Below are 72,089 nucleotides of genomic sequence, written 5' to 3'. Positions count from 1 at the left end.
TCTGATGGGACACAACTGAACGTAGTGTTTGGACATACGGATGAATCTGAATTTAGTATTTAGCTACACGGAAGCAACTCATAATAAATGAATCCTTTTAAGTAACACCAAATACACGGTAGAACCTTCCTGGCCTTTAGTCCTGGATTGACCACGATCTTTTTCGCACAATACTGTCGTATGTAACGTACGTCGTATGTGTTAATTGCTGTGGCTCGCAAACATCGAGCTTCTTTCTACATCCAGCTTTCAGCAAATGATTAAAAAATGTTTGTTGGTTTTCCTTTAGCTCCTGGGCGATGCTCTGATTACTAAAACGCCGATCAACTTCGAATATTTCCGTTATTATCCCGTCATTTTCAATGACGAACCTGAACGGAAACGGCGAAACTATCTTTGCACGTAATTAACTTGACTGGCTTGCACTTACGCCTTTAGTAAACAAAAAGTGTAAAATGTTTTCCGAACTTTCTATTTCCTTTGAACATTTTTTAACGAGCATAAATAAATACGACCCGGACCGTTCTTCCAAGATAAAAAACAAGCATAAACTTAAAATTGTTTCATCAATACTTCGCAAGATATCGATCCCATAAAGCCATCTACCGAGAATATATTTTTGGTAGAGGTCCATTTTTGGTAGAAATGGTCTATGAGTTGATCGTATGTTGATCGATTTCGGTGGAAACTTTCACTCTAGCTAGCTCACTTGACGCTCACTTTGGAATCCGCTTATTTCATAACGAATTTCAATCGAATTCCTGTCGGGTGTCAAAGCCGACGCTTCGCTATCGCAACATAGTGGCTGTGCTGTGCAGCTGTGGAGCGTTACTTACGGTGAGGATTGTAAAGGCACCCAGTGGTGTTACTCGATTGCCAACCGAACGTTTACTTTAAGAAAATTCAGGAAAGTTGCGTTTCGTTCGTTCTAATTCCGTGCGAAGCCGAACCTTTTATCACACCCAAACCACGCCGCTGTTCGGACTTCCGGGCTATCATGCTGACTTCCTTCACATTGGAATCGCTTCATCAGCAGCTACTTTAGTAATTAATCAATGGTAATGGAAGGCTTGTTTAACGACGGGGCACGTGTAAGCATAAACCCACCAGTCCATCGTGCGGTTCAGTCCATCAGCCGGCCGATTATGCTCTCCGTTCCCGGCGGACGAGTTGCGAAAAAGTTGTGTCCCATTTGCCGGGGCAGACGGGCCGAGCCGAAGAAGTTACGGTCATTATGGGTGAGCTGCGCTGGGCAAGAGTCCGCCGGGCACTCATCGATTAGCCTCGGGGCCATCGAAGCCCGAGCAGGGTATTATTTTTGCACTTCTTTTCCAGATTTTCGCGTACCATTTCGCGCATCGGGCTTCTGGTCCCGCGTCGTGCCAGTACCTCATTAGTGCTGCACCCTTGAGCGGACCGAGCCTTATCGGATGGGCAGAAGGAGTGCCGAGCCGAGCCGAGCGTATGGAGTCGCGCGGCACGAACCGGTTATTTGTTTTAGTTTTACATCAGCCACGGAGCAGTTTTAAGTGCACCACCAACACCACCAAAGGCGGACGAGCACAATGGGGCGAGCTGAGCCAAAGTTAAATGCAGGCTCCGGCTATCGGCGCGTAAAAAGGGGTTTCGCCGCTGAACTTGAAGGACGCAGAAAAAAGGGCACCAAGTTTTTAATTATCTCTGCATTAAAGATGATTTTTTCGCTCGGGACCGAGACCGAGAGCGTCCTGCGAGAGAAGCTTCTGTAACGAAACGCTTGTTTGATTCCTTTTCGCCGGCCATGCTTCCTTGGCCCCGGTGCCGGTGCCCGAGCAATAATCCCCGCCGTGGAAAGGCTGGAACCGGAATCACGGACGGAACAATGGCGCCGTCTGCGAGGTCCTTGGCGAGAGCGTTCGGCCATTTGTTGCACGTTCCGTGGAGTGCAGCGCTCGAAGGATTCCGGCGCCATGGCATCGGTTGGCCATGGGTGGGGCTTTTAAGGCACTCGTTCGCCGCACGCGAAATATCGGCACTCGACTCGCCGACAAGGATGCTCCCGTCATCTGGCCGCAAGATAAGCCTGGGGTCCGAAGGCCGAAGGCCCTTCGGTTTTGCATGTCTACCAGCCGCGGGCCCGGATGTGTGTGACCCGCTGATTGCGGACACCCAAAACCAACCAATAGAGCGAGAGAGAGAGCGAGAGGCACGACATTCAAAAGCAAAGAACGGCATGGCCAAGCGAAATGAAAGGCGCAGGCCATTAAATGCGGATGATAAACGAAAGTTAAACAAAGGACTTAAAACTTTGCCCATCGGCCGGTACCCGCTAGCCTAGCGTCCCGGAGCTAGGCGGGAGCTTTTAAGCTTCGGAGTCTCGTGGTCTCGGGTTGGGCGATGGGTGGCATTCTTTCAATTCTACCCAGCCGAGCCCATCAGCAGAACCGTCCATTCAGCGACGTCCAATTTGTCTCTCCTTTATGATCCGCTTGGCAAACACAGGGCGTTTCGCTCGGTGAGTCTCGGTAAGCTTCGCCTTCTACTTCGCAGCCAAAGAGGTCCTTCTTGGCCGAGCCGGCATGTGGACGGCGGGGTTTTGCACTTCGATTCTCGGGTTTCGTCGTCGCAACGCCACGATGACGTGCGGTAGAAAGTGGGCAACCGAAATTGAATCAAGTAATATTCCATTCGATTTATGGTGGCCGGCGGCAGGCGAAAAGTTTACTCACTTTAATTGTGGTTTGTTGGTCTCCGGTTCCCCGGTCGGTGGCCACCCCCCGGGTTGGTGACGGAGTTCCACCGTCGCCTTTAAACATTTTACTATTATTGGCAAAGTTAAAGTTGGGGGGCTTCTAGTCCGAAAGTTCTACGTCCGATTGGTCGGTACCGCCAGGGACCAGGGAGTGTTCTTGACTGTGCTTTAGACATGTTCTTTGCATTAGCATTAATCTTTGTTTAAAATGTTAACACCGAATGGAGGTCCCACGTGCCTTACACTACTACTGTATGTGTGTGTGTGGTGTGGTAAACAGAGACTCTAGAAGAGTCTCGTGAGTAGAATCACAAGACGCCGAGTGCCACCCGAACCGAAAAGGAGTTTCTGATGAATGGCCGCCCGTTTGCCAAAACTATACGTGCCCAAATTGTCAAAAAGGCAGTGCCCGGAAGGTGCCGGCAGTGGCAGTGTTCGGGAATAAGAAATTTTACACACCACCGGGCAGGCAGGTGCTCGACCGGGGACCTACTCGTACCGGTAATTGCCGGCCCAGCTGGGCAAACAGGGTCGTGTGTTTACCCAGCAGAAAGTGTCGTCCGTGTCTCCCGGGGCCAGCCGATTGCCCCTTTCTGGATTCCTTCCGGGAAGTGGCAGCCTTCGGAGTGACAACGCTAGCAGACACACGCAGACCGAGAACCGTTGTCATAGTCGTCTGCGTGTGGCTCCTTTGCCAAGACGGGAAGCAGATTTCCCACGGCGCTCATCAATAGTGTCCGGGCCCGGGCGTGCTAAACCACCGGACGGCTGCATTATTAGTGCCAAGCGTTTTGCTCCCGACCCACCTGCTCACCACCATTGGTTGGGTCACTGCACCTTGGTTTGCATTCGGGCTTCCGGCGTCGACTTCTTCGGTCGGGTTTTTTTTGTCTTGCTTCGAAGCTCCTTACGGCACCTCCTTGTTGACTTACCGGGGGTGGGGCGTGGGACATGTGCGATTTGCGCTTGTCTGTTTCGTTTATGGACCCGGACCTGGTGGGTTGCATGATAGCTACAAGTCACAGCAAAGTTTTCCGGCGAACACATGGAGCCACCCGCCAGTTGGGGGTCGGGACGAGCAATCTGATCAAACTTTCAAGTGCAGTGTGCGGGTGTTGTGTGTGTGTGTGTGTGCAGAGAAATTTGTAGTATGTGCAAATAGCTTTACCGCTCTTGTTAGGGCGGCCGGTTTCACCGATCGCCGGACCGGCCACCTTTCGCCCCAACCGCAAACGTAGAATGGCACGTTCGAGTCGAAGGAGCTCATTAGACGGTGCTGCCGACGCGCGGCGTACGGCCAAAAGTTGCTCCTTCGGCATGGAGGTGAACGGGGATTTGTACGGAGCTCGTGTGTGTGTGCTTCTAACCTCGTTTGACGGGAAGTTTTTGTTTAGTGAATCAGTTTCACCAACCAGAAAGTGTTGGTGCCTCTGCCGGGCGCTTGTTGCCGTATGTTTGACGTTTGGAGAAGGCACAAGTCGAACAGGCTCGGGCTTGGGCGCGCCACACACTGTAAACCGTCGGTGGTGGTGGTGAAACTGAAACTTTGCTGACTTTTTATCACGGACCGTGGTTTTCGGGGCCGTGGGACAGACACACGCCGGTGAGTGCTCTGAGTAAAGTTCGTCCCTGGCCGGGGAAGGGGTCTGTAACATGTGGCGACAACTTGTCACGGACCTCTGCGAATGCGATGCGATTGTTGTAATGATATGCAACCATGAGCCAGGTTTTGGAGACAGGTAGAAGGTGTAGTGGAACTCCTGACTTTGGAACCGGCACCGGGTTATTTGATACTGCAACACGCAAATTGTGCAATTGTGTGAAGTGATACTTTAATGGGATTTAATAGAATTAGAATGTTTTTCAACTTCTACAAAATAAAAGCACGTCAAATCGTGCATCGATCGAAACGTACAACTTATGTTTAAGATGGCGCCGAGTTCGAACAAAGGGACATGCTGTAGAGTTCGCCTGTTCTATAGCGTAGAAATATGTTAACCATGTTAGGTTAAGAAGAAGTAAAAAACATTAGCTAAGAGTAGAAATGTTCGATGACATTCTCGGAACCAAACCTCGTTCGTTTGCTCTTCGTTCCTAAAGCTGTTCTTTGGCCGGAAAAGTATCGACCTATTCCCATGGTCGATGGACAGAAGAATTCTGTATGTTTAACTTGAAAAATACGTTTGTTTTCCATCACACTGGACATTGGCGAAGTTTTGTTGGGCAGTCGGGCTGTCTTTCTCTGAAGGCGATCGCCTCTGCTGGGAAACGATCGCATTCGTACCAGCAACCGGACCGGCACACGGGCGAATGCTGTTACGTCGTAAAAGGACGAATGTTGTTCGACAAAACCTCTGCTGTGTTGTTTGTTTTTTACCTGAACATGAACTGAATGTTACGAAAGTGGAGCTACTCACAGTCGGATGTAGGCGGAAAGTGAGCAGCTTTCGTAAACAAACTGACGATGCAACCGTGCAGTTACGTAATGCGGAAGTTTATAGTATCCCCGGGCGATTCGGGGAAGTGCTTTGGTACTGTGGCGTGGCAACCAGTTATGTCTTTGATGTGAAATGGTGCCAATATGAGAATTGTTGGGAGACAACTGTTCATTATTATTGCTACCTGTAAGTCTATGTGGGTTAATGAGCATGGGAGTAAATGCATTCGTGCCTGAAACTGATGCAACTAATGTTGATTGCTTAATGCAATCAACCGCTTCACATTATTGGAAGTTGCAACAGATCATTGCGAGTCACGATAAACAGCAAGCACCTGACGCTATTGGGAACAGAAAACTCTTGACCCGAAGGCGATATCGGAATAAATGGAATCCAGCCGATCGCTTGCGTCAACACATGATGGAGACGCCAAGTGTTAGTTCTTCGCATCGTCACAGTGCTTGTTACAGATGGCAGTATTAATTGTTTAATTGACATGCAACGTTGGCTCACGTCATCGGTTCGATAGCTTTAATTGTCAGACCGAAGACCGACGGCCGGGGCCCCGATTCTGCATATTTCTCAAGATATCGGGATGAATATGCAAAACTGTCGCCGTATCTCGGGGTCCGGTGTGCTTCATTTGATCAGTTCATTTGTTGTCCAGTAACTGGATTCCCTCTGCGACTTGCGACCTATCGTTCCGCTTTCTACCGCCCTCTCCCCCAAGGCACCCGTTTCCTCCGCGGGAGAGAGCTCCGGGAAGGAGGACCGATGGCGAGCTACACAAATCTGTCTATCGTCACTGGTAATGTCGGTTTCTGCTGTCAGGCCAGTTCCGGCTCCGGCAAATGTCGTCCTGGCGGTCGCTTACGTCGGTCGGTTCGCTGCGGCACCGAGCCCGAAACCAGCTGTCTGCCTGCCTGCCGGCTTGTCTTGTGGCGAGCGTGACACTAAAACCGTAATTTGCTTAAGCTTAACCGGATTAATTCATAAACAACTGCGACGATGTTCCGTTCGCCTGGATGCTCCCGTGACCCGGTTGGCCCCACACCGGATGGAATCGGATGGTGATCACCAATGATGATGACACGGCGACGGCGGCGACGACGACGATGATGATGACTCGTTACGATGAGCCTCGGCCGTCCCGGGACTCGTTCCGGGCGGTTTAATTCGATTGTCAGCAATCGGCGAACTTCACCGGTCGGACGCAGGACACCGGCAGGACAAGATGCTGCATTAAACAGGGTGCCCCCGGGAGCTAGCCGGGCGTCGGGCAAATTTGCAAACCGTTTTCGGGAGCCAGCCACCGGAAGGATGCGGTCGCTCTTTGCTGGAGCTCTGCCGATGTTGCTGAGTGAAAAATTGTGATTCAGTTAGAAAGTCCATAAATTCACACCCCTAACCGGTGCGCCATTTAGGGGACCGATCCCCGTCGTCGGTGGCCGGCCAGATTCAGATTCTTTCAAAGCGACGGTTTCCCGACGGTCGATTTACGTAAAGTCCACGCGCAGGTCCACGATAAGGAGCTGGAAATGAATTATTCGCAATTAACTCGGCATGAACGATGGCTCGACCGTTGGCCGGGGCCGGAAATAGATAAATTACTGTAAATAATGGCACCTTACCTGGTCGCCGATGGTCAGCCGTGTCCGTATCGCTGACACGCTTCGGTGCGGGTTGAAGACGCCTTCGCCTTCTTCGGCGTTCCTCACCGGGTTCCGGGCCCCGTCAGGAGGTAGGGCTCGTTTTAATTGCGAGATTAAAACTTTGCCCAAAGCCGCACAGGGCTGCTTCGAGCCAGCCATCAGGTCATCACTCAGGGCCAGCAGAACGGTCCGGCAGCTTCTTCCGTCCTAATGAGGAAACTCCTTGACGCTTATCGTGTTTGAATGTTAAATTGATGCACATTACGCCCGGGCAATGAGTGATGGAATGTTACAACATGCGCCACTTGGCCCCGTCGGCTGTAATCCGTCTGTGTGTGTGATCCGTGTGAAACTCGTCGGAATGACGACCGAAACAACCTCGATCGGTGCAGGGAATTAGTGTCCGGCTAAGCCACTGCGTCGGACAGTGATTGCTTATGCTCCACACGCTCCGGCGCCGGACGTCGACGTGACGGCGTACCGGACCCAAGTGCACGTGCACCCGAGGCAATGGTCACCCCGGGGGTGTCGGTAAGGCGATAATGAATCTGTGATTTGACCGACTTTAGTAATTGTTCCATTTTACAGCCGTCAACCGGCGGTGGTGGCCACCGGAAGCCAGGTCTGGAGGTCTGGACCGTGCAAGGTTCACCACAACGTGATGCTGATTCCGAGAGCGCGGCGCGATGTTGACAAGTCAAACCTCGGACCCGGATATGGTTGGGTTTCCGGGTCTGCGTGGCGTGTCGTGTGTCGGACACGCCGCAGACCGTGCGCATATGGCCAGCGACCAGACCAGCGGGCCAGGGCCACGGATGCACAATGCCACCGCGCAGGGAGAAGGAAACATTATTATGATGCCCTTATGATACGGCCCCGAGTGCAAACTAAGCCGCTTATGGGCCCCGATCTGGCCAACGGCCACGACGCCCGGGTGGACACTTTGCCGTCCGCAAGCCGTTTAATGGTGATGAGCGGCCCAGTGAAACAATCGCATCGCCCGACGGGGCCAGCGGGCTTCCGGCCGGGCTTCCGATGCAACGAGATGCAGCGTCGGGCGTCGGCACCGAGCATATTTTTTCATGCGCCGCGTTATGCTGCGGCGCACTTTGCGTCCTTCAGGCTCACGGGCGCTTGCAGCGGGCGGAACGATGCGATGCACAATATCTGGAGACTCTCCGGTCTGGTACGGTCCGGTCCGGTCGTTCTCATAAAAGCGGGGGATGGCTTGATGAATGATTCGGATAGGGCTGCTACGCTCGGTGGCATCGAGCCATCGGCGTTGGCGCCGGCAAGCCTTCGTCGCCAGAAGGATGCAGTTTCTTTGTTGCGGCACCGGAAGCCTTGCGACTGCTTCTGTGCGCCAAAAAGTAACGGAGAATGTTAATTTGTCTCAATTTTCTGTCGATTTTTTGCCCCACTTTTCGGGAAGAAAATGCAGCCAACTCTGGCCAGAGGCCTGACTGGGATCCTTCGAAGCCATTGTGCCGCCAGGCCGTCAGGGTGTCTCGCGGGAAAAAACTAATCAATCATAGAGCGTAAACGATGGCCGATGCGGTTCCGCGGTAGCCAGGCTTATCCTTTCAACTGCCAGCGGTTTGGCACCCCATCGTATCGGGGTGGTTAAAATTTTGCCAAACCCTGCCCGGAGCCCTGCCCAGAGCCATGTTCATTAAATTATGATCGTTTTCGTCGCGTTTGCTACCTTCCGGTGTCCTTGTTTTTTGCCTCGTCTACCCTTGCGGTGTGATTTGTTATCGGCCGCCCCGAAGGTCGTTCGGGTGATCGCCGATCGCCGTAAAAGACTCTCAATCACGGCCGGAAATTTACCGGCCGGCTTACTAGGCCGGCAAAACGGATTGACGGACGCCCTGCGGGAATGCGGGTTGCGTTTAATTTGCGATTAACTTTCATCTTTCATCTTCTCCACCATGCGTGTGTTGGGGTAAGGGTGTCATAAAAAAGGCGGGTGGCCACCACGTGTTGAGCCACGGCAGAGCGCAGTTTATGCGTTTATCATGGGCCATTGAAAGATTGTTATAAGACTGGAGCCGCCGCAACGGACGGGTTGATGACTACCGGCGTAACGCATCGGGCGCTCGGGCTGTCGATTGGCCGGGTAATTCGCCCGTTTTACTACGCCACCCAAAGCCCAAGCACAATTTATCGGCAACCGGTTGGCTGCCGGATGATTAACGATCGGCGAACAAGATTTAAAACTCGTTCCGGCCGGCGCCCCGAAGCCGTATCAGGATCGGTGATCGGTGTCCCGGGTGTCGGCTATTGGAGCGGCGATTTGGAGTTCATTAGAGAGTTGACTTCGATCGAGGAAATTCATCACAATTTGAACTAATTTTTACGATTTTACTTTATGTTGCATCTTTTTGGAACAATAACTGTCAAACGGTTTCACGGTGCGAGTCCTTCCGATTGATTCGCTCATTTACGGGATTGACTGCTAAGGTCGCTATCAGCCTGAAAGTCGTTCGACAGAGAACCCGGCGCATAAATATCGTAGGCTAAAGCGTGGCATCGTTAACGAACTGGAAAACTATGCCGCATCGCCTTTGCGCGGCCTGCGGATGGCTCATTGAGGACGCTCACCTGGGAGCTCACCTGGCACCTGCGTGTTCTTCCTTGCTCCTCCTTCTGATCGAGATGTTTGGTATGCCTTTGGAGCCACCGTCGCAGCGTGTGCGATGGTCGATGGGGTTGATTCGCTTTCCGGTTTGCTGGATAATGCAGGCCAACAGAGTCCAAGCTAGCAAAAAAAAAAAAAGAAGCGAAATGGGAATTGCCGGAAAAAATATCCTGACACTTGCCGCTCCGGTTCTGTCGCCGGGCATCGGCAGTAACTGTGCGTGGTCGGTGCAGTGCCAATCCCGGACCCCCGGACACGTGCAAATCCCTCGATAGCGGGAAAAATCCTCCCTAGCGTTTAGCAATTTTCCCGTTCACTGAGCTCCCGGTCCGGATCGAAGTGTCGGAAGCGGTACCGGCACCACCATACGTACGGTCGCGCTGGCTGGCTGACGGAAGAAAGCAATCAAGACGATGATTTTCCAGTGCGACAATCCATGAAAAACGACTACTCCAACGGGCGGTGATGAGCGGTTTGGGCCCTCCCCGGGCTGCGGGTGTGCCGGGAGTAGATGAGCAGCGTGCGCCATACATACCCAGACACGGGGACCCAGGAACAAAAACGCAGCCCGTGAGAGCAACCCCGGAAATGGTGTCACTTCTTCAACGATTCATGCAATTTGCGATGCACCGCGCGGTAGACGGTGCGCTTTGCCGTTCCGAATCGATTTGCAATGAAAAATTTAGCCACACACACACACACACACACACACACACGCCGGTGGTGTGGGTCCAGAGGATCGTCGAGCGGCGTCGAAGTTGCATCTTGCCGTGCGCGCGTCTTCCTGGTGCCAATCGTCGTCAGTTCCAATTTTCAGACCGGCCGTCTCGGGTCCTGATTGAGGGTCCTGCAGCTAGGCCGTCAAGGGACAAAAAGTTTCGCTGCTCGGGTTCGGGTTTTGTAGCGTCGTGTGATGCAGGTTGTTGGTGGTCAGATCGGGAAAAACGGGCTTCCGCGCCCCGTCTTTCGTCCGTTGCACGCACACAAGCGTGTCTCCTTGTGCTTCTCTTTTTTTTTACTTTGCTCTTCCCGACACAACTCGGAATCGCAACGGAACAGCCCGCTGGCTGCTGGGCTGGCACTGATATCGGCGAGGTCCTTCGGCATCCTCGGCTTTCTCGGACGCTTCTGTGTTATGCTTCGTCCATGTTTGTATTGCCAAGTTGGGCGTACAGACTCTGCTTTGACAAGCTGTGCCGTTCCGCTTTGGGGACTTCAATAACCGTACAGTGGGGTGCATAACTTTCATCCTAGTTACAGTGAGCGCAACAGGAAAAAAAATTCCAAGCTGCCCAACAAATGAGAGCCGCCTAGCCCTTGTGGTTTGAAGAGCATTGAGCGATTGTTTTTTTGTTTACAACTTGTGGCTAACCGGTGTGCGTGTAGCCCTCAACACGTCCCTCTCTCACTCTGGATCGATTCGATTAAACCTTTGCCTGATTGACTCGCATTTGGCCACTTTCGATGTCTGTCGAACTTCTTCTCTTCTACCTTCGGCGGCCGAGTAGCGGTCTTTTTGTGTTCCTTCCTAAACCGGGATGGCATTCATGGATTTTTCTTCGCACTCCACCGACCAAAGCCATCCTGCAGGCTCGGCTGGTTGGGTGCCCCAAACGAACGCCGGCACTGGGAAAGGAAGTCCAATCAGCAGCTGTTTAAATTTGACGTCCAATATACGATCGTTACGGCCGAGGGAAGCATTCATAAATGCTGATACAGTTTTCTGCTTCACCGGCTTCCCCAGCACAACAATGAACACAATAATGTGGCCTCAGAAGTTGGCCTGCTTGGGAAAGAGAGAGTGAGAGAGAGAGAAAGAAAAAGAAGAAAGCGATTGTAGAGCCGATCGACCGCAACAGGGAAAGCGGACCGCAGATATCGTTTATCTTTGGTATCGGAAGGGCCAAGGAGCCGAAGCTTTCTGTCTATCGTCAGCAGTATCGTCAGCGTCATCATTATCTAAGCCATCATCCTCTGCAGCTGTGCGGTCGATGCTGTTTATGCTGCGGCACTTGGGCTCGTTGCAGTCCCGGTCTCGTTGGTTGAATACCCGGTTTGAATATTGCCCGAGCCGGGGCGGATCAACTAGAGCCTTGGCACAATCCTGGCCAGCAAGAACGAACTCATGGAAGCCACCAACGGAATCTCTGGCATTCGGTATGGCAACCTATAATTTCTTGCCCCATTGCTCCGGGGATGCTTGCCGAGACAAATACGTAATGTCCTGGCCGTCTCCATGCCCTAGCTGCAGCCTTATGTAGGAGCCACCGTTTCTTCGAATATTTCTTTCCAATACTAGGAAGTCTTGGCTTCAAATTTAATTCACGAAATCATCGCACCAATCGCACCGGCCTGTCGTTGGAATCGCTCCGATTGAAACCAAACCAGTTGCTGGCTAGGCCAACTTCTAAATGTGGCGAACCATGCAGTTAATTGGCAGCTAGTTAACGGCCACCACCTCAGCCTCCACCGGCAACGTCCGTCGTCGAAGGCGTTCACCGATGCCCGAGATGCTTCGCGCCACTCGTTAGGCCGACGCATAGCCGGCACTTGCAGGTTAATGAGCGAAACCAATTTATGTCCCACGGGTTAGCGTCGGCGAATGGCACCGAACCGCGAAAGTGGGCCAACGTCATCGTCGCAAAGCCTAATGAATTCATCCGAAGCAACTTAGGCATTCCCAGTGGCACCGGCAAATCCGGCGCCATCGAGTGGCTTCCCGACCGTGCAGCTACCGGAGTGCGGAGTTATGCTGCAAGTGGGCATCAGTCGGAGCCGGGAGCCGGTAATTCCGATTTGCTGCCGCTGCTGCTGATTTGATGGCCCCGACTCGACGTTGCGCTAGCCCCGGAGGCTTGCGATAATGGTCTCGAGTTGGCGACAGGCACACAGACACACGCATAAACCGTTTTCAAGTGGGCACACGTTCTTAATGGTGTGCAAGGCGTCATGCTTCGGTAACCTTCCTGTCGGCCCTGTGAGTTCCAGAGGCCCCGGAGCGATCGGTTCACGTTGCTTCAGGAATGGTTGGCCAGCTTCGCCACTGGCGGCGGGCGGTGGGTCTTTGCACAAAGCCGACAATGCATAATTTGCCCATTGACTTAGCGATTCTGGCCTGGGGATTTAAAGTGGGTGACTGACATTATGATTTACATACAAACGGTAAATAAATAAACATATGCTTATTTGGTTTAATAATCTTTACGATTGCAAATGCTGCCTCAGACGTCTGGCTTTGGTCGGTCGGCCTCGAGCTGCAAATGAGCAGCATTGCCGAGCGACTCGAGTGGCAACCGACAGCCGTTGGGCAGAAGTCGAGCCACTTGAGATGCAAATGAACCGAAAACTTGAACATTTACTTTCTGCTTTATCTGCACAGTATGTGTGTGTGTGTGTGTGTGTATGTGTGTGTGTGTTGGGCAGTCTCTAATTTATTTTAAGTTCAGCCAAACTATTGGTAAATATATTTTTAACTATAGAAATGAAATTGTTAAATTAGTGAAGGAACTTAGTTGAGTGATTGTTGTTTGTTGCTACTCTCTGAAGTTCCCGTTTACCGAGTCCGTTTAATTTTCGATGTCGATAAATAGTAAGACATGTGTCAACAGAGTGCAGTGAATGAGGTTTTAATCGAAAGCCGCAGTTCAATCTTCCGCAGTTGTGGCTTCCTCGCCCTAACGTACAGCACCACCCTTAAGCCGGATATCGCGGGATTCGCGAAGCAACCGTAATGATGTTTACCGCAACGCACTCGGTTTCCGTGCCGAATATTTGGTTTTAAGAGTAATAAATTGCTCCACAAAACTCACTGTGTGTGTGTGTGTGCCCGTGACTCATTTGTTGGGCCAAAAAGAAGTTGAGGCCAACCGCGCGATAATTAGTGTGTCGAAGAATCAGGAAACGCATGGCCGTATCGAGCGGAAAATAATGGAAATGACACCGACTGTATACGGAGCGCTAAACGATGATGTGGAAAATATGATAAAATATTTCAGCTCTTGCACAACCCTCCGCCCTGTGGCACCACATTAACCATTAAGCGCCATATCTTCCGGACGGCCGGGCGAGGACGCTGCAGGACGTGAAAACCGGTAATCGCCCTGGATTGGGTCTCATTTTCGTAATCAGCAAAAGCGCATCCGAAGTGAAATAACAAAAGCGGTCCCGCTCTCGGAGCTGCAAAAAAACTCACAAAAGGCTTGACAAATAGGAAGTATGGCGCCATTATGTTTCCACCATTATGATGCGAAACGGGGTACGGGGTTGGCGGGTGGAAGGAAAACAATAACCTCTCCTCTGACGCACGCATGAAAATGGACTGGAAATGAAAACCGGGCTGGCTATCCGGGCCGGGGCGCATTGACGGCGCAATCCTTTTAAAACAACCAATAAATTTAGCCAGCAAGATCAACAAGCATAACAATAAACAGTTTATACGTTGCCGTTTGGCCTCCATTCCCGGCCGTTTGGCCGGAACCGGTGCGCGTTTTGTATGATGTTGAAAATATGTATCAAAAGTTATGGGCACACTTCCATTCCACAAAAGTTCCACTTCCATTGCGCAGGAACAGGAACACGCGCGTAAATCAAGTGATCCCGGGGCACAAAGTCCACTCGAGAACCTCGGGGCTTAGGGACGTACATCGGGGCTTGACCGCGGACACCGCGTTTACCAAGTGATTGGATTGGCGTTTCTTCCTCTTTAAATGTTGCTGTCGCTAGGCGTTCGGCAGCATATTCGGTTTATTAAGCGAACCACAGTTCATTAAAATGCTGTTAATTACGCCGAGATAAGCATCCTCCATGTGCGGCATACCTTCTTTCGAAGCACTCAATTAAGTTCAACAACACAGGGCTGCGGACGTAATTTTAATTACGGTAGGGCTTTACTTTTGATCATCCTTCGTTAAATTATTATGCTTCAAACTACAGTGAGATCGAGATAATATGAGCAGAATTGAACGTGCACTTTGTGAAAAAATCACATAAGTATTTCAACAAATTGAAATATAAAAAAAAAAATCATTCGACAACAGCCAATTTGACCTTTTACGCTGGATGTTCCTAATTCGTATCCGCCAATTGCACTCACTTTCACAATGTTGACATTCAAGGATGCACTTCAACGAAGAAGCGCTCAATCAATCCGCTAAGGGCTGATAAAAAAAACGTGCAATTTAATTGAGGCAGGAGCGAGGCATAGTTGCCAGCAGACGTGAATCATCCCGCTGAAGCTCAGATTTCGGCCGAATTTTCATTACAACAGGATCAACGACGTGCTGACGCTTTATCAAAATCGATCATCTAGCTTAACTTGTGAAGCGAATCGAGATTATTCGTTCCGGGCACTGTTTACGGAATTATAACAAGGCTTATTGGGATGCCTCGAGATCGGATCGCTATTGCAGTTGCTTGAAATGGAGACGCCTGGTGGTATGTGAAAACGGAGCAGCATCGTTGTCGGTAGCAAGATCTGTGCATAAAATTAACAGCCTGGGACAAGAAAATGGCCGTTCCGTAGAGGGATGTGCGTTGATGACGGAACGAACCATAATTCTGTACCGTAAATCAGTGAAAACTCAATATCCGATATTGACTTTGTTAAAAGATTTTCCACGAAGTAACGTAGGACACGTCTTATTTGGCACAGGGATATAAAAAACTGCCTCCGCTCAGCGACGCTGGTTCACCGTAATCTAAAAGCCAATCGATAACAGGAAGTGTACCAGATGTCCGCTGAAACGTTTTGCTCAGCGTCTTCGGGGAAGTTGCACCGAAGCGTGCGATTTGCTTGAAAATCGATAAGCCGGCCAGCAAACAAAAGACGGGACCGGCTATCGTTCGATCGAAACGATATCACGCCATTTTTGTAATGCCCCACTTAAAATTTTGCTTGCTTGATTGCCGGTCGATCCAGCGAAGCGGGCAAACAGACCGGCGGGCCTTTGAGGGCCGTTGTGTCCGTAAATGAATCTGTCGTAAAGTTTTATGAAACATTGAGTTACGGTATTTCTTTTTATCTTGCTCGCAAGACCGTGCCGAAGGCCAGTATTAAAATTGGTGTCAATTTGAAGGGCTCCCTCAAGGGCTGCGGCGCCAGAAAGAGCAGAACTTTGCCATGCGACCAAGTGGCTCGGTGCGCCCGTCAGCCCGTTGGCCGATAAAAGACATTAATTCGAGCATTAAGTGCCACGGGAGGCAGCTTAAGTTGGCGAAACTGGGCGACCGCCAAATATTACACATTGTTTCTCGGGCTTCTCAAGCTCAAGATCGTTTATCAAGCTCATGATTTCCATCGACAACACCAACTGGCGCCGAATCGGTCTCTTGCGTCGGGCTTTTCTGGGGACCGGAAACCGGAAGAGTCGCGAGAATTGTTCAATGTTTAAATCATCGATAAAAAAATCAATCACCCTTCAGGGAGCCGCAGTGGAACCCGATTTTGTGTTTTTCCCCCATTCGACCACATTGCCTCAGAACTCTCGGAATTGTGAAACGTTCGAGCGGACAACAGCTGGCCACGGTCGTGCTGACACCCGAGCTAGGCTTCGTTCGGCGTCGAACGAAAGGTAATGGCATTTGGGGCTAGAAATAATGGATCGACCAAATGGTTTGTTATGGTTCAGGGTTAGCCTCGCCCTGTGGCGCCATTTTGGCAAAGTTCTCAACTGGCGTTACAAGGAAGCTTTATGATACCACCGGCACTTCGGCCGAGCAGAACACAAATTTGCATTCCTCCGCCGTGTGGGAGCGAGCGTCACGCTGGCTAATCGTGTCATTCCGAAGATTTGTTTTCGAACGAAAACATCCGACGATGATGAGAGGACAAAGTTTCGGTCAACTTTGTGCGACATTTGATCCAGTTAGGCGAGTTTTTCCCGGAAAGGTGGGCAAACTTCCCGTCGCGCTACCGTCTTGGGATTCTTGGTGATTGTGATGCAAGTGGTGTCGGGAAAATTAACATCAATCTCGGTGAAAGTTTTATCATCGTTTTTTTCACTTTTCTTGCTTCAGGTCCTTCTTCGTTTATCTGTCCAAGTTGTTGTCGCAAGTGATGAGTTCCAAATGGTACGAGTTCACATTTGCTGTTCAGCTGAAACACACATCTTCGATTTATGTACGTTAATGTGCGTTGGACTCAACATTTGACTCCATCTACAAATAAATCACTTTCTATAGTTAATCAAAACTTATGTTTAAGCTAGTGAAGCATTAATGGTGACCTTCGATTTGTTGTGATTTTCACAAACATAATACGGTCACGTCTGCTCAAATGGTGAATCATATTTCAATCCTCTTAAGTCAAATATTTTAAAGCGGTTTAATCCAGCGGTTAATTTTTATGACAAATGTTTTGCGAAAGTGTCGCAAAAAGATAAAAACACACCAGGGCCGTCCAAAGTTCGTATAAACAGCAACTTGTAATAGAATAGGGAAAGCAAAGCAAACAGCGACCCATCCGAGGGGACATCACCCGAGCGGCATGCGAAAAAGCAAGGCCGTGAGCGTGAAAATAAAAGTTGTGGACCAGCTGACCCGAGTCCAAGACCCGGGGATCTGAGAAAACACAATTATAAAACTTTTATCTTGTTTCCATTAGAGAGGCCCGCCGGTGGTCGGGCCCGGCTGTGGTGGAGCTGACGGTAACGGGCAAAGTGTAAATAAATAGAAACATGGTCCAGAAACTAGCCCTGTACAGCATCTTGGTGAACCATGGACGGCAGCAATGGCCATGTAGTGCAAGCTGCTGAGTGGAGACACACTCAAGCGAAGCTTTCTACCTTTAATGTGTAGACCGTCGAATCTCCGTGTGCGAATCTCCGCAAATATAGATATAATATTGTTTGTCCGCACCGAACGAGGCATTTCTATTTCTGCTCAGGTAGATAAACATTACGAAATCAGTATCCGAATTTAGTTTTACATTTTAAAATGGCACCGGTTGCGTAACGTATGCTGTTTATGTTTTTACAAAAAATCATATTCATATTTACACAACAGTTTCCTATTGTGCCTCAACTGAATGTTTTCAAAACGTGGCACAAAATAGCACCAGGGCAACGTCTAATGACACACTTCAAGCACCCGTTGCTGCAATCTGTTCCACGTTCGGTAGTGGCAAGTTCATAAAAGGAGGGAAGAAAAATATCCAACTTTAGCCCCATCCATCTCCGGTGCCGGCTTCGGATCCTGTGCCGAGGCCCTAACAGCAAGTCACCCTACACCGGATGGCCGGAGTGATTGATGCAAGTTTGTATGAAATTCGCCGTCGAGCCCATCCGTCGCACGCACGGATCGCAATAATGTCCTGGCGCCCGAGGAATCCGACGTTCCAACGACTGCTGGCGCTTGCCACTTGATAGTCGATCCCTCCTGGGTCTAGTTGAGCTACCCCGTCGCTCCCCGGCCGCCGAAATGACTTTAGCACCGCTGTTTGGAAGTTTAGTCGGGTCGATTTTTTGGGGCTAGAGCTGAAAACGGAAAATCATTTCTCATCGTTTTTCACCTTAGACATGACGCTGGCAGTGGAGAGATGAACTAAGGAAAAAAACACACACACAGATCGCCTACTTCGCTGGTCTCTCTTATCGTAGGCACACGGTTCGACGGCCTAGCGAGTGCCGAGTCGGGGTAGGAAAGCACCTGCCAGCCGGCCGGGATGTTGTTTGCTGTGTCGACGACGACGAAGAGGCACAGCAAGCAGAAACTCTTCCGGCCACCGTGCACGGGGGTAAACTAGCAGTGATAGGATCGCCAACTTTTGCTTCGATTTCTAATTGGAAAAGTTCAACGAAAATTCGATTCCTAAGCTGGGGTGGGCCGGAAAAAAAGAAAACACGAGCCGGAATCGAGCATAGTCGTACCCACATGTCCTCCGGCGATGGCAGGCCTTTGCGGGCGTCCTGGTACCCAAGATAAACGTGATCCGGTCCCTGGCTTGGCTGGACAGGAAAAGTTACCGTACCTTTCCGCGCTTGATTCGGCCTCAAGTTGCTCTCGCACGCTGCGGCCGGTAATTGCCAGATTCATTGTGCGATAGCGAAGCAGCGTCCTAAGTGGACATGTATGCCCCTCGGTAACGATCAACCCGAATATCAAACTAATGAGTTTGGAAAGACTATCAACATTCGCTTCGATCGCCAGATCGAAGCATGATTACCTTCGTGCGGCATTCGGCGGATGCTGGCTGGGGTGAGCAAATCGGCATTTTGGAACCAGGCAGGGTGCAATAGCTAAAGTTCACTAGAACTGTTGACAATGCTTGTAATTTTCCGGGCAATCCATCCAGTTTGAATACACATTTTTATAGACCACTGTGTTAAGTGACACAAAATTTCAACAACTTTGGCCGGTGGCTTAGAGTTTTGCATTCACTTTCTCAATGGAGCGTCCTAATTGGATCCACGGGCTTAGAGGTTGATTACGCCGAACACCTAAGAGAATTACGAGATTCTCGGAACACGGATCGGAACGCTGAAACAGGCCTTAATGCTCTGGCTAAGGCTTAAATCTATCCCATCATTACACCTGTCAAGCGTACAGCATTCGCATGGCCACACAGCACTTGCTGTTCCGACAACGGTATTGATTCGTTTGCAGGTACGGAAAACATTTCCCATCAACCGCCCAACATTCGCCCGGTTCGCTTATTGAATCGTAAGCATTCCGGCGCTCGATTTGTATCTTCGCGCACCTTGACATTTCCGTGAATAAATGTTCATTTCCAGCGGGATGAGCATTTCCGTGCCTTAAAGTGATTGAGGATCCGCACACCGGCACGGCGGTGGCAAAAAGTGAAAAGTTAAGGGGTGACAATCGAGGTTGAAAGAAATACACGAAAATGGTGGGATTATAAATGGAAACGAGATGTCATTTTCTTCCATCGGGAAATCCTGATTTATTACTGGGCTTAAAATGGAAGCGAGCTTGTCAGATCCTTTGTGGTGCCCTGGGCCAACCGAGAGGTTATGTTGTGCATGAGTTTGGGCCGAAAGCGATGAGCCAGTCGCCCGGTCGCCCGTCCGCTGTGGGTATGCGTGCGTGCCCCGTCGTAAATCGTGATTCCGGAGAAACGGAGAAGAAAATGATTTTCCATTATTTCGCTAGTCTTTTTTTCCCCGGGACGGGACGGGACGCCGAGATGACAAGGACAAACGAGACGTGGAGGAATAATCAAAAATCGGCGGGCGCTTGATGATTCCAGTGTCGGCGTAATTTTCTGCCCTACTGGTTAAGGTGTAATATAGCTCTCATCTCCGTGAAGAAGAAAGGTAAACCGTAGTTCGTCGTCGTTCGGCAGCGCATTAAACACTTAATCAATGCTTTCGGATGAATAGAAAAGAGCCGGGCGATGGCGTCCTGAAGCTCGACTTTTCATTATCGCTTGCCACAAATGTTTCGAAGCGTGCGCGTCAGCGAAACGGCTGAAGCGGAATGGTAGTTTTACGAGCAATCGAGCCCGTTCCGAGCGGATTGCCCGATGGAGGCGCCTGGTGCTTTGTTGACAAGGGTTTGGCAAAGGCACTGGGTGCGGACCGAGGTAAAGGTTTACTAGGGGTGTGCATTGAGAATCGGAATGTTAAAAAGATGGCTGTACCTGCCGATTGGGACTTCCCAGTTTTGCTGTTCATTCATCATTACCTTGTTTTAACATCAGGTAAATGATTTCAGGTCGAAAAAAAATATATTTCAGTTTGCAACCCCTCATTTAAAGGGTTAAACTATGTCAACTTTTGTGCCTGAAAATGACGTTTTGCGGGGATTATTATTTTTCTGCTCCTCTTGAAGAAAGCTGCTTCGGAATCGCACCAAATGCTTGTCGGGACTTGTGTTTGGAAGATCGCAGTGCTTTAAGTGGTTTAAAAAATTTCAAAATGGCGATTTTGACTTAACAAAAAAAAAGCGTCGAAGGACTCCAAAAAACGGACTTTCTGATGGGACAGAAAGGTGTGGTGTTTCACAAGCTCCTAAAACCTTATGGAAACGTTAATTCCTATCGCTACTGACAACAAATGATCAATTTGAACCATGCATTGATCGAAAACGACCAAAAAGCCGTTCCTGTTTTCTGAAATGGAGGCGCCTGGTCACCCGTGGCCTGAGGCTTCCATGTCCCCAAAAAACAAAACTGTTTCAGGATACTATCAAATCACTTGGATGGGAGCTGCTATTCCTCCCCGCGTTATTCACCAGACTTGGTTCTTTCCGAATATCATTCATTTTCATCGATGGGACACGTATTGGCTGAGCAGCTCTTCGTTTTCTACGAGGAAGTCGAAATGGGAAGACTAATTAGTTTACTTAAAAAACCGAACAATTCTTTCCTCTGGGAATCCATGATTTAGCAGAGAGATAGGAGAAATGTATAGCTAGCAATGGCACATACTTTGAACAATGTAGAAAATCGCATTCAAATTTTATAAACATTTTTGTGTGATTCCGGCATTCCGATTCTCAATGCACACCCCTAGTATTTAAATTTTATTCACTTTCTATTGGCATTTCTGACCGGAGTGCCGGAGCGGAGTGACACTTTGGCCCGAAAAGGGATCCCCATAGCACCGTGCCGGCCGACCTGTGGGGCCTGTTGCTGATCCGTCAACTCATTGCCCGATGGATCGCCCAGGCGGTGAAGTACGGTTTCAGATGCTCTTCGTTTCGTTGCACAGGTGACACACTAACGACCGTGTTCCGTCTCGGTCCAGCTGTTGCCGGGTTTGCTAAAACAACGCGAGAGAAAATGGGAAAATTCCCTGAAGTAACAGCGCGCCGAAAGGGTTCGGTTTGCCGTCGTCCCGGAGTCCTGTAGCCTTTTAGCTGACCGCTCCGACGGCGGAGCTATACTTTGCTGGCAGGAAAGTGCAGAACCGCTGACTGCCAAGATTTGGTCTCGTTGCTTTTCTTTTCATTATGTTTTCGAGAAGGGAAAACCGAGAATCGAAAAAAGGTGGCACGCAGAGCGCCGAGTTCGGATAAGCCCCCAGGGGGGGTTGCGATGGAACGAAATTTATGTTGCTCTCAAACAAGATCAAGGGATTTGTTTGGCGATGAAGAAAAACTGTGCCGAATAGATTTAAATTGATGGTTGATTCGGCAGCGATCGTAAACATTACTCGCACCGGAGTTACCCGGTAAAAAAATACGACCGCACCAGGTTATCGGGAGCTCTATCTTTTACGGTGCCTCCACAACGGTGAATGATTTGAATTTAATCCTTAATGACCCCGAACGGTACGCCGGCGGGCTTTGTTGGGTTCGAAAAGGAAGTTTATGTCGCACGAAGCAAACTTTTGTGGCACTCCGACCGGTGTCAGTAGATCATTTCTCGAAAGTTGGCCACAGCGGTTCGGCCGGGCCGCTAGATTATCTTCTTAACCGATAACTAGTTTTACTTGGACAGGAGGAGCGGCGAGGAGTTCGCTTTTCCGATCGATTTCCTTCGCAAAGGTTGCAGTTTTAAGTCAATTCATCGTGGAAGTGCTATCGACAGAATAAATCTTGTTTTTTCTTTCGACTATGGCCCGAAAACAAGTCACAAGTTGAGCTTCGGAATTCAGGATCTATAAGAGGAAAATTATTGCAATTATCGCGAGATCTCGTCGCACCCGATTTGATGCAAAGGACGCCGACCGGACGACTGCCGGTGGCCGGATTGTTGGCACGGTTAAGCATCCATTTGCCGCGGGCGCAATCGGTGACTGCCATCGCCTGGATGAGCCTGAGCCATCCGAATGTGCCGCCGCAGCGTATGGCGCAACCCGATGGCGTCACGGACGTGAATAATTTTCCATAATAAGTAAACCATTACTCTTGGTGCCCGCGCCGGGGGTCGCCCGAGGGTAGCACGTTTTGGTGCTTTCTGTAACTTTATCAGAGTCTCATTGAGCGTATTTTTTTGCTCCGGCTCGGCTCGACTCGGCGCGGAAACCCCAGCGATGTCGTCCACACTTTGCTCACTTGCATATTCTAAGCACAAAGTTTCATTTTCTCGCCATCATCACCGCCGACTGACGGTACTGGCGCAGCCCGTTTAGCTGCTTCGCGTTTGCGGGAGCGCAAACCGGCTCCGAACGTGATGGGACAGAACGTTGACGAATTTACTCATTAATCATATTCATCATGGGCCACTCGTTTCGACTTCACCGGCGCATCTTATCCAGGCGACGGTGCGTTGGATAAGCCTTTCCGGTGGCCGATTTGGTGCTCTTTCATTTCCACGGAGTGCCACTCGCAAGTCGGCCGACTGTCGTTTTCATTATCATCTCAGGTCGTCTCAAGAGACCGTTGTCTCCCCCGGCCCCTAAGAAAAGGCTCCGCTCCTTCTGCCCGTTCCTTCCATTGCAGTGCAGCCCTAGCAAACGACCACTCACGGAGGATATTGTTTCGCCTTCGTCTTCGCTTGCTGGGTGTGAATTCCGGGAAAGGGCCATCCATCCTCATTCGCATCCGCATTCGCATGAAAAGCGGCCCACCGAGCTACGCTTTGTAGGACAAACATGCAAATAACACACAATTTCGGACCCTGGTCGGAAGAAAGAAGTAAGAAAGCCCGATTGCCAGTGCGCTCGTGGCAACGGGGCTACGTGCGAAAGGAACGGTTTTTTTCTCTTTCAGACTCTAGTTTGCTAAAAGGAGACGCGTTGATTGTCACTTAAGTGAACAACGCCGAACCCGAATGGGATTGTGAATGAAAGCATATGAAAAGGGCTCGCAAAGGGTCCAACGACGATCGTGTAAAGAGGACTACCGCTCGACGGAAAAATGGCAAACGACACGAACGAGGCACACACTAGAGTGTGGATCACGAAAAGGATTTTAAAGTTAAAATCAATGCAAGTTAGAAAATACGAACCAACATGACGGCCATGATTCAGTTGGCTAAGGCATCTCAGCTTATTATGGCTCTGTGAATGAGGAATCAGCAAATGAGCAAAATTATAATTTTGAAGTCCCGTTAGCTTTTCTACGCTCTTGCAGATAGAAGTTTCATAAATTACAGGTCTGTAGCTTTCTAACGCAAGTTACCAAAATTTAGCTCATTTTTCGGCCAACGCCTACACACTTCCCGGCCAAACGATGTGTTACGCATTTAAAAGCCATGAAAAGTGGCAAAACGGAAACAAGGGCTACACATTGTCGCGAGTGTCCTGAATGAAGCTCGCGCTCGCGATAGTTCCAGAAAGAAGCGCGTTGCCGACAAGCGCGTTCTTCATCACGCCGGTTCCTTCTAAGCAGGGTGTCCTTGATTGCCATACGACACAAAAGGGTTGCTGAAGAAAGAAAACCCTGAAAGAGAGCTGCCTTTAGAGGAGAGCAACAGAAACGCCTCGACCTACGAAGTGACAAACTCTTGAAAATAATCACGCTGATGCACCGCTGGTGATCCGGTCGCCAAACAAAATGGCGTATTTCCGGGAATTTTTTAATAGACCCGCCAACGACGCCCGTTCATTAACCATTCCCGGGGCGCACACGAATCTGACACCGTTTCTGAGCGCCGCATTTTTAGGCCGGATTAGTGCCGAAACTATCGAACCGATCCGTAAAAATAGTGAACTATTTTCTGGTCAATTTATTTCGTGTCGAAACGGGCGTTATAAATAATCATAAACCGGGGCTACCTTCCGACGACAGTGTTGCGTGATTCGGGGCGCGTTTTAATGGCCCGGTCGGCGCCCGGTGTTTGCCTAATGAATAATGAAACAGACCGGCCTGCGATTTGGTGCAGGCCCTAAATCCTATTTTTAATGTTTTCTCCCCGGGGCGGAGGCCGCGCGTACTGCGGGGTCGATTATTGTTCCTGATTGGCATATTATCCACAGAAATAAAAAAAAAATAACAAGAGCTACGAAACGCGCCCGTTAAATTATGCAACACCGGCACCGGGCATGGCACCAGGCCGGGGTTTTTGGCCCACAGGTGGCACGCGGTGGTCTGATTGACGTATTTACCGTGCCCGGGACGGTCGGACAGCCGAATTATAAATGTCCGATTATCGATGCAAAGGCGGATAAAAATTGGCCCCCAAAAACTCGAGCCGTCGTCCGCCATTGCGCTGGTTTTGCATATTTTTCGAGGGCCGATGCTTTTCGCTCTCTCTCTCTCTCTCTCCCGCTATCTCCCTCGAATTCCGGCTTAGCTTATCTCACGCCCAACGGCTGCTCGATCACCAGCCGACATGGCCGACAGCGAAAGATATGATCTACGGCCGTTCGGTTTCGCATTGTTCGGTTGCTTTCTTTGTTTTCCGTTTCCGTGTTTTCTCCGGCTCGACTCGGTTCGTGTAGGTTTTTCCAATTAATTTCCACTTCCTTTAAACATGCAGCCCACGCGGACGCGCGCGCGCGCGCGAGGTGTTGAAGATGGCACTGGCTGGCGGGGCTTGTTTACCATTCGCCCGCATGTCACGCTTTCTACCCGCCCGGGGCTTTTTTCCCCACGCCAAACCCTGGAGGGCCGGAGAGATTAGAAAGCGCTCAAGAAACAGAAAACAAAAAAAAAAAACGGGCGAGGAAAAGTGTTACGTGAGCCCCCAAGCGCCCGGGGGCTGTCCCGCTGCACGGGAGTCCCCCTGGCCTGGTGTGGGGCCACGCTGCCCTGCCGCTGTGGGTTGACTTTTGGAGCGAACGCGGCGGCGGCAGCGAGGAAGCAAAAACAACAATGAGATCGCAGGAAATTGCTACCGGAGAAGGTCGGCCCAACAACGGCTCCGTTCCATACGGGCGTGATGGGAAATTTGGTGAGAAAAACTTTTCCACCCGCGGCTCGTGGTCGCCACACACACACACATGCTTCGTGCGCGAGATCCTGTAAAGGAAGGCTCCGGTAATGTGAGTCGCAAAACTTAAGATGATGATGTTGTACCCGGTTAGCTTGCCACCGGTGGGGGTGGCCACGGTACGGCGGGGAACCGGGTTTTCTTTTCAACCCACCCCTCCCGGCACCCCGTCTTTTTTTCTCCACCTCTTGGATGCAACCGGCACGTATCGTACCGGGCGCCTCTTCCGGTTACCCGGGTACGGTGCGAGGTGCGCTGACTCAAAGTCGGCCAACGATGTACACGGACCGGAAATTACGTATCATCCTGCAGCAGCAGCCGGGGTCAAGGGCGGGCGACCGAGTACGGACGAGGGTCTGCTTGAAGAGGGTCAATCCTTAAATTGTTGCGAGAGAGAGAACAGTCCCAATGCGTCGGGTCCGGGTCGGTGCCCATTGACAGATGGTTTTTGAATGGCAGAGTTCTTTTAATTAAAAGTCGGCCGCTGTCGAGAGTTTGAAAAAGTATTTAATCTCATGCATTCCTTTGGCAAGCAACGGTTTAGGTTTAGGATTTGTGGCGATTTGTTGCGGAACATGTATTGGCTGCACTCAAGACTACAGCACCATCTGAGTTTGGACGATTTCACAGCACAATACATGACGCACTTCCTTACTATTCACTTGTCCCTCTTTCTCGTTTAGCTATCGAGCTCCTTTGCACTGTACAAGAAACGGAAGTTTAACGCAAGTTTAGCGAATGGAAACCGATGTCCTGAGGAAGGTTTTTGCTTCGCAAGCTTCCCAATCGCGTCCGGGAAAATGGGGCACAGTGACGGCGGAGTGAGGACACGTAGCAAGCAGCAAAGCTTGGGCGGATAGCGTGTTGCCCGCTGTGCCCGCTATCTTTCCACCGTGTGCACATTCACTCCCGTTGCCCCGGTTCCGTTGAAGGTCGAGTGTCGAGTGCAGTGCCGAACAGGATTCTTGGTGCTCGCTAGTTTACTTTTCCTGTTTCGGTCCAACCGGGAGTTGGTTGGATGTTTGTTTTCTGTTCGCGGCTTAAGAAGCAACGGTCCAACGGCGTTCGCATTTACAGCGCTGGAGTCTGATTTCCCGATAACCGTAATGCTGTAGTTAAACTAAGATTAATGAAGAAACCGTGAGGGAAGTTTAATTGGACAAAAGTGTTAAGGATGCACCCTGAGTTTGTCAAAACTTTGATTGCATTGTCCATATTTATTTTCGGGCTAGAAAATAATCTTAACAAAATCTTATGTTCGACGAAAGAAAGTATTGCAATTTAAATATAGGACACTGTACCAAATAAGGACGCCAACCGGAAACAAACACTAAATATTAGAAGAGAGAGGGAGAGGGAGAAAGATAAAGGAACTGAGCGCACGGCGACGATCTACACAGCAATTAGGTTTTCTCATGTCAACGGAACATCCATTTTCTCAGTCCGCGCGCCCGCTGATGGTCTTTTAATTCGACGATCGATTTCTCAGAACCTCTCAGCAATTTGGCCGATCCCCGGAGGATCCCTGGTCCTCTCCCACCCCAGGTTGCCTCCGGAAGTGGCCAGTAGCACACACACACACACACCCTTAGTGGTTCGTGTGCCTTGCGCGTTAAATTAAGTGTTCGTCCGGTTTTCTCGGTGACGTCTCATTTCCTTAAGCGCTTCCGTCGAAAGCCCGGGCCTGGGGTCAAAACAACACTGCCCTCAGGTGCACGTCAGCGCGTCCCGAGCACCCCCCCTGGTCCAGCGGGGCGTCTAATGGCCCCGGGCTAATGGGCTGCTGTTATTGCTGCGAACAGCTAGCGTGTGCTCCGTTTCCGTCTTCGATTGCGAGTTGCGAGGATAAAGCTCTCACGACACACGCAAGGATCCGGGTCCACTCCCCGGCCACTATTGGATGGGCGGTGCACATCGCTTTGTCGCTTATTACAACCGATTGCCCTCGCTGCCCTCGCTCGGTGATGGTAGCGTTTCCGACGACTGTCCGAGCGATAGCGTCCGATAGCGGTGGACACCTTCGTCCTGTGGTGGTGGCGGTGGTGGCCATCGCCGCCGCCCAGAAGCGCCCGGGAACACGCTCATTATACGCACTGTCACCGTCGTGGCGGGCGGGCGGCCGTGTCTGGACACGTATCGTCGAAATCGGAAACGGTCAGGTTTACCCACCCAAATAGCAAATCCTCGGACACCTCGGGCGACGAGACCATCCGGGCAACCCTTACGCTAACACCGGACTGCAGCACTCGCATGCAATAACATTATCCGTATCACCGACACTAATCCGACCGATCCCAGCCCAGGCCCCGCCGGAGGTGCTTTTCAGCTCGTTCACCGGGCTGGCAGCACCGGGCTCGGGGTGGCCGGGGCTGCCTGTCAATAATTGGGTTAGTGTGTAAGGCTAAACAAGCACGGTCTGGCCGGGCCGTGTCGACCGGACGCATACTCATTTATCCGTCACCTAAACAGTGTGTTCCGGACAAGCGCCGTACACCGGCGGATCCGGGCGGATGTTGAGGAGGAACTCGACGCGAGGATGGAATTAATCAAATTCAGATTAATCGCCTGAGCTGGCCTAACACAAGTCGGAGCTTCTTTTCATTTTCGGGCGCTTGCTACAAGACGTCTACCGAAATTCTGATCGCCGTGCCGTGGCGTTCGACTTGCTCGTTCTAAATAATTGATTGCGACCCACTGGCACGTAGAACGGATGCCCCCCGTTCGCTGTAGAGCCCCTTAAAGCCGAGTGGCAAATTCAGGCCGAAATTCAACAGAAATTACGACACGTTCGGGTGTTGCCGACGGTGCGGCCAACGGTGTGTGTGTTGTTGACGGCGGTACGGTGTCGATGTTCGGTGAGCCTGGGAAGTGGCTCAACATTTCGCCTCTCGCTGCACCGAGTGCATCGGGCCGTCCACGTGTCTTATGACCTCCGGTCGTTGTCGAGTCGACGTCCGGGTTCGCTGCTGACCAACGAGCACCCGGCCGTCGAATGGGCGTCGATGCTGGCCGTCGGCCGTCGGAGTGGTTGCAACTTAATCTTCTATCAAATTAATTATCGTGACAATATCGGAACAGCACAATCCAATTTAAATACACGGCACCACCACCGGACCCAGCACTAGCCCAGCCTGCACGTCTTTCGCTAGTCCAGTGTCCGGTTCGTCGTCTTGACCAGTTTGTCGTCGGCCAAATGAGCCTAGGTGGGGGAGCGGGAAGGAGAGCTGAGTTCGACAACCGAACCGATGGTGCTGTAACGTCGAATGTTGCGGTGCCTTTGACGAGGGCTCGAAGCTTGTTTGCTGTGTGAAGTAGCAATTATTTTTCCGGCAAGAACATGATCCTGTGGTATCCCCGCATGCAAAGGGGTCAACGTTGCACCCGGGATTGGGATCCCGGCTTTCTAGTTTATGCGGGTACCGAGCACCGAGACCGTATTACTTTTCTTTGTGATCCTGCTCCTTCTGGGTGAAAGGCCAACATCGGGGCTTTATTTCTGGAAAGGGATTGAACCTTTATCATCAAATGGCACGGCTGAATGTGCTCGTAAGCGTAGTGTAAAGTAGAGCGGTGGAACACCCTGGAACGAGTGGCAATGGGCAGGCAAATTATGAGTAGTTGACATCTTTGAAGAATGTAGAATTGACACATTCTTGCTGATCACATGTTTTGCATATTTTTACGATCTAGTATTGAGCCGTAAAATTGGATTCGATTTGAGCGAAGTACGAGACCCTGGTACAGCCACAACAGGGCCAGAGATTTGCGTACCTTTCGCAGCAGTGTACGTTGTGCCGTAGAATTTACTAATGGCACTACATGGCACAGGCCTTTGCAGTACGTTTGAACCTAGTTGAGTGATGAAATGAAGTGGCGAGACTTCACCTACAGCGAGCACTTCGCTCTGCTCTACAGCATCGGTCATGTGAACGTTCACATGACTGACGCGTAGACTGACACAGTGTGTTTTCTGTTTTCTGTTCGCTTTTCTCTTTTCTTTTTTCTGTTTTCTGTTTTATCTTTTCTCTTGTCTCTTTTCTTTGTTGTTTTGGGTCTTTATTTTTCCTTTTCCTTTCGTTCTTTTTGTTTTTTTTCGGTTTTTACTCGTTCTTTTCTTTGCTCTTTTCTCTTTTATCTTTCATTTTTTTCCTCTTCTCTTTACTCTCTTCTTTTTTTGTACTATGATAAAAATATATGGACACTTTCAACCGCCGGTGAGATGGTCGCCGTCCGATAGTGCACTTGCAGCAGGAATGTCGTAAAATGGCCGAAATTTTGCTGCCCGCGAAAAGGGGCAATCACAGACGGTTTAAAAGGGCGGCGCAAGTCCGCTGACACTCTCCAACTTTTCTGACTCAATCAAGAGATACGAAATCGTCACTGCGCCCGATTCTGAAGCCACCAGGGCCAAGGCCAGCAGGCGCCCGAATATGGGGTACATAAATTTCCATCATTATCTCATCACCGTCAGCCCGCGGAAGATCAATCATTTGCCGCGGTTCGCTTACTTTTTATGTGATTCCGTCAGCGACACAGGCTCTCTCTCTCTCTCTTTCTCTCTCTCTTTCTTTCTCTCTCTCTGCAACAGACGCGGGTATCCCCGACTCGTTAGTGGATGATCGACTTTGGCTCCTTTGGTTCCTCCTATTGACGCATTTGCACGGAGCCGGACGCCAACCGATTCATCAAAGTCCTTCAACATAATCGTCATAATGTTATCGTGCGCATATGTTTGATGTCCCGGTCCCGGTCGACTGGTTCAGCTGGTGGCCCCTGCTAAACGAAGCAGGAGAGAGAAAGAGAAAGAGAGTGAGAGAGAGAGCGAGAGAATCGCATAATCCACGAAGCCGTAACAATGATGATGTCGCTTATGATGTTGATGTTGGACTGTTGGCCGTGCGTTTCGCTTTTTCTTCCGTGGCCACACTGTGTGCCACCCACCGCCGGCAGCGAAAGGCATCCGATGCCATTCCCGTTCCCACCCCGACGGGCGAATAATATGGATCATTTATTTTAACCGGGAACCGAGCACCACGGAATCGAGAATTAACGCGGCCGAAGCCCTTACCGGCGCGCCGCACGACAGCGGGGACGACGACGACGGAGAGCGATTGCTTTTCCCGTTTGATTCCTTCGCTGTCGGCAAAGAAATGGGACGGCAGGGCAAAATCACCAAAAAAAAAACACGAACCCGCACCGTAATCGGTTCAGTCCTTCGCTCTCTCTCGCTCGCTCGCTCGCCCGCTCTGCTGGCTGTCGGGGCGACGGCGGGATCGGGATGCGTAAAGTTATGCGTGCCTTTTTATGTCCTTCCAAAAGATATGCTTTCGGCGGTTTTTCCTTTTTGCGTCGCTTCGGAAGTGTGCAAAACGTTATGAATGATTTGGCCTTATCGCGTGCGCGTGCGTGCGTGTGTGTGTGTGTGTGTGTGGGAATTCCGTTTTTATTCGCCCGCGCGTACCATCATCGACCATCGGGCAGGATTTATGTTTGCCGTTTTGTGTGAACTGATGCCGGCCGATTTTTTTCTCCGCCGTACGCTGATGCTTATCGCGTGTTGCGATGATGTTTTGCAAATTGGATCAATGAAATTTGCGTATCATTATTTTCGATTTCCGGCGCAAGCCAGGCAGGCAGGCAAGCTTTCAAAAGGAATAAATAAATAAATAAATAAAAAGTTGAATTTCGCGAACCGAACGCTGCCCGTGGAACGGAAGCCATAAATTTCGCTCTGATTATATTCTAGTGTTCACCGGTGGTGAAGCTCTAACTCAGTGAATGGTGGTGTGATGTGACCGCGATGGAACTGGTAATCGGCCACAGTACCTCCGAAGATTGTCCGTAGTTGAAGCGTCAAAGGAACATGCCTCACATGCCAGCAATCTCTTCACTCTATTCAATGCTAAGCCACTACTGTGACGAACAATTCAAGCGTATCGGTGAACTACGGTCTTGGTGCTGGTCTTGGTATGGGCTTTTCCTCATTCACGGTAGGCATCGGTTGCTTGCATTCCTTTCGCGGCAACAAGCGCACCGACAAACATTCAAATAACCTACCCGGACGTATTAAGAACGCACTCGGCTTTTGTTTTTCATGCTTTTCAAAGCGTAAAGACGCTACGGTCCTGGTGGTCCCTCCCCGGAATGCACATGACTGGCGCACAAATTATGCAACCAGCCGTTCGCGGCGACCATGGAAGGATCAGGCGTATGTTTTAAAAGATTGCTCGCGCGTTCCGCATATCGAATCCGCCCGATGGCGCTCGGGTTTACTTGCGTTTAAATGTGGATGATGTAAGAGTTTTCCAATCCGCATATGGTAGAAGGTGATGGCCTCGCCAACCGATCGCACCAGGGGTGACAGTGCGTGGCATGAAATCATGGCATGCTGCTACTGATACTAATGCTTTACTGTTTATTTGGGTGATATGAGTCACTGCTTTGTTGCCGCTGGCTGTGCCGACATTTTATATATCTCCCAAACCTTTGGCCAACCGGAAGTGGTCAGATACACGCCGCAAAAGTAGATCATAGTAGAACTAAAAATTGCATCGCACTGTGCCAGGAAAAGGTGCACGAAGATAGATGGCCCTACACATGGCGGTGCAAAGCAACGACAACGCCCAGACTGAAACGAAGTACCGATTTCTTCGGTGGGCTCTTTGTGCGGGGTTTCGCGGGCGGTGCGTTTCTCGTTAGTGGAAAGTAGTTTACATAACTTGTTTGTGCATCACTTCGCCATTGGCGGTGGCTGTATGCGCTCGCATGCATCCCCCAGCCGCCGGGGCCTCGCGCAAACCGATCCGGGAAAGTAATCGGTTTGAGGCGCAACGCGAAGCGTGAAGTAAGCGTTAGCTTTCGCTCAACTTTGCACCCGGGGATTGTAGGAAAGGTTAAGGGGCGGTATCGTGCCATCGGACCCCCGAAATGCGGTTCGATGGGCCCGAGGTCTTCAGCGATGGGGATCGATGATGTCTTTGTGCCGATAAGTAGTAGTCCATTATCCCTGTTTTGGGCCCGCTGGGGGTTTGGGTGCAGTTCACGCAAAACGCAGAGAGCTTCAGTCACGTAACTGTTTGTTGGTTTAAGACGTTATTGCCTTTTCTCGGCTTAAGAGCCACATTTTAAATCACCCTTCCGTGCAGACCGAACAAGCTTTTGGTAAATGCTGCCACTGTTTGCATACGCAGGAAGGCGGGTATTTAAATTTTCCCGCCGAAAGGCTCGCTCATTAGTAGTGGCTTGTTGTGGACAAGATGCAGACACTCGGGCAACCGCAACTCTCGTCTAGCATTATGCTTTTGCGGTCACCGGTCCATTACCGGCGATGGATGTGTGTCGCCGGCGAAAACAACTTCAAGGACAAACCGGAGTGCCGGAGACCCATCACAGGATCGATACTCCGCTCTCCGGACACGCTCCAGACAGGACTTGCTCGAGCGCGGAAGGAACGACGACGGTGGCCACCACAGCATTCATAGGCCGAGGCCAATCTGTCGCTCCCGGGTACACATCGTAAATTTATGAGTCCATTTTTGTAACGGCTTCCGGCTGGTTGGCCGATTGGAAAAGGAAGCTGATGCGGCAACAGGGGCAGCACCGTACATCGATTGCTGTGGGATTTGCGGCGCACGGGCAGTCCGGTCCCTCTGTACACGGTCCGAGAGAGAGGTAGAAATAATAAAGGAAAATAAACGGCCGGCGAACTCATAAATTAATTCCCGGAACCCGGCGACACCAACCCGGGGGGCTTGGTGCGGGGCCAAAGGGAGACAACGGACGGATGTAACCGAAGATCATGAAGAGAGTTGCCCGTACCCGACAAAAAAAACCGAAAGAAAATAAAACCCTTCAGGGCGACCGGGGCGACGACTTTCGATTACTTTCGGTTCACCGTAAAACCTGTCCTTGGAGAGTGTCGTTCTTGCGAGTGCGGCGCCGGACAGTGGCTGGGCTGCGGGAGGGGGGGATGGTAACGGGCACCAGAAATCGTCAATCAACGTGCCAGCCAAGGCCAGCGGGGCGGGTTTCTTACGGGTGGCCAGTTGCATTTTTGGGCAACGACTACCGAGAGAACTGCCGAGCTTCGGTTCTCATCGGGGTTCCCCAAAGTTTGTCGAACGTTTCGCTGGCGAGTGGCAGGATCCGACTACTGAATTGGCCTGCAGAGGGGTCCAGCCAACATTTACATTTTACCATTTGCTGGCGACGGTTCCTCACGCTGGTCGTAAGTGTGCGCCCGCGCTATAGCCTTCATTCCGACCGGGCATCCTTCACAGATTTGACTTCTGCTCAACCACCAATACACCACCGAGTGCCATGCCGGGCGGATGGTTGGGAGAAAAGTGGCACATGGCGGTGGCATCCCACCGCCGACACCTCGGTCAGTCCTCGGTGCATCTTTCGCGGGCTCATAACTCATCGGCGCCCGAAACCCGTTCGATGTTGGCTTCGTAACATAACTCACTTGACTTACAGTTTGCCGGTGCAAGTTCCACACGCCACGGTTTCATTGACCGCGGATTCGTGGTGGATGCTTTTTTGCACACGTGTCTGTGTGTGTGTAGGTGTATGTGTGTTTGCCCCCTTCGCAGAACTCGCCCACGGCAGCTGGCAGCTGGTGGAGAAAGTTGTTTCTGGTGCACCGCAGTCATGCTTGAGGTGCATCGTTTTTGGTGCCGGGTTCCGGGCTCTTCGGTTCGCGCTCGGTACGGGTTGGCAGACAGACCGTTCTTGGTTCAGTATTTTTTTTGCGTTGGAGCAGTGAGAAAACATTAGCATGGATTGCGCGGCCCATCTTGGAGACGGTGCAGGGTTCTCGCTGCAGGCCACCCGACCCGGCTAAAGGGCCACTAGCGAACCCCGTGGCAGTGCTTTAATTACGGCAAAACATTACGAAAGCTCAGGAAATTGGATGCGTAGGGTGGGCGGTAGAAATTTGCATAGTTTTATGCGGCCGCAATCGGGAGCGGCTGTCGTTGGGTGGCGGCATACAAGGGAAGCGGTCTGTTGCCTCAAAGCGATATTACTTGAAACACAATTAGTGATATAAGCAGGACGCTTGATGGTCCATCACCGATGTTTTGGTGCTTAATTATAAAAGCCTTTTATCATTCGCGGCCGCTCAAGTGTTGTGGCAACACCGGGGACTCTTACTGGTTAGATTGGCTTACTAGCTTTACATTATCGCAATTTGTGGGGTCTTAATCGAAATCAACAACACCGACTAGTATTGTTCTAGATGAGGCAAATTGAATTTAAGAGACCGAACTACCAAGACAAGAATTGCTGTAGAATTTTATTGTAAAGTTGAATATTTGAAATTGGTATATCCTTGAAATTTATATTAAGTTGGCAAAAGAGAATACCCATTTGTTGCAAATGCAACCCAGCGGCTCCCGATCGACCGAGCGATCGAGCAGCTCCCGATCGAGCGCTCCGACTGAGCGCCATATGCGCCACGTTCGGGGCGCTTGCGAGACCGGTCAGGAGTGTTATTCGGACCAGGAGATAAAACGGTCGAGCCAAGAGGGGCAAGCGAGCGAGTCAAGTGTTAGAAATTGCGAGAAATACACGAGTTTTTTAACTCCAGAAACTCCCGAAACTAAGCGGAGATTAAGAAACCTAACATCGCTTTTCTACCTTTTTTCCCATCTACTTGGCTACCAGTTGCATTCGCAACACCATTATTTTCCCACTGGATGGCTGTAATGATCTCGTAAAGTATTGATCAAATAATTTCAAGTTTATGCTTGTTGTGAAGGTGACATTCCCTACTAAAATAATTCTTCCGGACGTGAACGGAAGTGTCCATCAGAACAACGCAAACTCACACACGTGTGTAGCGGCTCGCCAAAAATTCCGGGAGTAATTATCACCTTTTCTCGAATTGCAACACTCCCTGAGAAATTAGAAATTGAGATCAAGTGAAGATTGTCAAAATCAATTACAAGAATTTGTCGCCAATTAGTACCAAAACTTATAAATACGGCCCGATCCGTTCTTCTAAGATTGAAAGATTAAAACGGGAAATATCCCCTGCCCAGCCATTGCTGAGCGTCATGAAGGAGATGGCAATTGGCTAATGTGCTTCGATAGAGTGAAGGTTCACTCAATCATGCCGGCAAAGCTTGCCAAAAACAGCATCCTTCACCGTGCCTTCTCAATTCGGCGGTGCAGGACCCCGAGGACCCGAACAGCCGAACACTGCGCGGCGCACCAACCACAACCCTTAAAGCGCATAATTAATGGACAGAATTCTAATTAAGTGCAAATATTTGCGGGCTCCCGGTCCGTTGGATGTGGTTTCCGTTCGTTTTCGGTTCAAAATCTTAATGGAATTTGATTGATTGCACGTTGCAGCGAGCTGCAGCCCTGCGGTGGCCGTCGTCTGTCGTCTGCATCCGGTGATCGATAATACATCGCGGGGCGGACAGCAACGAAAAAAAAAACACATAAACGATTTCCAAACACGAACGCCCGGTTTGGGGAACTGGGCCGCACGGTGCTCACGGTTCGCGAAAACTCGGTCGCCGGGTGACGGCGACCGACAACATTTCGGGCACTATTCCCGGTGCATCCCGCCGGGCCGGGCGCTCGATTGATCGACCGTAACCGACCGTTCAAACGGAAGCCATTAAACGAGCGGGTCCTTGAAATCCGCGTCCCTCCACACCGCGGGCCGTTGCGAAAATTTTCGCCGCTCGTTCGCTTATCGCCATTTTCGGGCAACGCTCGGGTTGACGGCCGGCGGCAGGAATGTTTGGTGCCGCGGACCCGCGTAGTGCCGCGGTTTGCAATCGAAAGTACCGGAAATGGCGAACGATAAACTTCTTACCTCGATATAATGACCCTGAATCCCGGGCGCAAAGCACCCTTGCGGAGAGTGTCGTCGGCTTTTGGGTCGAATCGGTCGTCGGGTGAATTCAAATCGAACTTTTATCCCACGAAAAGCATCTCCCTTTTTGGGGGGGCTGGACCATTTCCATTCGCTCCCCTCTCGTGCACGGTCGAACATTTCATCAGCCGTCAGGCGCAGCTAAGAAGGTAAGGGCCCTCCAAGGGCCCTCGCAAGTCGACGCAAAACAAGAAACTTTTAATTAAGCATTAAATTTTACACCGATCTCGGTCGGCTCCGAACTTTTGCGGCGCATCTAGATGGCGATGATGGCCGCCGGCCTGAAGACCCCCGTGACCGTGAAGGTCCCCGCTTCGGAGTGAAACTTCCACCTTCCGAAGTAATCGGTTAACCGAAAAGTTTGCTAATCCACATTACGATTAATGGTGGGTTTTCCGTGGCCCTTTGGGCCGGCACGCTCACCGGGCACCGGTGGGCCGAGGGACAATTGTAAGTTGTCGCCGGTCTGCGGACTGCGGCTCTGAACTTTGACAACGCACACAAGCTCGTAACCATACGCAACAATCATATCGGGAGGCGTCCCGAGACGCTCGGCAAATGATTCGAATTGCTCCGGAGGACACTTCCGGAGTGACTGTAATTGAATTAGCTGTAACGCTGCGCCGTAGAGAAATCGCTTCAAACTAAGGGAATCGCTCCGAAAGGCTGGCCGTCCGCTGACGACGGATTAGCTAATGGGCCGGATGGTGGCAGTGAGCAATAAAAATAATTGGAATTGCAATCAACTGAAATTAATCAAGACGATTGCTTTGTGGGTTTTTGAGTCTTACGCCGTGACGCTGCGATGGGGCTTTGAATTGCGGTGCGTTTCCCAACCAAAATGGCGGTTGGCTGGGGCTACTTTGAAAAGTAAACGTAAATTGGTTCGTCGTTTGAAGGCTCGCATTTCTTTCTGGGGCACGGTTTCGGCATCATCTCGGAAAGTAGTTAGAAGAGTGAAACGGCCACATACTGTGCTTTCTTCTGTGTTTCCTTCTTTTACAATAATACACGGGAATGGCCTTATTTCCGTTAGAAGGTTCCTTAATGAGCCCTGCACCTTGACTGTCATCTATGGTGTATATTTGATCGTTGATCTTACTGTAATGGAGTGCTATCCTTTTCGTGTAGGACAGAGCTTTTGTTTTATAAGATTCAAGGCTCAATGATCCTTACAGTTGATGCGGTTTGTGACTTAGGTGTTGTGTTAGATTCTAAGGCTTACTAGGTCTATACGTTGAGAATGGGACTGTTAAAAAGCTGGCTGTACCTGCCGATTGGAACTTCCCAGTTTAGCAGTTTATTCTACATTACCTTGTTTTGACATCAGGTAAATGATTTCAGGTCGGAAAAAAAATTATTTCGGTTTGCAACCCATCATTGAAAGGGTTAAAGTATGTCAACTTTTGTGCCTGAAAATGACGTTTTGCGGGGATTATAATTTTTCTGCTCCTCTTGAAGAAAACTGCTTCAAAATCGGACCAAATGCTTGTCGGGACTTGTGTTTGGAAGATCGCAGTGCTTTGAGTGATTTAAAAAGTTTCAAAATGGCGATTTTGACTTTACAAAAAAAAAGCGTCCAAGGACTCCAAAAGCGGACTTTCTGATGGGACAGAAAGGTGTGGTTTTTCACAAGCTCCTACAACCTGATGAAAACGTTAATTCCGATCGCTAATGACAACAAATGATCAATTTGAACCATGCATTGATCGAAAATGACCAAAAAGCCGTTCCTGTTTTCTGAAATGGAGGCGCCTGGTGGCCCGTGGCAACAAGCACCAGGCGTCCCAAAAAACAAAACTGTTTCAGGATACTATCAAATCACTTGCATGGGAGCTGCTATCCCTCCCCGCGTTATTCACCAGACTTGGTTCTTTCCGAATATCATTCTTTTTCATCGATGGGACACGTATTGGTTGAGCAGCCCTTTGTTTTTCTACGAGAAAGTCGAAATAGGATGACTAATTAGTTTACTTAAAAAAATGAAGAATTCTTTCGTCTTGAAATCCATGATTTAGCAGAGAGATAGGAGAAATGTATAGCTAGCGATGGCACATACTTTGAATAAAATAGAAAATCGCCTTGAAATTTTATAAACTTTTTTTGTGTGTTAAAAACAGTCCCATTCTCAATGTATAGACCTAGTACCTTCAAGGATCATCAAGATTCTCGTCCAATTTTCGGACATGTTAGTGTTGTATGTCATCCGCAGTCTCAATGCCCAACATTGTGTTACGAGAGTTGCTATTGTGAAGATTATGCTTCACTTTCTGCCTTAATCGACCCTCCTGTAACAAGTTTTAAGTTTTCCCTCTGTTGGCCTTGGCCTTGGCTTGTGGCCTTGTGATCGGTTGACTGTATGTATGAATAAATAAATTAAAAAATTATTTTTTTTCAATATGTTTATTGAATTAGTGCTATCAAAATATCGGTTCGTTGCTCAATATCCGTTCAATACGCCAAATGATCATGCAACCTTTGCTTCGTTTACGCGAACAACTAAGTAAATGGCAGGCAGGCAATACAGGCCACTTACTAACAATCAAATTCCCTCAAAGACGAGATGGCGCGGTGTCGGGAATTCGTAAACCATACTCCGAATTAAGGAAACAACCGAACCGTGTACCGTGCTACACTCTGGAACATCTGGAAAGTTAAAGTGAATTTTACATTTTATTGTCATTTGGTAATCCCCGCTTTCGGCTAATGGCTGTCCGGTTCGTGGCCCGGGCAGCTAATAATTCCTCTTTTCAGCCAGCCCGTCAACAGCCACTTCAGCCACTTCAGAATCCCGGTCCACCCGTTCAGCGGTAGCGGCGGCGTCCGGACTGGTTCGCGAATTCGGGAACTGCAAGTAAATGGGGCCGCTCTTTAATTCAATTTACAATGATCCCATTAAAGCCACCGTGCGAGGCAGCCAGCGGCATCTGGTGTCTGACTTTTTTCCACCCGCCCCGAAGGCTGGGTAATTACCGCTGGCTGGCCAACCGGGAACCTGGGCCGTCTTCCCACGCCCAAGACGCTTTGATCGCTGGCACGAAGGCCGCTACGGTTCTTTCCGGCGGCCGCTGCCCGTGGCCCTGGATTTCGGCCTGATGGGCTTCCGGTAGGTTTCGAGAGCGATTTACTTACAGCACACCATTAGCGGCTCATTACGGTTAATGGTCGAACGGGCAGCAAGCGCGCGGCCAAACCGGGCCCATCACATCGCTTTCACACTTTTATCCTTTCGGGTTGATTAGCGCCGAAATCCGGCGGTCCTCCGGTCTGCTGGTGGCGTTTCGAAGAAAACATTTCCCGGCTCGTGGACTCGCGCCAGGAGTGGCTGCTTTTGGCTATATTTCCCAACCGTGGGGCGTTGGGAGTTTTTGCTGCGCGAACGCCAATCCTCCTTCGGGACCCGCCGCCCGGCGGAAGTATCGAAGATTGCTCAATTAGGTCTCGGTTACTGTGCGCCCAGTGGCAGCGCGAGTGGCGGCGTGGACTAAAATTGCATTTTAACCAGACAAAGAAGCCGATTCCCTAGCGGGGCCTAATTTTGGGGCAATTATTCTCCGGGTGTCGGGGTGAGCGAACTTGCGCCTTGATAACTCTTTTAAATGGCTCTGCGCTCTGTGGCTAATTGCAGGAACCGGGCCCGGGCTAAGAAGGCGTAAGGTGGTGGCTGGAAGGGTGCGGCCCGTGCGAAAGACATTAAATGGGGTATGCGCTGCAAAAGCAGGCGCAAGCGGTAGTGTAATTGAACGAAGGTACATTACGGCGGCCGGCGTTTAGCGGCGACCAGGATGTACTTTTATCTTCTCCTCTCTCGGTGATAGTATTTGCAGTGCGAAATTAGATACGGACTGCACTGGTGGCACGTTGCACAGTTCCGTTCGATTCACGATCCGGAACCGCAATGCTACGCGGCAGTGGCGATTCGTTCGCTACAAAACATACTCACCACGGTCGATTGTGGTTTTCGGATGAAACGAATATGAACAAGTTCAGCATCAGAACCAGGTACATTTTGTGGAACTGAGGTCATTAGTTAATAATTAATTTATCTGATGGTGCGATAACGCAGTGGATGTTTTCCGACGAATCTGGGAACGGTGGTAATTTGGGTCGGGGAAAATATTTTCAGAACCTTGAAACGGTTAAATTGTTGTAACACAATTAATTAGTGTTAATTCGAGAATAATCATACCGATTCGTGTAACGCACACATTCTGCGGTCATCACGCACGGTGTTCAAATATTTAACATCGCGCCAGATCGTGTTACATGTGCGGTGGAAACCGGAAAACCACGCGGCGGTTACATCGCCGGCTAAACGAACCCAAATGCAACACGTAAATGTACATTTTTGTTGCCATTTTCCCGCAGCGAAGAGCAAACAGCAAAAACTATGGGCGCGCTAGCTGGGCCAATGCCGATTAAGTAGTAGCAGAATTAGTTTAAACACAACCCACGGCTGTCACGGCGTCCTTACAACCCCAGACCCCAGACCCGGGACCGTAAACTTTAAATAGATCACCATAAATTTTGCGATTCTCTGGATCAGCACTGCGAACGGCGTGGCGTAGTGTCGTGCTGGTCACCACCGCGGTTTCACCGGCTCCCGACTGCCCCTTGGAGTGGCTAATTTTTGGGCGATTCGGGCGTGCAAGCTTAAGGCGCCGCACAGAAAACTGTGACTGACCGAAGCTGCTGCATACGTGAACCGCTCCGTTATGCTCATTTTGTCCTCGCGGACAGAAGTCACCGGGCAAGTTTTGGGGCGCTCCCATCCGTACCTACACTTCCTTCACACATCCGATGCATGTCGCCGCTAACCCGCGCTCGCCCGGGACCGGGGACGGGACTTCGTGACCGGAAAATGAATGGCGCGAAATGATTAATATCCTTCGCAAGTGCCGCACGGCCACTGCGCCACGGTTTTTCGTTTTTTGTATGTTTTCTTGCCAAATAGATAACCCCCGAGGGAGACACACACACACACACACACACACAAATTGTGGTCACGCTTTGCCGGTGGTCGGCCGTTTATCATAATCCGGAAAACATGCATCATTGCAGTCCAGGTGCAATCTTCGGTGCACCGCCCGTGGAACCGGCGGAACGGCACCTCCAAAGCTCGACCAACTCCGCTTCCCGTGTCGGTATGTGTCACAAGGAGAGTGAGAGAGAGGGCGCGAGAGAAAGGAACGCAGAGCGAATGGGGCAGTGAATTCTTAACGGTGGTGCTAATAAATTACCGAGCGGCCGTATGGCCAGCACGGCTTGGCAGTGACCATTTTATGCTGGACCCTAACCCGGGGTCCGGCCACCGCTGGAGTTCGGGGCATCGAAATGTGAGGAAAAAGAAACAAAACTCAAATAAAGTGCCGCCGGAGAAGAATAGCAAGTTAGTCGAGCCGTTCGAGGCGTTTCTGGTGCCGGTGGCCGGTCGGTCGGTCGGTCGCAGGCCGAACGGAACATAAACGCGCGCGGAACCGTTCGCTAATTTGGTGCGATTTAGCTTTTACAGGTTAATTTAGACCTAATGGAATCGGGTTCAAGTGGGCGATAAATTGTGTCAATTCGATACGATTTCGAACTCTCGAACTAATTACCCGTCCCGGCTGGCCAGGGCTGGGGGACCACAAGGTGCACATTATCGCGGAATGGCGGCCAAAATGGCGGGCCGAAAGTCCGGACGCCGGACCGGTGGTCCGGGAACGTTTATCCGAAAATCAGTTCTAATCGGCTTGAAATTAAACCGGGAATTAGTTAAAACGCACCACCGATGGCGGCCGATGTATGGCGGTCAGGTCAGTTAGTGGTTCAATTCTACTAAATGGCAGGCGACACTAAGCACTGCCAGCTGGGTTGATTTAATGTTTTTCTTTCGTTGGCGTTAACTAAACACTGGACGTCGTATGCCTTTGAAAGAGAGTGTTTAACGGAACATGAACGGTAAAGCAGTAACTTGATTCAACATATTCTTTTCCATATTTCTGGTTGTTTTCTTTGCCAACATTATTAGCCAATAGCTACCAGCGTATCCAGAACTCCGCTGCAATGCACCAAACATAAAAATGAACTTGGTGGAAAATCAAAACGGTAGGAAGAGAAAATCAAACACCATTTGATGACACGTTTCGTGTGAGATGAACCAGTGCGTAGCGAATGGTTTGCAATCGACGGTGGCGCATGGCGGCCTCGGAGCATTAAATGTAATGACGCAATGGACGGCCCCTCTAGGGCAGTGCCGCCCTAGGGCAGTAATCATGTGCTTCGCTGCCCCCGGCAAACCGACCATAGAGCGGCCAAATCCATCCATAAAACACGGAAGCATTGACGTGGCTGGTGGATGTTCGTAGATTGTGAAACATTGTCCGGCCAACGGTCATTGATTGCAACGATGCCTCGGTGAGCAATCAGTGGGCCGCTTGATGGATGCTCATTCGGGTGCCGCAGCCTCGGCGGCTTGAGTTCGCCAGTTTAGTTTAGGCCCAAGTATTCGTTAATCAAAGGCGAAAATAAAAAGGCACAATTGCCGATTGCTAAATTTGTGTTGTAATGGAATCGCAACATTTTCGACTGAAACACTCAACGTAATTAAAAGTTTCCGATTCAGCTCGTTAGTCTAATTTAACATAAATTTCCCGAAGCGGCCTTTTGTCTATGTCCGGCGGCCATTCTGTTACGGTTATGGTGGAAAGCATTGCAGCGTGTAGCATTGATCCCGGATCACTGAAGCAAGCCATTCATTGCCGTTTTAACGGCGGATTATGGCATTCAACTATGACTTGGTACAACTTTCAATGGGTGCAGCTCAAATCAATTTAGTTATTTCATCAAAGCTTGATGAAATTGACGATTGATCTTGATTGATGATTTCACATGTGGTTGCACGAATAGTGGTAATACGAATTTTATAACAAACGCAAACTCATCCAAAATTCTGTGTTGGAAAATAACCGGTAAAAAGGATGATTAATTTATGCGTTCAACGTCATCAAACCACCGACAAAGTATGCCATGCTCAGTGGGACTGATGAAGAAACCATAATAAACTTGCGTCAATTTTTCGAGCAGTTATTTATTTTCCTCTCACAATCATCCGTTACCATATCAACCCCAGCGATCGTGCAACCTGCACTGGCAATGAGCGAGAACCATAAACCGTCCATCCAAAGTTATGAACAGGGGCCGTAGCTAATAAATATGGAAATTATGCTGCGGCGGAGGACAAATAGCTCCAATCATCATCGACGTTGGCGCTCGGCTCGGCTCGGCTCGGCTCGCCATAACAACTCCAACTAATCTATCAGCCCCAGCATCGGCACTCCAATAGATGTCACCCTTGTCAAACGGTTGGTTGCAAATGGATTAGTGAATTAAAATTAATGATAAACGTCATAGGCATCTGTCCCCCCTCGTATAGCGTATTCAACCATACAGGCATCCGAGTGAGCTCCGGCTTCCGGGTCTCGCCACCCCGAACTCCGCACAACTCCGTGCTGTCCGTGCCGGGATACGATTTTGTCACATACATTAAATATTTGTTTAAGGTCAGCAGCAAGAGAGAGAGAGAGACGGGGATGGGGATTTCGAATGAATAATGAATATATTTGCAGTGCGGATATGGTGGTCGTGAGTGGTGGTGCAAACAGTCGACTGACGAGCGAAACGATTGTTTCACCGACCGACCGGTGCTGACTCTGCAACGGTACGGAACGGTGATTTGGAGTCGGAAAGAAGCGGAGTTACGATAATTTGTAACTACCATCAATCGAACAACTGGGAACGGTACACAGTTTTTGGGCGATTTGCATTGCATTGCAACAATTTGACACACATTCGTGACGCGCGCCGTGCGTACGTACGAGTTCCAGGCATGGGTAGTCGATGATTGAATTTATGGGCTAATGATCCAAAGATCACGCCAACGAATGGGTTGACATTTGGGAACGCTGGACATTGTGGTTGATTGGGTTATTTTATGGTGGGCAATAAATCTTTAAATAGTGATGGAAATTGATGCCAAAAAATGTCCTAAAACGAACAATAAATCACTTTACAAGGACCAAACAAACAATAAACATCCTCTGGTAGCGATTGGGCAAATACTCCGAAACCACTGAAGGTGTCTAAAATTACGAAACCAAATTGTTACGTACTTATTCGAACAGCTATGGTGCCAACGCACAACAGTAGTGGAACCCATGTCAAGTTACGGTTCCTATTGTAAACAATTGCGCAATCGAAACAGAACAATTACTACTACGGTCTGCACTAATCTGGTTTAATTATTTCAATGTGGGGTGTAGAATTCATAGTTAATTAAATGGATGCCCTTCACGGGGTCCTGTAAGTGAGTGTACGGTAAGATCAGGATCGCAACCTCTCGTTTGCTAATGATATTGAATCTGCCTTGTTTCACGGTAATCAGCCGGAATGGCCATCGATTGTAATTAATTAGCCTAAAGTTACACTTATCGATATGCCATTCTTCGCTCTGTTAGTTGCCATGCCGCCCGGACTTTAGAGGGTTTGAAACTTGATCCTCGCTCGCCTAATTAATGGCAGTGGAAATTCATGCGCCACTAATGGGACAAAGCATTTGAGCGTCAAACGGTTTCCTGCAGTGCTTCGAGAATCAATTATAGGTATCATTGTGCCGTGCTTTCCGGTTGGCTTTCTGAAAGTAAACTTTCGATGGAGAGACTGTTAGGCAGAACAAAAATTCATCGAATCATACGGCCAATGCGGCGCATCGAGGAATTTATGCAAATTTGAGTTCCCGTGCGCCCAATCATATCATGTGACGGCGGTGCGGTTCCGTTCCGTGGGTATACATAAAAACATTGCCCGCAAAATAGATTATTAGCCATGGCCGGCCGCCGTACGTAAATTAGACGATGAATATTCACGACGAGTTAAATGACCACCACGAACACACCCACACTGACACGACCACATGTCCCACCCAGGCTGGATTCCTCGGCGAGGGGCCTTCCCACCTTCACGTTGGTGCCTACAAATGGTGAACGGTAAAGAGACCGGTCGGGAAAATAACGGAAAACGCTGGCGTCAAGTGGCGGTTCACTTTCCGCGCAACTGTTTTTCATGCCGAGCACCGTGGTCAGGATGGCAGGATGGTCACTTTGCATAGGATTCGTTGCATGGCGTTTTCGAAAAGAGATAAAAATGGCGTGATGCCTGCCAAGTGACCCCTGGCCGGGTGTTAGTTTTGATGTAGGCCTCCCGGTCCGGCGGGGATGAAAATATATCTTTTTCCCCTGCACGGAGTTTGCCGAGCATTTGAAACTGGGCCCGGAAACGAAACAAATTCGAAAAGATAGCAGCGAAAACATGGTGTGGCTTTCGGACGTGACCCGCTGTCGGTTGGCAAATTATGATGTTCGTTGGGCTCTTTTTGGGTGGCAAGAGAGACAGGAAAAAAGCACACACATACACGCACACGGCAACAAAAATTGGTCAAATGAGTTTCAAGCGCTTGGAAAAGCGGTCAGTCAGGGGAAAAAAAACCGACGCGAGGAAGGAAGCGTAAAATGAAACCCCAAATTCCCAGCGTTCGAAAGTGCTGAATGTGGTGAAGTGGTGCCACCCAACGGGGCAGCAGGAAGTGCACAAAGCGTGCGTGTGACGGCGGCGGCGACGACGACGACGACGACGCTGACCCGTCAGTCGCAACCTTCAGGCCACGCGGGTTGATTTATTTTGCTTTCACGAAAATTTATATGCGAAAGCAGCATCAGCATCCGGCTGAATTCGTTTAATGAATTCTTCACCAGATGATGTTCGCCTTCCGAAACGGCTGCTTTTTGCGCTCTCTCTCTCTCTCGAAGGATCAGGAATTTTCGAGTGGCGCGCGTTTTTTTTGGCACGATCCGAGGTGCAGTTTGCGAGGAAAACGGTTTAAAATCTACCACAATTGAGTTGGAGTGAAGCGCAACGCAGCACCCAGCGTGCATTGGTGAAGTGTGATCCGAAATCTGGCGAAGACGATAATGGATTGCGTTGCGTGTTGGTGGCCGAATGGGTGTGACAACCTGTGTCCGGGGTCCGGTAGGGAAACCCACACTTAATTTAAGCTGCTTGACGTGATCCTGCTCGATGCTTGACTTTTAATTTGTTTGTGCATTAACCCACACGGCTGTAGAAAAACCGAAATACTTTGCTGCTTTAAATTGCACAAATGAATAAATTAGTTTTCAGAAGAAAGTTTATGTAACTATTTTAAGCGAGCAAACCGAGTAAGATTCACCGCTGCGTGTGATTTAAAGTTAATGGAACAGAAGGAACGCCGTAAAGTTGGCTGTTCCGTTCTTTTTTTGTCTCGCCACGTGTCCTGCACACGACCTCGGTGCAGGACCAATGTGCTAACGCTGGAAATTTACTGTCGCACGTCGCAGGGCAAATAAAATAATCCCCATTCGTTCGGGATTCGGTCGGACCACCGAAACCGTGAATCTCGGCCCCTTAAGCCCTTTCTAAGCCATCTCTTTCTCGACAACGGCACCGCGCAGAGTTAACTGCCGCTGCCAACCGAATCTTGCACACGACGTGCACCACAATGTGCAGTGGCATTAATTATCTTTTTATCTGATGCCCGGAGCTTCAATTTGGTCCAGTGGAAGAGACTCGCCAGAAACGGGGGCCTTGAATTGCCGAGCAAGGTGAATGCTACGGTAACGTGCATTCTAAATCGCACGATAAAATGACCCCGATGCGAGTGCATCGTAAATAGGGCAAAGGCGTGGGCAGTAAAATGAATCGTTGCATTAGTAAGGAGTCGCAAAATTACCATCAACGAAGCTGCGGCACACCATTTGCTGTCGCAGGAAGCTACTCTTAACGAATTCCGCCACTTTTTGCGAACCTATTTCGGTGGCGGACGCTTATTAAAAATGCCTTCAAAAATTAATTGTTTTCTCAAACAAAAACAACACGGAAACTCGGTTTCGTTCGGCTTCAACGCCAGCAACCGAGCAAGGCGTAGGCGATAATCAATTGCCCGCGGACACCCAGACACGTGTCATCGATCCTGCGAAAGCATGGAAAAGCGAATGCCGAGTCGAGAGGCGGGTTGAATGAAAAATTGAAGCTGAAACCATTTTTTGTTCACCGTTCTCGTGGCCAAAATAAAAGCCCCTTTCTCGAGCCCGACCATCGTTCGGAGTGTGGCGGCTAAAAACGCATGTTGGACCGCATGTTTACCTTCCATGTTTACGGTTTAAAGTAATTTCCATATGCTCACTTTAAGCACCCTTTTGGACGCGCAAAAAACTGGTGGTTCTGTGGATTACGCTGAAACAAAAGCGGGGCGTTAAATTCCGTGGTGAATGTTTTTGGCTTACGACTGGAAAACATCGTTTCCCGCAACGTGGATCAAAATGTGGTAACTTGTAAGCCAACGGCTTCGAATTTTTTCGAGTGCACACAAAAGCATCAATGGCATTCATTCGTCGGACAGTTCGAAATGGGTTCCGGTGCGGCGAGACACGCTAGAATACACTCATTACACTAATGGAAAAAGGGTATTTGCAGCGGTACAATTTGTCAATAGTTTTATTTCATTGAATGCATTGTGTTTTGTTTATTGACGTATTTATTCAAACTGTTTACGTGCCAAACTGTTAACCGAGGGTACGAAACCATGCGTTCATTTAGCAGCCAACACGATAATCCCGATGCCGGTAATCAGCAGTCCCGGAGTGACCCGACCACCGATTCGGTGTGTTTACCTTGACCGGGAAGTTTATTTTCGCCCAACACCCGACTATTCGGTGGCATGATGGTAGTTTAATGTTGGCCCATGGCCTAAACCAGCAAAAGATAATCTCCTTCGTCAGGACTTAATCGCCTGCCTCAACGCCACAGTCGCCACTTCGGGAAGTTGTCGCTTTGGCCCCGAGTGGGCCAACCTTTCCGAACACGTGCTCGTTGCCCCCGAGGTTAGTCGCCGAGCAAACGTGTTTCCGTTGCCAAACTTGGCCCGAGAATGCACCACTACGAAGGGGTTGACAGGGCCGAAAGTAATGATCCTGCCCGGGGGCCGTGCCTGTCGAACACCGACTTTGATGTCGGGATCTTTCGAACGTTACCTTCTCGGGAGTGCTGCGGAGCGAACGCTGTTTACAATATGTGTGTGGCTGGGCTACTTATGCAGGGCACATGGCCGGGCCGGGCCGGGCCGGGCTTCGTAACGAGGGTTTTATAAAGAAATCTCCTCGGGAAAGTTATGGGTTTTAAATGTACTGAACCGGTTCAGCACTCTAATCGTCGGAAATCGCCCGGAACCTATCTGGGGCCTAACCCGGTGGCCATTTTCGGTGCAAGCTGCCAACCACGGCACAAGATCCACGATCCCTGATATGGCGGAATCGTTTAAGCAATCCCAGCGGGTCAACGGGCCAACGGGCCCCCCGGGTTGGCCGAGGTCCAATCGCAATCGCAGTGACGATGTGGGTCAGTCAGTGTGTTTATTATTTGCTCAGCTGCCACCGGTGCGGTGCCCAAAAACCCGTTGACCCATCACATCCGGCCCATGAAGTAAGCGACGGTGAGCGACGGGTTAGCGTTTGACAGAACCGAAAATAATAACACAAAAAGATTGGGACACTATATTCGGCACCGTTCGGCACTCCATTTTCTCTTACGGGTACTGGGTGTGTCGGGGATGTGTCGGGGCTTGATGATATCCAGGGGCTCGGAACCGTAGTAACTGACAGCGCCCGGCGGCAGTCAAAAAGCCTATGCGTAGCCAAATAGAAAATGGCAGTACGGGACCGGCACGGTACACGGTTCACCGAAATGTAAAACCAAGGCCCGGCCCCAAACCATTCTCTCTGACACTTGATTGGCACGCTTGAATCTATATGCTAATCCTAAGCCACCTTCCCCAGGTGCGCCGAAGGACGATGGACCTTATCATGGGCCGCTTTGTCTCGTTCACTCTATTGTGCTGCCCCAGTGCTTCGGCCGAGCCGAGTGCTGTTGCGTCACGAGTCCCGGAGTTAGCCGTTAGTGTGTGATATTCGGAAGCATTTTTCTCCGAACCAGGATAACGCAGTTACGCAGGGGCTTACGGAGGTTCGAAAATAGCACCACATATTCGGTGAAGTGAGGCTCAAACGGCTTCACAGTGGGGCGCCTCAGTTGCTGCCTCAATCATATTTGGAGCATATTTTCGGGACATTTCCGACATTGACGCTTCACATCGATTTGTAACCAAACACACACACACGTGCGCTCGCCGGGGCCAGAGTTTGTGATTTGGTAAGGGATGAGAGACCACCTGCAGTTGGTAAGTGAACGTTTGTTTAATGCTCAAGGCAAAGTGAACGCAAAGGCGCAAGGCACGTTTCTTAATGCTTCCATCATTAAAACGGAACACCGAGCCAAACCGGCTGTCGATGGCCATTTGTGTGCCTCAAAAGTAGTAAATAAATAATAATTATGTGTTGTCAAGTTGGCAAACGTTGATTCCACTACTTAGGAATTTAGTCTATTGACTGACACGAGTTGATAGACGTTATCGCGGGGTTTTTGGGCAAACGAGCGCCAATTGAACCTCTGGAACCTCTGGTGATCCGAATCATTCCGATGGTACGTTTCCCAGTTTTCGTTTCTGGTCGCTGTCACGCAGAGCGTTTGTAGGCCTCGAGAGACAGAAACATTTCTGCAGACGAGCTGCCGAGAATTGGATTAACGCTTCGCTTTTTATGGCGAAGATTGCAAGCGTTTGAGGCCGCAGAATGGTTTCCCATTTACTTAAGCTCCAAGCTCCTACGCTTGCATGCTGCCCGCCTGGGAACCTTAGGCCACCGTCAGCTTCCCCCACACGCCGTCATCGAAACCTTAAAATGGATAAATTCACCGTAATTCCATTTACGGCATTATGACATTATCCGTGCCGAATCGAAAGCCGCTCCATTACCGTGTACACAACACGCTCCTGACCTCCCGGCCGCCCGCCCCCGAACTTGATCCCGGGGTGGCCGGGGTCCCCACCCGGGGCACCAGGTGCGAATGGCAGTGTTTGAGAAATTTCCTCAATGTATCGTGATTATCGTTCGCCCGGCACCGGGGGAACCTCCAGGGAAATGAAACTCCATTTACGGAAGTGAAATCACATTGTTGTACCAAAGTTGTACCGACGACGACGACCCGCACCGGATCGGTGCAAGGAAATAAAGCTGAGTGCTGCCGTACACTCAACCGAACGGGGGCCAACGAGGGCAACAAAAACCAAACGTTAAAGCTTCGCCATACTTTACGGGGGGGTCGAGTCGGGAACCGGTGCACGGGACGTACCGATTCCGGCGCTCGAGTTGGTGCCACGTCGCCCCCCACCAGAAAGGACTCGCAGCCACCCGGAACGGTGGGTTGTTTACTCCAGTACGTACGCATCCACCCGCCACTCCGTTTTGTTCTAAGCCGGTGTTAGTGTCCGTTTAGAGCAAGCGATTCCGGTTCCGGCCCCTGCGCCTCTCTGTGCCCCTCTGTGCCCGGCGATGGCGATGTGAAATTGAGCAAGGTAGCTGGGTGGGATGTTTTGCGTAAAGAATTCGAACTTATTCGAGCCGGGAAACCGTGCCGTGCCACGGAAACGAACCAGCCAGGCAGCATTTCCGCTCCAACAGATCGCTCCATTGTTTGGGTTTTCCCCGTTTTTGCGGATGGCATCGTTCGGATGTTCGAGATTCGATGTGGGTGCCCCAAAGCTGGCCTCCTCTACCGGTGCACCGGTGTTGGTGCTTCCCTTGGTGCTGGTTGAAATATTGTAATTCTTTCGCCGGAAGAAGCAAAACAATCACTGACATCGCTCAAATATAATCCAAATATATTTACCTTTATTCAACCGTTTGTGCCTCGCGGTGCTTTCTGTTTTCTGCCACTTGCTTCGCGCTGCGCGATAGGTTTTCCTACAGCCGGTTCGGTTTGCGACTGCCGCCGCCGCCGGCCGGTACATTGGTTTTGTTTTACATTGTTTTGGGTTTTGTTTTATGTTTTGCTGTCGGAAGTAGGTGGAGTAGGTGCTCGCACACCGTCCATCGGTGTTGTGCCATGTTTTACTCGTATAATTCTGTCAAAGTTTTCTGTTAATGCGAGCGGCACGCAGCCACCCTGCCGCGAACTTATTGATTTAATTTTTCCCATTTATCGATTCCTCTAGAAGGTTCCCCCTTTCGAACGAACTCTCACTATTTACAGGATTTATGAGTTTGTCTCGCCGTCGTGTGTCCGGTGGTCGCTCTGCAATTAGCCATCACGCTACTGGCCAACATGGTAAGGAGAGCTTTCTCATCGCGCTTTATGTTTGAGCGCCTTCGATATTCCACAAATAACACTGACGCGCAAAATGGTGGGCGACCGCGGAGAAGAATGTTATTTTCCCTTTTCGCTTGCTTTTCTTTCGCGTTTCTTCCTGTTTTCGACATTGCAGCGCATCCGAACGTAATTAATAGGGTTTGCAGAATAGTTAAAAACAATGGAAAGTTCCGGAAAAACCCGTACAAGAAATTGTTCTACGGCACTCCCATCTTCATTTGCATTTTTATTAAACTCCGACTCCGACTATTTCTTTCTTCTATCTGATCCGATGTCCTCCTGCGTTCTTTGCGTTCCTACACATAATCGTGGGACTCTTTTTGCACTGTACGTTAATGCCATCAGAACAGAGGCGCACCCCGTGAAGCATAGCCTGCAAGTCCGGGTTTTCTTTGCCGAACGTAATCATTGAACATAACACAGCTGCTTCAACACTTACGTACGAAAAACTTCAATCGAAAAGAGCCCTCTTCCCGCCCCGTTCTTATGGCTTCCGGACATAACTCTGCCTCAAACACTGCACACTCACAGCTTCGCGCGCCCGCGTGTGTGTTTGTGTGCCAGGGTGTGGCATTTAAGATGCACTGTAACCGTCGATCGATCGACCATTTGCGATCGGCGTTGCGTCGTGTGTTATTTTTCAGTTATAAATACCATACAAAGTACATCAAACGCTACATTCAATTTGATTTACGTCATTTCATTTACCTATATTTACAGAAAACGTCTCCACTCGTTTCGCTGCCGCCCGGGGCGCGGGGCTTGAATCGTACTTGGGTACTTGCTTCGAAGCACCAACACGGTCGCCAAGTGTCAACCACCAGGCGTCTCCACTGTACATCCATTTTTGGTGCTCGTTTGCTGTCCTTAACTGTTTTGAAGAATTTAGTGAGCCACCCGAACAACTGCGTTGTGCTGTGTGTGCATCCGGTGTGTCACATCCTCCGGATCGGACCACAGCATGTCGGGAGCACCGTTGATGGCTCGCATGATCCCCGGATTGGTGGTTCCCACTTCGCTGCGCTTCGTTTATTGTTTCGATCGAGAATTAATGACAACACCGCTACGGGGGCTGCTACCGTCAACTACGGATACGCTGGCGTTGGTTTTAGTTACGTTTTTTTTTACATTCCGCAGCCATTTTTCCGGTGTGGTGTGCTGTGGTTTCTGTGTCCCTGCGCTGCGCTGCTCAGTGCATATTAAGGATAAAATTGATGGCCTGATATGTTACAATTGTCAGCGGCAGATGAATGTGGGACACCACCAGCACGGCGTTTCCGTGGTCGTTGTGCTGCATCGCGGCCGGATTTTCACCTGCGGTGATGATGAAAGGGACAACAGAAGGAAAAACATCGATCAACGGCAGGAAATGGGATGGAAAATATCACAAAACCCGAACCCGACCCGAGCTATTGATAAATCCGGCGGTGAATTACCGTCAAACTGAACCCTGAACCTGAACCGAACGTACCACGCGGTGGCCAACAATTTATTGAAACTTCAAACATAGGAAATAAGTCGCGGTGCTGTGCCATCACTTACCGTTCAGGACGTGCACCAGCGTCGAGGCGGCGACCGCGTTGTTCGAGACACACGAATAATTTCCGGAGTGCAGTGTGTTGGTGTGCGCGATGAACAGTTCCGAGTAGCGATTGTCTGCGATGCCGGTTCCAGAGGGGAGGCGCATGAGAGCGAGGGAGAAGAGAGAGATATACGAAAAACGAAGGATTGAGAAAACTGCTCATCGATGCCACGATTCGCTGGAAGCGCGCCTGGGCCTGGGCGCGCTGCATAAATATGCAAATGTTAGTTTTCCGTGCCATGCCGTGCTCTCCGATCTCTGTCCTCGTCGTCGTCGCTGACGTTCCAACACTTTGAGCGTGGAATTAAAAGCGAGTGCATGCGAATGCGTTTGGTCGTGTGCGTGTGTGTGTGTGGCCCGGAAGGGGCACGGACGCGGATAGAAATCCGGCGCCATTGTTGTGTCCCGTGTGTCCCGAAAGCGAGTCCTCGGTGTGTGCGCGGTGCTCTACTTACCCGGCTCCGTTGACACATTTACGCCTCGATGGGTGTCGTAGTTGATCATGCGATTATTGTGATACCAGAACAAGTAGAGGGCCGGCTCGTTGCTCTGCAGGATGCGGCACGTCAGCCGGAGCATCGATCCGGGCTTCAGATACTTCTCCGAGTGTCCGGAAATTTCCGCTTTCGCCTCTGCATCGGAGCGGGATTACGAGAGGAATTTAATAAAACCAGCAGACGCTGGTGAGCCCGTGCCCGCCCGCCTACCTACCGACTACCTCCAGCTGGACGAAGATCGACGTCGGCGGATGGGTGGAAACCTGACACTCGTACGGGCCGGCGTCCCGCAGCTGTACGTACTTGATCTGGAGCGGCCACTCCTAGCGGACGGACGGAAGAACGAAACAAGTTTAGCGAAATTGCTCGTCGCTTTGCGATTTGCCACGCCGACTGTCTTGGGAGTTGTGAAAAGGCTTTCAATAAGATGAAATTTATTCGTGCGGCGAATTGCGTCCACGAAAGAACACGACCATCGGGACCGAGACCGAGGCGGCTGATTGTTCCGAGTGAGCGCTGTTAAGACTGTAGGTGAGTCGGGTAGTTCCAACGGTCGCGCGCAACTTATGTTGCTGACAATCTTCTTAAGCGGCGCCGTTTACCGAAAACGTTGACTTCCTTACCGCCGGCAACATGACCGAATTATGTAATTGATTTTTGCCGCACTAGCCATTCGCACTGCTCCCACGGGACGTCCTCCGCAAGGGCAATGAATATAAAGCTAACAGGCAGCAGTCAAGTCGCCGTGCTCAGAGCCATCAGGGACCAGCAACAAAAGTACGGTCGTGAGCATCCATCATTGATGCCAGTCGGCCAGCTAGAGAGCCCGCCTGAAGCTACTTTTACATCAACCTACACCGAACCTAAGCCGAACGGATCGGAATAGCCCCGAGGCCCCGAGAGGTTTGTGGCCCCGGGATCGATGCAAAACCAACCTCACTACGGTATGCTGGTCACGGTGCGTGCTTAATGGTCCGGTGGTCCATTCGAGATGACCACAAGCCGGGCGAGGTCGGCGACAGCGTCACCCCACGGGGATCGCCACCCTGAATACGCAATTCGTTCGCTGGCCGGCTGGCGTTTAATGTTGCTTTCGCCCATTTCGGTCAGCGAGTCAGCGAGCGAGAGAAAGGCATTTTATGCGACGTTTTGTGCGAGTGCGAGAACGAGAATGTGGCGCGATTTGGGGGGATGGTTCGGAAAATTAGTACAATCGTAACATAATACGGCCCAACCCCGTAGTCGTTTAGCGGAGCTAATGTGGTGCTGCTGGACCCCAAAATTGGTCCCACGGTATTTTGGTGTGAAGCGAGCGACCTTTTTTTTTCTGTGGTCCCCATTTCGGCTCACTAAAACGGTCAACTGGTCCACGTTTGAGCGATGGTTCCGTTCCACCGGCAGGACGGTGAAAATTTCCCCGAACCGGACGAAAGCAGTAGATTAAAATGGAACACGTTTCTCACCGGAGCCCGCGACGTGATTTGATTTTTCCAAGAAGAAAGTGTTTCTTTTTATTCCAGTCCTGCTATTGCGAAATAAAAGCTGCTACTTTCAAGGATTCCAGTAATTACTGCGCCATCGAGCGAGCCAGAAAGTTACGAAGCGGCCGAGATGGCGTCGAAGGTCACAGCCCCAAGGAAGCAAGGGCAGCGGGGGTTTCAGAGAACTCTTTCAAGCGAGACGGCGTCTCGGAATTTGTGACACGCCCGGCAGGCCGCCCGACCCACGTGCTTGTTGCGTGCCTCCCCGGCGCACTCTGGCGTGGCCGGGCCACTCGAGACATTTCTTGGCGCGGTTGGCCGATAAAGATGTGCGTTCGGCCTCTTCAGAGACGGATTGAAAAAAAAACCCCGCGCTGAATCGGACAGTTGTTCGGTGAGTTTCTTGAAGGCTCAGAGAGGATTCACACTTTGTTCGACGGCTCGTGTCGCTCGTGATTTCAATACCTAGCAAGAGGCGAAAATTAATTTGACTGACGGCTAATCGGTGGAAACAGTTTAAAGTTGCGTTCCACTGCCACTTGAAGGAAATCATCGGTGACGGCAATTAATTTACTGTGAAGCAAAAGTTTTCAAGAAGCTCCTTGAATGACCCATTCAGACGCCGGTGGTCGAGTTGGTCCCCCTTTTTCTCGGAGTCGGAACGATCCTTATGCGAAATGTTTGCCTCGACGACTCACCCTGGCTTCTCAACGTGCGAGAACAGCTAAGCAGATTATTCTCCATTTCCCTCCATCAACACCAACGGCGAAATGTTTTCCAATTTCCTTCCCAAAAATATGCAGATATTCATTTCATCATTTGTGAAATGGTTGATGCCAAAACAAATAGCTATGTGCACAGAGCTATGCTCGGGTTATGAATACTATAATATGCCCTTTAATCATCATGTTTCGATAAATCATTAGCCTTTCTCGCTGCCGCCGTGTCCGTGATGGATCATGCACTAGAATCGAAGCACGCAGCTCGCTGCCGACAGATCACGCCATGATTCCTCCGGTGCGACGGTGTAGAGGAAATTGGTAGCATAATTAACGAGCCTGTCCAAATTGGATCGGCTCGATCGGAAACGGCCCCGCGCTACGAGCGCTACATATTCACTGCGCCCAATTTGACGGTGAATGATGAGAGTTCGCTTCCTGCGGTCGGCAATGGCACTCCATGCGCCACGTTTCCGTCGGCCCTGATGATCCCGATGGCCACCGCGCGAAATGTGAAGCTCGTGTGAGATGCCGCGCGTGGAATATTGCGGGTCGTTGTGAGCAGTAAATTTCAATGGCAATGGGTTGCACGTCATCAAACATCCCCATGCTCGTGCTCGACGAGTGGCGAGATACCGAGCGAAACCTCAATGCTGGTGCTAGCTTGCTATCTGCTGCAGGTGCACGTAATTGATTTCCATAATCTTGAACCGAAAGTTGGCCGCTTGGGAGGCGAATGCAACTGCGCGAAAACCGGAAACATATTCACACACAGGAATGCGTGATTAATATTTGTTCGTGTAGTTCGTCGGGAGGTGTGTTGGGGATCCAGCTCGTGAATGGGCCAAAAAGCAGCGCGGAATCTTTTGTTAAAAAGTGGGCAAGCACTTGGATCGTGGACGGAACTTTACGTCATACCTTTTACTTCCACTAAATTTACGATGCTCCATTCGGCATCGTTAATCATTAAAATGTTTTTGGACGTGTGTGGTCGTTAGCCACGAGGAAAGAATGAGTGGCTCTTTCCAGCAACCGGCACCGTAACCGTGCGTAATAATTGGTTTTCTTTCTGGCCATGAGCTGGCCGTACTCAGGATCAACACAGCACCGAACTGCAGTTTCGTTTTTCTTATCCTTCCTTCCTTCCGGAGGCCAACGAAGACAGTTTGCACAAACCTGGTGGCCATCAAGAACGGATAACCACAGTGGCAGCAGAAGCAGCAGCAGCAGTCTAAGCCACTTTCAGGCCACTCCCCGGTGACGACGGTACTTCATCGCCATCGTGCACTTCTCAGCGACACCAGCATCGTCGGTTTCGATTGCAGCTCGCGGCCGGAAGCACGTCCGAGCACGGAAAGATGAGTCTGCAAAAACGGACGAGCCCACTGGCAAGGTGCGAGCAGCACAGCACAAACTGCGACCGGCCTGCATCGTGCTTATTTGTACTTCAAGTTGCTCCTTTCCGTTTGCGCCGTCGTTTTTTTGTTGTGCCCTCTCGGCGCCAGTCGTTTGGTGCTCCCGTCGGCCTTCGCCGGTGCACGACCCCAAAACAGAGTGCCCAAGGCAGCAAGGCTTGGTCGCGGGCGTAACATCAACATTGCACAATCATACTTGGCGTCCTTCTCGACCGGGGCCGGCGCTTGATGGCCGGCACTCGAGTGCTCTTAAACTCCCATCGGCAGGTTTTCATGGAAACAGATTTACGAGCTTAAAGGAATCCGGGTCCACCACCTTGGCTCATGCAAAAAGTGAACCGAGTCCGAGTCTCCAGGCGAGCGCAGCAGAGTAAGCTAACCGCCACGTGTGCATTGCTGCCCGGCTTGGTCCGTGACACATTCCACCGAGAATCACTTCAGCACCGGTCGCCGTTCGGGCGTTGCAACGTGGCACCCGTTTTCATGCCTTTTTCATTTCGAAATGGAATCGTCGGATCAGCATGAATGGCTCGGCTCCTCGGAATGATCAAAGCAAAGGCACCGAGACACATCCAACGGCAGCTCGTGGCACGCTGGCGCCGCAAGTTAATCCGCAGGATACGTTCGGTGATGGAAAGTACAAACAGAGAAGCTGCATTTCTGGAGCAAAATAACAATCCATCCACATCGCCATCGCTATGCCACGAATGGCAAGGATTATGTTTTCCCCGCTCGTCGAAATGGAAGCGCCTGGTACGTTTTATCGGCGATGGAGACGCCTGGTGGCGCGTGGCGTAACACGTTCGGGGAAAAAGGGTTTCAACAGCTCAGTACCTCCGTGTCCTCCGAGTGTATGATGTTGAATCGCTCGTCGCTGCTGTAGGTAGTAACGCCGATCGTCAGTAGGTGGTAGTCCTTCCGCCGTATCCACGACACCTGTGAACGTGAACGATGAAGCGAACCACACAAAAGTGACCGTTAGTCGCTTATCGACAACAACCCAGCCCCAGGCCAATACTTACGACGCCCTCGCCAATGTTGCGTACCCCGCAGGGCAGCACCGCTATCGAGCCAACCTGTGACGCAATAACGGTGTGGTTGCTGGTTACGAAGTACATCTTGCTGAAGTTGCCCTCGGTCAGGGGTCCGTTGTCGTCCTCGCCCAGCCGGTTGACGTTACTGCTCGGATCGTGGTCCACGTACGTCGCAGCACGGGCGGTGGTGGGCTTCAGCGTGCCATTACCACCACCGCTTCCCGGCGACGCCAATGATTGCTGCCTGTTACTTAGCCCGTTTTTGGGCACCACCAGACCGATCAGATTTTCGCTTCTCAGCTTGCTGTACCGATTGTTCTCCGATGAGTGCGATGTCTCATCGATGCCGGCCGCCGGTTTTACGGTGCCGATGGTCTCGTTGAGGCCCCCCTGCTCGGGGAGCTTCCTCAGTGGTGCGAAGCTGTCACCGGCACCGGTGCTTATGCTAGTGTCATTACTTATCCTATTACTGCTACGTCTGCTACTGCTACCGCTCAAGCTGGCGCCTTTAATTGCACCGCTCGTGTTGTTGCTGCTGCTGCTGCTGCTGATTCCTATCCGCGCCAGGGTGTTACCCATCGGTCCATCCTGGGCGGTGGCAGGGGCAGCCGTTTCTTTGAGTGCCCCGGAGCCCAGCAAAGGAAGCGTTTTGCCCCTCGAGCCAGTCGCACTGAACGGGCTGTCCTGGACCAGCGCTTCGAACCTTGGCGCCTCGGGCTGCTCGGAAGGAACTGTGGTTACGGGTGCTAGATGACTAGCCACTGTGGATGGACTACTAGGAAGTTCGCTTTCCAGCCATGCACCAGCGGTGCTGGAGGTGATCAGCCCTAAAAGGGGGATTGAGCAATCGTGTGGACGTCTTAATAAAATGCATTATTTAATCGCAGGGATAAGTTTCAAATTTTCAAGGGAAGTTAGGATGATTTATCGCGCAAAGCACTTTTGCGTAGAAATTATGAACTTGTTACCATTTACGGAATTATGAACCCTTTACCCGACGATATCGATCACCTGGGGCTCTCTATAGCTCAACAACGGTCTGGTGCACATAATTTGGTTAAATAGTTATTCTACCCATCCGGGTCATTGACACATTTTTCAATTAGCCAAGCAATTTTCTCCAACTTGGCCTTGTGAACGCCAGTCGGTGGCGGAAAGACCTTGCCAGAGCGGATAGTCTCGTGCTCATTATCCCCCTTCATTGAGAGTGGAAACAATTTTCCAAGAAGCGTCGGTGCCTCCCGGTGTCATTAGTGACGGTTACAGTGACGTAGAAGCCGGCAAATCGTTAGCCGGTGCCGTAGCCCCGAAGAAAATCATTAAAACTTATAAAGCTTTAAAGATTTAATTGTTCGGCTTCTCTTAAGGCACTGCACTAGTCACGGTTCCTAGGTGTACATCCCTTTTAAAATATAGGACGATTGAAATTTGTACCAACAATATTCATGCTTGAAAGTTTGTCACTCTTGTCCAAACTTCCTAAATGGACTGCAGTTGACCAACCAACCAAGTTTCAAAAGTTCCACTTGTCCGGAAAACGATTGCACTTACGGAAACCTAAAATAACGTAATTTAATCGAAACTCTCCTTTGCTGACGCCATCTGACGCGCCCACGGCTTCGCTTATCCGCAGCACTCGGGATAATCGATGAATTGGAAAATTCAATTTAAACGAAATCGATCCAAATAAAAAGCACCCGTCAGTGGACGCCAGGGTGCGGTCTCGGGCATCTTCCCCCCCCGTATTCTTTGATGCATCTTGGCGCCTCCCTTTCGACGCCGGTGTGAGTCTGTGACGGGAAAGTGGTTCTATCAATTGGCCCGTCTTGAGCCATCGCCGCACATCCTTGATGGAGTAGGAACTTCCACCGTTTATCTGTTCGTCTTCACAATCCGGTTGGTTTTATTTTATTATTACTCTTCCACTGACCGATTTTCGATCTCTGTCTACGCAACCCGAGCCACGCTAGGGCAAGAAAATCCTATTTCTGTCCAAAATGTGCTACGAATGCTAGGAATCGAGAGGCGAGCACAAAAGTGGCAAACGTACGTAGTCTTTACCAATCATCTGTATGGTTCCGTTGGTGTGTTTTCCCCAGCAGCGACAGCACTAAGCCGTCGAGAAAAGGTAAAACAATTGTATGTCCCTTCGGTTGAAGTGGTATCGGAGACACTCGAAATCTGTGTGCCCCTGGAACCCACGCCCTGGTCGATGTTTCCAATATCCGATGGGGTGCCAGTCCGCTTCCGGGAAACAATCGTTTGCGCCTTGGGCGCTTGGCTTACGCGGCAAGACTTACTCAGCCCTTGAGCACCCAAGGATGATGCTCCTTTTCGGGTGTGCATTTTCCTGGCACACGAACAATGACGCCTTGGTGACAGGGAGCTTAGCTTAAGCTTAAGAATTTGCTCAGCTAACGCTGGGCTGGGCCCTCCCACGACGGGTTCCTTCCGAAATGATGTTATTTTTGCGCCACTCAGCTTTATGACAGCTCCATTGTTTCTCTGTTCGGCATTCGGCCCAACACAAAAGCAACTGAATCGTAGCATTTCTTTTGGCCGCTAAGAAAGCAGTAAAAGAGCCATACGATTGGGACGATTGTTTCGATTGAATTACGCTGCTTGCCCACATCCGCAACGCGACGGATGGCTCGAATTAAATCGCCGCCGGATGAGCGCTAGCTTTCCTAGAGCTAGACACTTTGATTGGTTTTAAAGTGATCCCAGCGGCTCCCTGTCCGCCCGACCGGGTAGCAGCATAATTGACAGCCGAACCGGCCTTGTTACGATGTGAAATTAATCAATCTAACCGAGTGGTGCGCGCGGTGCCGAAGGCCACACCCCAACTTACCACTTCCAACGCTCGTAGAGTCCAAAATGATGAAAAGTGTGCACCATTTTGTCAGCTGCGCTAATCCTCGGCGGTTCACGATGACGGCGGCGTTGGCAGCGGCGGCGGCTTTCCCTCGGCTGTGGCTTGCTCTGGCGCTCCAAACCATTGGTCCTGTGTGGCCCTGACGGCTACCGCTGCGCGAGAAGGTGCTGATGGAAAGTTTGCCCGAACCCTACACCGTTCGATCAGGCGCGCGATGCCTTTTCCACCCCGAAACACTCCGCGCTTTTCTGTTTGGCACTCCACGAACGAACTTCTTTCGCTCGATGCTCGGTAACGGTTCTTCGCTGGGCCGAAACCGAAATTACCGAACCGAACCCGTGTCTTGAGTGGGTTTGTGGGCCAAAGCCTTTTCGAGCAACACAAATTGAACAGACTTCGTAGCAAAAGCGGGCGGGAAACGGGCTGGGACAGGACACAGTGGGGTGTGGGAACGCCGATGGAATGGCGAGCGCGAAATGGGGTGAAAATCGTCAAACGGAGGGACTGCTGGAGTTCGTCCGGGCGAATTCAGCACCGACAGACGCCGGGCGAAACCCGTGGCCGAGTGTTGGTCATACTCCTGTTCGGTGGATCCATCCTCGGCGAAGGATTGGAGTCGTTTGTTGCCTTCGTCGGCGCGGCTTAATACTGTTGATGCACTACTTTGAACCACTTTTGTTGACCTTAGCACGTTAAACTGCACACGTCAAGTAAGCGCCTGAAAGAAAAGAAAGCAAGATTTATTTATGAGTTATGAGTGTATACCATCCAATCGTAACAGCTCAATTCATAAAACGTAGCATAGAAATAGAAATAATAGAAAGATGGAGCTTTGGTTCATAAGCCATCGGAATCGGCACTTGGTACTCGGCATTAAAGCTTGGATTTGTGATTTGATTTGATTCATTACTCTCCAGTTATCCAGCAAACAACATCATTAAGATGGCGGTCAAGTTGATTCACTGTTTTCGTATCACTTTCCCCAACTGGTCCAGTTTGTGTTTGTGATGCTACAAAAAAAAGTAAAAAAATAGGCAGAACAAACACGACGAGAAACATTCATCCTCGGTCATGGACGAAAGTTTCCCAATGCAATCAAAAGAATGTCGTGTCTTGGCGGATGCGTTAAAGAAGTCGTCGCAGCAAAGACTCCACCCCGATGGTACGATGGCCGGCCGGTTTCATTATTTGCCATCCGGTGGAATCGCCCGTCAGCCATTTGCTCCCAACCGTCCCAGGAAGCTCATCTCGTCCCGTGGCGTAGTTTGGGAAATTCAATTTTCTTGCGATCTCTGCCGCTCGCGACGGCTCTGCCTTTTCACGTACCAACGGGACACTTTTCACTCACGGTCAGGGGAGTTCGTTTCGCTTCCGAGGTCCGCTTTCACGGACGTTGCGCTTGCTTGCATTGTTTGGACTCGGAAAGGACTCGGTCTAGGTTTCGCTTCGGGGTTGGAAAAAGATGTTCTTACATCAAATGCTTGAAGTAAAAATTAATGAAAAATCACGAAATGCTAGCGGATTGTGGAAAACCCGGTGAAATCCGCAACAGGGTTGACCACAAAGCTTAATGATAAATGAAAATCAAACGAAGCACTTCTTGTGTATCGAAATGTTTTCATCTCAAACGGAACTGGCGATGGCGAGACCCGACACTGTGATTTTGACTGAGCTCAACCATAAACATAGCTAACATTATAATTTAAAAAAACAAAATGAGCAGCACTCCAGGGACTTGATTGCCATCCACCGATTATGTGGCCCGTGGACCAATCCATCCCGGGCAACCCGTGACCTTTAAGCAGATCTTAATGTCTCGAGGAGCCCGCGGCACAAATTACAATATTTTCGTCTGATGGATCGCCGCAGAAACAATTATGGCCACCCGGACGGCACCGGAGTGGGCGTCAAAAGACCAGCTTCCCCGTTCCGGAACCGTTGTCCGGTTTTCGCGATTTTTTTTTCCGACGCAACGCTGTTTTGGACGGACGTGTAATGAGAGCGAAAAACCGGTGACATTTTCATCCGAGCATCCGGCGGCGGTGAGGTGACGTGAATTAATTGCCCTTGCCTTCGCACCGCACCGGGTTTCGCGAGAAAACGCGGACGAGACGAAAAACTGCTCATCTCAGCACCGCACCGTTTCAGCGCACTCGCGGTGATGGATGAGCAGCGCCAAAGCCGTGAAATGGCTCGAGCAAACTAAAGAATCCATTTCCCGACGGTGCGGGAAAGAAAATTCCGCCCTCCCGGCCTCCACCTGCGCACCTGCTCCCTGACGCAAACTAATTAAGTCATCCATTGTCACACACACACACACGCACGTAGTCAGCTCCCGTCCGTGGGTCGCGCTTTCTTCCGGCAAATGACTGATGACAGCTTCCCCCGGAGTGTTTGTTTCGAATAAGGAACCGTTTTTCGGGCGCCAACTTCTGGTTTTTGAAAAACGATAAACAAAACGTTGTCACCCGCAACTCGTTTGTCGGTGCGATTGTCCTTTCGGTGTCGCAGCATCCGCCGTCGCTTCCCGATCCGGGGAATTGCCACTCATTAGTCACCCGGAAGGGGCCACAGCATAAGATGGATGCTGCGCTGCTGCTGCTGCTGCTGCTGCTGTGGAATCTTGTTTCTGGGCAGCCCGCTCGGGTGAAGAGGGCGAAGGACACCACAGCGTTATCTTGTAGCAGTGACATCTCCATAAATCAAACACCTGGCCGAGAGAATAATGATCCAATTTCCGGTTTTCCGGGCGTCACGCACAGTGTGCATCGCGCAAAGGTGCTGAACCTGGGGGCGACTGGCGGCCATATTTAAACGGGGTTCCGAACGGGGATTCATGAGAAATGACACCCTTTGGGGGGGGGTTCTGTAGGACGCGAGGGAGCGATCGGGATTTCTTTAAGTGTTCGATGCAATTTAATATGCTTCCTTGTGCGCATAAATCAACCGTTTTGAAGCAGCTCAAGGCATCGTTTAGTCTTATGTCCCTTTGGTCTTACGCCAACCCGAATTACTGCTCATTATTAAAAATACGTGTCAAGTATAGGAAAGAATGACTTAGATCAGAAGGAGAACAGTGCGCCGGCCCAGTAAAAATATTAACCGCATTTGGCGATAGGATTATGGTCAAATATACATTTCTTTTGCATATTTGCTAGCTTATTATGTGTGCCATTACGCGTTACCGGTCAATTAATCAATACGCGACGTTTATTTACAGTGATTGATACACCAGTTCGTTTGTTTATCGCTCGGTGGTTGCATTGGAGGACGTCCCTATCCGGGCGACAGCCTAAGAAAGAAATTCACTGCATTTTGGTTTGACTATTAAATACTCTATCTCTTATCCCCGCTCCTGCCTTCTTCAGTGAAATCCCAAATATTGTAATAAACCACCGACATGGACCATGAGCGTCATTAAACAATGATGACAATGATGAACTTTTCGCAGCACACACCAGTTCGGATCCAGTTCATTAATGCTCATTTGTGGCAGTCCTGATGAAAACATAATGTACCGGCGGAACGCGCTCCTCCAAGGAGCGCCGATGCCGATGCGCGTCGGCATCGGCGGGCCCGAATCATTAGCCGTAACCCTAATTGTGGATTCATCATTTTCATCACCAGCCAGACACCGTGTCAGCTGCCTAATTTGCTAATGCGCCCGTCGTTAGCATGCCGAAACTCTCGAGGACGGCTTCCGGACCAGCCAGCCAGCCAGCTTCCCGGATGAGCCGCCAGGGACCGTCTCGTTAGGCCTTGAAGCACCTGACAATCTGTGAAGTAACTTTCGACGAAGCCTGCTGGTGTCGACAGAGACGCCCCCCGGGGGAGCGGCCTCAGAATGGGATCTCTCCGACGGCGGGGGAGAGCCGCCTTCACTTTCAATTAGCCACATTGCGCCGAAACGTTACTCTCGATGTCCTCTCGCTCTCGCTCGTTGGCCAGTTGCCTGGCGGCGGGGGGGGCGAGCCTAGCCTAATCTGTCCGCATTCATCGTGGCGTTAGCGAGGCAAATCCTCAACAACAACAGCTGTGGCCGAAGAGTTTTCCCATCAACGGCACGTCAATTGTGAACAATTGGCGCTGTCATCTTTCTTGATTAGCGGCTCACTCTCATCAGCACTCACTTTGACACCTCGCGCGGCCCGCCCCTTAAGGGATCATCGTACCGTGGGCTGATTGTGGCCGAGCTGAAGTTCATCACCCTCTCGGTGGTGGCCGAGGTTGGGCCCATTAAAAGCTCTAAGGGAAAGTCGTTTACCCAATTTTTTATTCACCGTCTATTCCGGGGGCAATAAACTTAACCGCCGGTTGCAACAACAACCGGGTTCACGCGAGGGTTCAAGTGAGCAGCAGCAGCACCGCAAGATAGGAAGAAGTGGTTTTCACGGAAATTACCGCCGGCGGAAAGGTCCTCCTATCGATTGTGCGGAGAAAATGTGGCTCCCGCCTGGGAAAAGGCTGCAAATGATCGCCACAAAAATATCCCCAAACCGACGCCACAGCATATTTCTGTTTATAACCTGCGGTGCGCTGTCGTCGAGGGACGGTTAATCTCCTCACGTACACACACACACACACACGAGCGCGCGCACACGTGTATGTGTGTCCAGGGACGCCATAAAACTTTCGTCTTGCGAAGTGTAACGCCGGGTATTGGTTTGGGTGAATGCTGTTTCTCTTAGTCTTCCGTAGAGAGAGAGAGAGAGAGAGCGACAGAGAGCAAAGTTGGGCGCGAAACAAACATAATTAATCAAAATAATAAAGTCGTCACATAAATTCGCTTTATGATTACACAACATAATGCGAGGGTCCTCTGGTGTCCAGCGCAGCGCCCCCCCGTTTGGGTGGTGGCGAGCACTCGGAAACTCCCACCAGATTAAGTGATGTTGAGATTTGTTTTTTCCTCTTCTCACCGACGACTTTTGGTTGGACTTTTGCTCCTTTGCTCTCGGTTTCCTCGGATCTTTACGGTCCGGGCCCTTAATACCCGGATGATGCCCCACGCGCGACGGTGTATCCGTGCAATGTTTTCCGCCACACACACACACACACAAAGACTTCTCGGGAGGAGACTAAGAGTAAACGACGGTAAAGCCGTGAAACTTCAGCTTTACGTCGCCGTCGCCGACGCAAAAGCGAGAGTTGCTCGTTCCGGTTCACTTGACTTTTCTTGACTGGCGCGTCCCGGGAAGAAATGGTCTGGTCGCGGAGGACGGAGGATGTCAAGCTAGGCGAAAGGATCCATTTCCTTCCCCCCAGTGTCCGGGGACTATAGTGGGGATTGGTCGCCGGGCGGAGGGACAGTAATCAAACAAGGGGTGCCCTATGATCCTGCCCTCTTTTTATCACCCTTCCCTGGTGGTCCTGGCGCCGGCGCTGGGTATGTCACTCTTCGCAGGTCATCGGGCGCCCCAGCGGGGTAAGCCAACTGCACGTGAAGCCCACGACTGACGTTTATGACAAACTTGACACGGCACGTCATCAAATTTCATTAATCATATCTTCCGTCCCCGGGACCCGGCCTCTCCCGAAGGGGAATACCTTTTACGGCCAAGTTTCGGCCGAAACGGTACAGCGGCGGCTGGAGCCGGAAGGTCAGCGGATGATGTGATGTGGCGAAGAAAGAAGCAGCAAAGGCCCAAAGTTAATGGTAGCTGCCAAGGTGGTGGCCGTCGCCGCGGTTGACAGCGAAAGTGAAAGGACTCTTCGCGAGCACTGCGCAGGATGTCATCGCAACCGAGCCCGGCCAACCTTGAACGAGGGTTGTGTGGACAACATTTCTTTTTTCTTTCCAGTATCCGTAATTACCCGAAGGTATTTGGCATAATTGGCCTAAAGAAATGAGAAATCACATTACTGCCGCGTGTCATGTGCTTTGAGTTTCTAAAGCCGTTTTGGATAAGCAGAATAGTTGAACAAAAAGTAGAGGAAAGGACATTTGGAATGTGGGCGCCTGGGCGAAGAGAAGGGGCGACATGAATTATTATTTTGAAATAATTCAAGATGGAATTTTATTACACAGCACAAAGAAATGCAATAGTTCAATTGATACCATTCTAATACAGGGTGGTCAAAAACGCGTGCACATTTTGAACTAGCCATTATTTCACGTTTAAAACGTCAAACTTGATTCCAAAAAGTGTATATTTCCCAGCTTTCTTCAAGCGTAAAGCGACCCATTTCGTAAATATGAAAGTGTTTACTAAATGTCTACATTTTCCAGAATCAAGTTTGACGTTTTAATCGTGCAATAATGGCTAGTTCAAAATGTGCACGCGTTTTTGACCACCCTGTACTAGCAAGAGGAATCAGTGTTTGATTATCAAGCAATAGCTTGTTAATCATCGTAACTTTGTTCTCAACAAATAATTGGAGCGAGTTTAAATTTTGATGATAAGTTCCACCTCTCGCAAAATCCCCGAGGCCCTCAGGTCAACGAGTTACCACTCTCCGGAGTGCAGAAGGTTTCTTTTGCTCTCACAGCCGTTTACAGATTTACAGCTTTGGTAATAAAACTCGGCATACTATTGTTCGGTTAGTCCCTTGAAGAACAAGGAGTTTTAGGAGTTATTTTTAGGATTTTATAGTTATTAATTATCGATAAGTATTTTCTGAAATACATCAAATCATAAACCCCTAAAATTAAAGAAACCACTTACAATTATTATTTGTGCTGACATCCATCGGATCGCTAAACATTCAATTCAGCAACATCTGGACACTGTCACCGGTAAGAAAAAAAATGGAACTATTGTTTTTCTTCCCGACACACGCTTCAAATGTGCGAAACACGGAACTCGTAGCGTAATATACAAAGTGCGCAGGAAAACCGGTTGATGTTATTACGTTTTTATAACAAAATTATCATCACGAGCTACCGGGACGGGCCGACCCGACAGGATGTATTTATTACGCGTTTCATTACGCCGACCACGGAGCACCTTTTGCCATAAAAATCGTTATGTTCCTCCATCGCGCCAGCGAACAAAAAAAAAAAAAAAAAAACCCGAACTCGGTCACGGCGGTGCCACGGAAAAGCTCATTCAACAGCTTTTCAATGTGGTTTAAAATATGAGCAACATTCGCAAAACAAATTGTCCCCATTTCCCAACGCCGCGGCCGCGGCCTCGCATTCGGGTCAGGGTTCTTCACCTTCCGCCCCACCCGAGGGAAAAGAAAAAGGCTCCGTGAAATCGCGCAAAGAAAAACGGACCCGGACAATGCCGGATGATGATTGCCGAAAAACGGAGCAAAGCGACCCACGCAGGGCAGTGGGAATGGTGGCCCACCGAACCAAAAACAACAACACCAACACTAACGACAACAAAAAAAAGCGCTGGAACGCTGGGTCGGGGAATGTTTCCGGCGTGATGGTTCGCCATATTTTCTTCGTAGCCACCGGCGCCGCCAGGCTTCGGTTTTGGCAAATTTTATGCTAACCCAAACCCCTTAAGCCATGGCGAACGAGGCCAACCGGGCTGGAACCCGCAGCGGCACTGCAATCGATAAGCCAGAGACAGTGAGAGAGGGAGAGAGGGAGAGCGAGAATGGGACAGGATGGAAAAGCGAACCGGGGCACCGGTTTTTCACCTGCGACCGTGGCGTGAAAAATGTGGCACTCAGCGGGCGCTGATTTGCTGGGCCGTCCATCGACGTCAGTCGACGATGGCGACGTGTGCGCTTACATAAAAGGCGCGTATATCATAAATATTGATCCATTTGGGACGGGATGGGTGGCCCGCCTACAAACCAACGCCCGCGAGGCGTTTATATTAAAAGCTGTGGCGCTCGCGGTTGGCAATGTGTTACCGTCAGCCGCACAGATGGGGCTGGGGCAGATGAGCCGGCGAAGCACAGGATGTGCTGCTGCGTCGCAACCCGACGCATTAAGCGTGATGTGATGTGAGGCACCCTCCCCACGGTGCCAGTGCCGCAGGCCACACGGTCCGCTTTCCACGTTTCCCGGCGCGATGCTGCGCGTTCCCGGTCATCAGCATTATTCTCGCGCTCACGGGCGCTTCCCCGAACCACCTTCGAGCTACGGTGCACGCACCGACACACGTGACCGCAAAGGGGTACTTCAGACGAGTCCCGGGCCACGGATCCCCCGGGCAAAGTTCGTGGCCGAGCATCTGATGAGCGTGGCGTCTGGCGTTGCCGGAGCCCTTGGCTTGGCTTGGGGCTTGTTGAAGGGGTCTTTCGATGACTCCTGAACTTCCAGAACATCCTGCAGATGCTGGAGTCGTTGAGTCGCTGCTGAGCCTGCGAACGGGCTCTGTACGTCCCGCGCATTTATCCTGCCCAAAGCTGTTTCGTGCCACGCCTGCAGCAATCATTTCGTCCTCAGAGACCGCACCGTTGGTGTTAGTCAGTTAAATTGCGGTCTGGCCTCAAACTACTCCAACACGGGAACAGGGGAAAGTTTTTAGTTTAATTTAAAATTGTTTTTAAAACTTATCTTCAGCCACGGAGCGAGCGGGAAGAAAAAAAGGCAACCACCTAATGGGTTTCAATATTGGGTCCGTGTTCGTCGCCTTCGAAAGAGCTGTGAGCTCTGGGCACGCTCGGCTCGGGACAGCGAAGCACCGCAAAGTAGTAAACCGCGTTTTCCCGCTGCACTGCCTGCCTTTGCCAGGCACGATAATGATCTCTCCCGGCGCACCATCAGCCGCTTGCCGCCGCTGGATGCACCACGGATGCAATCTTCCACCCATCGGAGCGTCAAATATCAAGGGAGCCTGACCGGCAATCGGACGGGTGGAACGGGTGAAAATGTCGGATCAACACCGGTCGGTCACGGGGTGGGCAACCTCAGAGACAAACAGCAAACAACTCCTCACCTTGCGCATGCAATGGCCGTTCGACAAGGACGCCCGCAACAGGATACTCCGGATGCTCGGTTGAGGCACACACCAGTTGAGTGGAGTGGTTTTTCCCTTAGCGACCGCTCGAAGCCTTCCGATTTGCCTTGGCCCGGTTTTTGTTTTCTTCCGGCGCTTATCCTGTCCGCCGCACACATCGGCACCACGGGCGCAGGCACGGACGGTGAAGTGTGAAACGTGAGACGGCGTCTCCCAGTTCGTCGCCGAAGTGGATCATAAACCCGGGGAAAATATCAACAAAACCGTTACGCCTGAGCGCACGAGTCACATGCGGTAGTGTGTGTGTAAGCTTGAACTACGCCACACGGTGCAGCTTCCAGCGCGCACGGAACCGGAACCGGCTTTAAGGTCATTCAGAGTGTCGATCGAAGGCACGCGTAGCGACCGTACTGCTCCGTACCCCGTGGCAAAACTATATCCTGTTTCCCGTGCTATGGATGGCACGGGGCATCGTTTCGGTGCTGGGACATTTTTTCAAGCCAATGACGTCAACGTGAATCCGAGCAATTTCATGATGCGAAAAATGGCACCGGAACAGCTTCCCTGAGTCCTACGGCTCGCTTTTCAACACCGCCTTGTGAGAGGAAACCAAAGGCTTTTTAGAAAGTCTTCGCCCGAGGGCACTTACTGGCAAGTTTATGGAAAACTTTGGTCATGTCCCTTCACCTGGAGCAGCCCTGCTCAATCGACATTGCAAAGGCGAATGCTATTTTTCACGCGCTAGTGACAATCAGCGTCAAATTCTCTGGACATTTTTCCAAAATCGTTCCGAATTCCTTCCAAAAACCTTCCGTATATCGTTAGTGTGGATGCCATCTAACTGCGCCATCATGGGCGATGAAAAGGCAGACTCACTGGCCGAAAAGAGCTCTTTGGAAGGGGCGCTATTTTCTAGGCGGATTCCCCCTCACGAGTTTCTCCTCTTGCCCGAGCGATAGCGGTCTGTCGGTATGCCGAGCATTCATTCGAATGATGTCCAGACTTCGGTCTAACCACTTCGCATTGGTCTCTTACCTTGGGGTTTATTGGACCGGCCAGCTCCAAGGCTTGCGCCCGTGGTGCTGGATACCATGATCTGGAACACCTTTTGTGGACTTGCATGGAGTACAATGCGACTTGACCAACGTAGAGGGGGCATAGAGGCCACGGGAAGGCCGTTCGGAATATCCTGGCGGGGCAAGGTTTTGAGTATATGCTTATGCATATACAGGTTCGCGTCAGAGAATCCGTCCGTAACGGTATCATGAAGTTTGCACTCGTTGGAACGCATGATACGAGGATCAGTAACAGTGTCCTTAACGATGTGAATTCTTAAAACTATCAGCCATCCAACTATCGTCACTGGATATTAAATCGAAGGCAGAATCAGGGTTTTCGATTCGAAAATTTCAGTTACTTCAGTTACGCAATCGCCGAGCTGGAGGCTCAACGTTTCTCTAAAAGTAATGATCGTTAGAAAGTTAATCAGCTATAGAAACACGATCATTTGCCATTTGTGAGCAAATCTCTAACCGGCCGATAAACTGGTGCAAAATGTAAATCCGCTTGCCAAAAACTGCGTGGCGTAATGAGGATCTCCAGCTGACCAAATAAGGCAACCAACCTAATGCCTTTACGACTTAGAAATTATCTACATTATTGAAGCATTTTTCACCGCAAAGCAACCGCTTCGTCAAACAACGAGGAGCAACCGACAAAATGATCGAAATATCGCGTGCAGCATGTGGCCAGAACAACATGTCCTTAAGTTGAAGCACGAGCACACATGTGCCGCACACCATTGTCATGTGACTCCGTGCTTCGGGAACGTGTCATTGTCATTGTTGTACAAAGCACTCCTAGAATGCCGGACAAAGCAGCGCGACTGTGTCACTCGCCGAGGAAGGAAGATTCAATTATCTTGAACTTTTACCAAACGGTTTCGATCAACGTCTCGCAGCAGCTCCAACGGAAGCAGCTTTTAATCGCGATTGTATTTACCAAACGACACAAGAAACCCGGCGGTGGGCAGGGCAGGCAGGAGGGCCTCTGAAAGCGTCGTCACGATTGCCGGATTACGCCCGCGTATCCTTTTCGCGTTCCGGCGCCGCACTCGTTCGGCGAAAGCCATCGATCCGGCTCGGATGGGCAC

The 72,089-nt window shown here is 50.4% G+C and overlaps 1 protein-coding gene across 1 annotated transcript; it reads right to left on the bottom strand.

Annotated features, from left to right (window-relative positions):
* Window positions 1-52,576: 52,576 nt before the first annotated feature.
* Window positions 52,577-61,194, bottom strand: LOC128270820 (uncharacterized). The gene is made up of 7 exons (XM_053008241.1): window positions 61,047-61,194; window positions 58,184-59,022; window positions 57,996-58,097; window positions 53,761-53,869; window positions 53,505-53,681; window positions 53,010-53,123; window positions 52,577-52,781 (listed from the first exon to the last, which is right to left on the bottom strand). The coding sequence occupies exons 1-7, from the start codon at window positions 61,192-61,194 to the stop codon at window positions 52,657-52,659; spliced, it is 1,614 nt and encodes a 537-aa protein (XP_052864201.1). The 3' UTR covers window positions 52,577-52,656.
* Window positions 61,195-72,089: the final 10,895 nt, after the last annotated feature.

This window comes from Anopheles cruzii, chromosome 3, assembly GCF_943734635.1.
Source record: "Anopheles cruzii chromosome 3, idAnoCruzAS_RS32_06, whole genome shotgun sequence".
NCBI classification, from domain to species: Eukaryota; Metazoa; Arthropoda; class Insecta; order Diptera; family Culicidae; genus Anopheles; species Anopheles cruzii.
The sequence above is the reverse complement of the archived record's forward strand: the minus strand, read 5'-3'. Positions and strand labels throughout refer to the sequence as shown.

Bases quoted from the DNA above. Each gene is read 5' to 3' on its own strand.
- LOC128270820 (XM_053008241.1), bottom strand. From the start codon at position 61,194: ATGGTTTGGAGCGCCAGAGCAAGCCACAGCCGAGGGAAAGCCGCCGCC. The intron at 53,870-57,995 runs GTACTGAGCTGT...TCCGTCCGCTAG, and splicing joins TACACTCGGAGGACACGGAG to GAGTGGCCGCTCCAGATCAA. The intron at 53,124-53,504 runs GTAAGTAGAGCA...CCGGCATCGCAG, and splicing joins AAATGTGTCAACGGAGCCGG to ACAATCGCTACTCGGAACTG.